Genomic DNA, 72,089 nt, shown 5'->3' on the forward strand with positions numbered 1-72,089 from the left:
TTAGTCTCTTTCGATCACAAAATTAATTCCAAATTAGTTCTTTATCAATGCTAATTAAATAATATGATTTCATATTAATATATTAGAACTTATAATATATTAATAAATCATAAATTTCCTCTTCTCAAAAGTCCATCCTACAAATTGTTCTGGTGCCATGCAACCCAAATGGACCATTCTACTCTCGGTTCAAGTACGTACCAATTATAGTTATGAGCCTAGACACCAAATCCAATAATAATGACATACATGATCGATCCTATAGAAGATGCATATGGGACTCGATTCATTCGATCTAGTTCTTCCCTAGTACTAGGACATTGATCTTTATTGAATCTTATACCATGTCGCATGGGTAGAAACCCTTTATTGGACTAATGCATCTTTAACCTCTTCAATATCTTATCTAAGTATTCACATTGGATAAGTCCTATTAGATGTTTTGATATATCTCTATAGATTGTTATAATAAGTATATATGTTACATCTCTCAGATCCTTCATAATGAAAATTTTCCCAAGCGAACTCTTCACACTTTGTAAGATTGGGATATCATTTCTTATAAGTAGTATGTCATCAACATACAACACTAGGAATACTACAACACTCCCACTGGCTTTGACATATACATAAGACTAGTCTTCACTTCTAGAAAATCCAAAATCTTTGACCTTTTCATGAAAGTGAGGATTCCAGTTGTGAGATGCTTGTTGATTCCATTGATAGATTTCTCAAGATTACACACTCTAGCTATTTGGATATTTAGGATCTACAAAACCCTCATGATATACTATATACTCATCCTCTATGAGTTTTCCGCTATAGAAATCGGTTTTTACATCCATTTTGCATACTTCATAATTATAGAAAGTAGTTATGGAAAGTAATATCCTAATAGAATTGATCTTAGATACTATTGAGAAGGGTTCCTCATAACCAATCCCTTGAGTTTGAGTGTAACTCTTTGTGACCACTCTATCCTTGAATGTGTGCACATTACGATCCATGTCAGTCTTTTTCTTGAAGATCTACTTACACCTATTGATTTTAAGGCCCGATGTAGCATCAACCAAATTCCAAACATGGTTATCATACATAGACTGAATCTCACTCTCCATGCACTCTTTCCATTTGGCAGCCTCTGCGAGTGCTATCGCTTCCTTATAGTTTGATAACTTTTCCATACATGCTGGTGACTCATCAATAATATGCACATCTCCCTATATAGTAATATGGAAACCATAAAACTGAAGATGAAGATGAATTCTATTGGATCTACAAAGAAAAGGCAGTGATATGTTAGTGTCAAATGTCGGTTCTTCTTCATTTGACTCTTGAATCTCTTCAAGATCAATTGGAATCCTACTGGCTTCTTTGGATATGAGCTCTTTCTAGAGGAAGAATACCATTCGAGCCACAAACACTTTGTTCATAGAAATATTGTAGAACATGTATCCAAAACACTTTTGAGGATAAACAACAAAGTGACACTTCTCTAATCTGGGTTCCAGTTTATCATTATCCTCCTGAAGAATGAAAACTTTGCAAATGTAGAATTTCACACGTGCTAGAGAGGGACGTTTCTCATTCCAAATCTAATAGGGTGTTTTAGAAACCATCTTAGATGGTATGAGGTTTAATATGTGGGAAGCTGTCTCTAAGGAATAACCCCATAAACTTATCAGAAGTGTAGCTCGACTCATAATTGATCGAACCATACAAAATAATGTTTGATTTTTTCTCTAATCAATTCCACTAAGTTGTGGAATTTTAGGAGGAGATAATTATTAAACTATTCCACAATTCTTTAGATGATCCTAGTAATCAAGACTTAGATATTCTCCACCCCTATCAGATTGCAATATCTTGATCTTCTTGCCTAGTCCTCTTCTTCCCTTTCCCATGTCTAATTGCCGGGACAGAGGCAGCAGCAATAGGAGTAGGAACAACAGACTTTCCTTTCTAACTACTTTCAGCAGTTCTCAATGGGCCTTGAAGCTTTCTTAGAGCGACCTCCTCCTTGTTCATATGATAAGTCATACGAAACTGATCATAACAAGGAGGCAAACAGTGTAGGATAAGATCAATGGCCAAATCTTCATCAAAGTTGACATTCAACTTTTGCAAACGGTCCATAAAACTTTACATCTATTGCAAGTGGGTTGTGATGGGCTCTCGATCCTTCATTTTGTTGTAATTATGGAGGCAATGATTTCATACATTTCCTGTTGATCACTTTGATGGTATCTTTCCATCAAGTCTTGGTGCATCTCGAAAGGGTAGTAGTCCTCATAGGACTTTTGAATTTCAGTTATCATAGTGGCCAACATGATGCATGATACCTTTGTGGCATCCTTTTTATGAGTCTTATATTCAGCAACTTCTTCAGGAGTAGCAGTTGCTTCATCAATCTCCTTAAGCTCTTTATCGAGGATATATTCCTTGTCCTCATAACGAGTGACCATCCTAATGTTCTGAAACCAATCATTGAAATCCAAGCCATCAAAGATGACCCTCCCACTCAAGTTCATGAGGGAGAAAGAGCCAGAAGGATTTGAGCTAGAAGCAGTGTTGGAAGACATCTAAGAAAGAAATACAAAGTTTAGATTAGATAAGAATTATTAATATAACACCCAAATGAAATATTAAGGCTAGGACCCAACACAATATTTTACAATTTGTAAGAGTGATGTCGTAATCCAAATGCAAAATATTTGAAGGTAGGTAAATGACGATTTACCAATTTCCACCATGAAAAATTAAATTGATTATTAAGTTTTAAATGAACTGAACTTCCTATATTCTTTTGAGATTCATTGAACTTTTCAATGGCATGTTTAAATCTCGATTATGCCCTTCAAGTTTGTGACTAGGATACCGAGGATCACAAACAAGATGTGAATAACCATGCAAATGTACTTGGTACTCTCAATATTAATTATCACCTAATCAATGTGCCGGTTAACCACACACACTCCATTGATCTATGAAAACATCAAGCTACCATTTGCCACCCTTGTTAGTCCAAGTTAGTGTGCAGGTTAACCACACATGATCCACTAACGACTTGACAAGATGCAAAGTGCAATTTCATGGAATATCATCATTTTCACATTTTTCCTAAAGTAACTAAGATTGGGAATTTTATAAAAAAAACATTTAGTTACTTTATAATTATCATTATACTTTTAATGAGAATTAATGTCCTACCCTACCCGTTCGGCTAACGGCCCTCCACCAGTCAAGGAAACAGTGGCTGAGAGTGTACACCCATTCAAACGCCATTTTATAGGCAATTTCCTTATACCCACTTATAGACCGGCTTCGTGAATAAGGTCTACTAACGGTAAGACTGACTTGTCTTATACATACATATATATATATATATATATATATATATATATATATATATATATATATATATATATATATATATATATATGTATTAACTTTTAATATTATAATAGTATAAGGGTTGAATTTTAAACTTTTAAAAAGGTTTGGAATTAAATGTTTCAGAAGTGAGACTTTACAAATTCCAAAACTTAAGGGCAAGTTTTGTAACTCTTCAAAACTTTTGGTTTCCATAACTTATGAGTTTAATGTTCATGAATGTGACTTTTCATATTTCATAACTTTAGGATAAGTTATGAAACTCTCTTCAAGAACCATTTAGATCAAATATAACTAATTAAATTATCATATAACTTATTATTTACCAAGTTGATCTAATCTAACTCACATAGCAAGGCAATTCAAATCAAATAATACAAATAATCAACTTATTATCTTAAATTTTGATAATTGTCCTCTAATTGGATGAGGACCATCATCACGATATCAGGAAAAAAAAACGAATTTTATGATACAAAACAGTTTGTGGTAATGATCCTAATCCAATTCTTGCCAAAAAGCTCGAAAATCTGCAAGTAGAAGATCCTACTCATTAAGTGCATGAACTGAACTCGTCGAGTTGCCAGTTTGTGAGTGAAATCGTCGAGTTAGATCATTGGACTAGTCGATTTCATCCATCAGAGGCCAGAAATGTGATTTTTTTCATCTTTGAAAATCAACTAATTCATAAATATAACAGAAAACTACCCTAGGCTCTGATACCACTAATGGGTTTTGAGCACTATAACATCTTATGTTGCACATACAACCCTAATGCTTTGGATCTATGTTTTCTCTAGTTATACATGCAAATTACATTTTTTCCAAATCATGAAGCCTATCTAGCATACAACTTGATATATGAATCATAAAAACTAGTTAGATGATTACCTTTATATGTAGCTTCTATTTCTTAACCTTTAAGAGCTTAGCACCTCAAGTGTGATGCCTCAAATGCTTCACAGAACACCACCAACAATTGGAGGACTTAAGAGAGAGTTTAGGAGCACCCTAAAATCGGCTATACTCCTGTTATAATACTTGTGTATCCGATTTTGGGTCTAAGGGGTTATATATTTATAGTGTTAGAATTCCAAGAGTCATATGAACCCTAATTCTTACACTTAGGCTTATGATCCATAAATCATATGGACTAAGTCTTCATGGACTCTCACATAAACTTAGTCCATCATGGATCAATAGCCCAAACCATATGTATCACTAATTTATATAATTAGTCACCGTTGATTTAATTAGTCTCTTTTGATCACTAAATTAATTCTTGATCAATACTAATTAAATAATATGATTTCTCAACTAATATATTATACTTATAATAATATGATTTCTCACATAAACTTAGTCCATCATGGATCAATTAGCACAAATCATATGTATCACTAATTTACATAATTAGTCCCCGTTAATTTAATTAGTCTCTTTTGGTCACTAAATTAGTTCTTGATCAATACTAATTAAATAATATAATTTCTAAATTAATATATTATATTTATAATATATTAGTAAATCATAAATAACCTCTTTCTCAAATATCCCTCCTATCAGATTGTTCTAGTGAATACAACCCAAATGGACCATGCTACTCTCGGGTCAAGTACATACAAATTATAGTTATGGGCTTAGACACTTAATCCAACATTAACACCCCGTTTACATTGTGTAAATGGAAAAGAGGCAAAATACCTCATAAGAGAGATGCATGATGGAGTGGTCGGCGCACATGAAGTGGTGGGGCCAATAATACGCAAGATATCGAGGATAGGGTACTATTGGCCGACTATGTACCAAGACATAGAATGTATAATCTACAGTTACGAGAAGTACTAGAAGCATGCATTAATCCCAATAAAATCCACGATGTCAATATTCAGCATCAGTAGCCCCTCGCCCTTCACTGAATGGGGAATAACATACTCGGATCATTCGTAGAAGCACAAGGGAAGTTAAAATTCTTAGTAGTAGCAATAGACTATTTCACCAAATGGGTCGAGGTAGAACCATTAGCTACAATAACAAGCGAAAATATGATGAAATTCTTTTGGAAACAAATCATTTGCCGTTTTGGGGTATTGCATATACTATTTTAAAACAACATAGTACAATTCGCAAATAATCCATTTCAAGAGTGGTGAAAATAACTCCGAATAAATCAAAGATTCACTTCAGCAGCACACCTAGAGGAAAATGGAAAATCTGAGGTCACCAATAAGATAATCGTGCACGGCTTGGGAACAAGACTAAACAAACCCAAAGGATGATGTGTGTTATGGGGATACTAAACAACATCACGAACATCAACAAAAGAAACAACCTATAACTTAGTTTATGGGTGAAAAGTGGTGCAACCATTAGAATTGGTTATCTTGACAAACGGAATGGAAAATGTAAACATGGATAGTAATGATAACAATCTAAGGTCGAATCTAGATATTTCCATGGAACGAAGAGTTATTATAACCAACAGGTCAAGGGCCATTGTTTCAAGGTAGGCGAGAAGGTATTCCGAAAAAATGAGGCTAGTAGATAGGAGCCACATGGAAAACTACGTCCAACATGGGAGCATCCATACATAATACATGAAGCAAACAAGGACGGATCGTATATCCTACAAATAATGGAAGGTGAGAGAATACCAAGAATGTGGCATGTCAAAAACCTTAGAAAATTCTATGTTTGACTATGCAAGGAAACGTATACCAGCTAGAACAAGAATGAGTTGAGTAGAAGATGTTATCATTAGACCTTATATGTACCATGTGGACAAAATCACAAACCACAACAAGCTTAGCAACTTTATGACAAATCAAAAAAGGCTACCTTCTTAGCCTAAGAATACAATTATTCCTCAAAACATATGGCTCAGCCCGCCGAATACACTTGTGTATACGTCGAGTATCATTACTCAAAAACAGGCTACCCGCTTAGCCTAAGAATACACTTATTCTTCAAAACATGTAGCTTGTTCTGCTGGTTACACTTATGTATACATCAAGTATCATTACTTAAAAACAGGCTACCTGCTTACCCTAAGAATACACTTGTTTAAAACATGTAGCTCAGTCCCCGAACTACACTTGTGTATACATTGAGTATCATTACTCAAAAACAAGCTACTCACTTAGCTTAAGAATACACTTAGTCTTCAAATCATGTAGCTTGGTCCTCCGACTACACTTGTGTATACATCGAGTATCATTACTCAAAAATAGGCTACCCGCTTAGCCTAAGAATACACTAATTAAGGATGTAGCTCGGTCCACCAACTATACTTTTGTATACATGGATTATCATTACTCAAAAACAGGCTACCCTCTTAGCCTAAGAATACACTTATTCTTCAAAATATGTAGTTCGATTTGTCGTGTATACATGGAGTATCATTACGCAAAAATAGACTACCTGCTTAACCTAAGAATGCATTTATTCTTCACAACATGTACCTTGATTCACCGAACACACTTGTGTGTACATCGAGTATCATTACTCAACACAGGCTACCCGTCTAGCCTTAGAATACACTTATTCTTCAAAATATGTTGCTCGGATCCCCGACTATACTTGTGTATACATTGAGTATCATTATTCAAAAACAGGCTACCTGCTTATCCTAAGGATACACGTATTTTTTTAAAACTTATAGCTCGGTCCACCAACTACACTTGTGTATAAATTGGGTATCGCTACTCAAACACAGGTTACTCGTTTAGCCTAAGAATTCATTTATTCTGCAAAACATGTAGCTCGGTCAACCGTCTACACTTGTATGTACGCCACACACAAACTACTCGCTTAGTCAAAGAACATATTCCTTGTTCATAACACCTACCACTAACGCAGCTAGAGACATGACAAACAAATATCTAACATCTGCCGAGCGGAAAAAATGTATTGGTAGATCCATAATCCAATTCATAACAAGCTTATAATTATCTAAGTGCGCTAGCAAATTAGCAGTTCCTACAACTGAGGAAACATCATCAATAACATTCATAACACACGGTGACATACCACACCAAAAATATCAATATCCCAAAAAGATCAGCCACAAAAAAAAAATATATATATATATATATATATATATATATATATATATATATATATATATATATATATATAGGTTAGGGACGCAAGAAGAACACCAAGTTCATGCTTGCCTAAAGACAGAGAGCATAAGTGATACGCATAATTCACACAATCATGAATTATTAAGGAGCTGATAATTTGTTTGGACAAGAACTTTCTGATTTTCTAGCAAAGTAACCTTGGTCATGGCATCTCGGTGACGTATCAACAGGTCAGCAAACATCTCCCCGGCCTTCACGAGCATTTCTTCTCTTATAGACTTCATACCCTCGACAACCTGTTAATTCACCTTCGCAGCCAGAAATCGGTCTTTTAAGGTTGAAAAACCATCAAAAAACTTAAGATCTCGCCCAAGTAGGGTGGAGATGATTTTTTCAGTACGGGGTATAAACCGGCATGCTTCGTCCAACTCTTCCTCAAACAACACACAAGAACGGCACCCATCTATAAAAATCGGGGAAATGGCATTAGCGGAATGAAATAATAATTTAGAGCCTACAACATAGGTGTAAACACATAAAACATCTACAAATTTTTTACATAACAGCTGGCTTAACGGCAGCATGACCTAAAGACAAAGGAGAGGTGCACCGAGGTCCCACATGGGAAATCTCATGTAAAATTTGCTCAAACTAATCAAGCGAGAAGACTTGCCTACGCTTCTAGTCAGAAGAAACAATTCCTAGGTTCACAACTTCTACAGAGCTATAAGAACTAACATGTGAAAAACCAAGCAAATGACAAAATATGTCCAAAAGTTGATCAATAGAAAAAGCATTCGACCCAAATCGCGAAAGAGTAACGGACGACTTGGACGTCGAAGTCATCGGGTCCACATCTCAGTCTAAAACCACACCATCCACTATAATGGACTCTGGAGATATATCACCGGCCAAATATGGTATCAGCTGAAAGGAGTATTTAATCCCATCTACAATAATAAATGAGCATAGAGAAAATACCTACAATTTATATAAGGAGATTATCCAAAAAACAATATATATATATATATATATATATATATATATATATATATATATATATATATATATATATATATATGCTAAATCTAGTAAAAAGGTTCGACAAACCTGCATGAGATATGGATAACACTGGTAGTTAACAATGGGCTTTCCAAAATAAGCTCATATGACACAGAGCAAGTACAACTTCATGCAGAAATTCTCTCTTCACATAGAAATGGGAAAATAAAGGAAAAAACGCATGAAGATTGGCAGACAAAGATACAGAATCATCCCCAAGCGAAACATAACAAGGAACAAACGGTAGACACAAGCTATGCATATCCACCCAGCAGAACCTACTTTTCCACTTACCATTGGAGTGAGCTAAATCTGGAGAAAGAGGAAAATGATGAATGCTATAAAAAAACCAGTCACCATACTTCTTCAAGCAGTAAAAATAGCAAAACAAGGAGACATCAAGTGGTTTTTCATAAGCGACACAAAAAACATCGAAAGTAACAATCTTTGACACTGCATTCGGACATATCTAGACAAGATGAAATTTATAGTAGCAATGAACTTCCAATAAGAAACGAGACAGGGGTAACTGTAACCTACATACAAGATGTTGGAGATAGAAACTAATCATATACCAAGCAGGGCATCAAGAATAGATGAAAGCTAAAGGTGGAACTTGGAAACCAAGTATAGGAGAAAGATGATATTCATGAGTGTATCCTCCAGCATGCATCAGTCCACTTCGGACGCAATTGCAGGCATGTAATCACCCATACCAGTCATAGTGATAGGAAAGTCAAAGGGAACACAATGCAAAGAAGTTTCTAACAGAACAAATTAGGCTTAACCGATAAATAATCAGAAGGACCAGTTAAAGCAATTATTAAGGTCAATCTAATTATATCAAGAGAGATGACGTGTGTCGGCGCAATCATTTAATATATAGCATGCGAGGGACTTTCTAGTACCCAATGTGGATTTACAAGTCTGAACGGCAAAAATATTTCAGCAATTTTCTTTTACCCTTCAGACTAGGGGCTTAATGGTGTGCCAGGCCAATAGTTCGAGGAAACCCATCACCGGCCTAGTACTTACCAGGTCCGCGTTATAGGCATTGTAACTCACTTCGAATGAATATATATATTTGAATATATCATACGCAAGTATCATAACCATATCCCAGGAAACATGTAAAAGAAATATTACAAAACAAATAACATAAACAAGGGAAGGACAAGAATCATGCCTGCTTAAAGACTGGATAATAGGCGAAGAACCGGTTAAGGATATGGGCTCTTCTAACAACGGGCAACCTATAAATACCCTAGAGGCATTAAAACCGAGGAGGTAAGATAAGGAGCACATACATTCCTTGGAATTAAGGCAACACTAAGAATCGTAATCTAATTTAGGCATCAGAGAGTTATGTCAGAGTCCAACCCTTGGCATGGCTGTTTGACCTAGCTTTTGTTTATCTTATGTAAAGCGGAATCCCAAACATTTATTGGATTGAGGCCATTTGGGTGAAAGATTTAAGCATGCGCGTGGAGTTCGCCGTAACAACAAGACTTGAATAACTTATATGAGAATATGAAATTGAGTTTTTTGGTGAGTTGTAGTCGAATTGGGGGTTTGGGAAACTTGTTCCATTAGATACATTGATTTTTATACATTGTTTTTTTTTACTTTATAATGTTTTTATATGAGATTTAATGTTAGCGATAGTTTACTTTGACATATGTTATGTTTTACCCAAAAAAATTTGAGATATATGGTTTGTTGAGTTTTGAAGGAGTATGAGTTTGCACATATATTGATTGCTCATTATATAATACCCATATAATTTCTAACTGAGCTTTACTTACTAGATTCAAAGCCTGACTCACTATATTGATTTAATGTTCAGGTTATTAGGAGATTATATATATATATGGGTAAATTACACCGTTGGTCCCTCGTGCACATGCCAGAAAGCATGTTTAGTCCCTATTTCCAAAATTTAACTAGTGCAGTCCCTCGTTGTTATTTATCTTGCACGATTAGTCCCTATGCACGTTAACTGTTAAATTCTTCCGTTTAAGCTACCCACGTGCCTTGCACGCAGGGGCATTTTCGTCTTTTCAGGGTTTGTATACATGAACCAGTATGGCGCGACTTCGATAACCGATCATTCTCATTTCATCCTCCGTCGATCCTTAGCATTGCACGAGAAAACCCTAGTTTTCTACGATGGTGAACTGGAGGATTAGGCAAGAATGGGAGGAATACGATCTCCAAAGCTCATACGGTAAAATTTTATACATTTTCAGTTGATCATCCATTATACGTTCCTAAAACGTAATTTTTTTTTTGGGTTCGCAGCTGACAATCCATGTATGTTCTCGATACGATTGAACTATGGTGGAGTTTTTACGAAGTTTCCAGGCCGCAAATACATAAAGGGGAAGATGAAATATATTGATGGCATTGATAGTGACTTGTTCTCAGTGCATGATATGGACGAGATAATGGAATTGCTTGATTGTGTGGAACCAGGTAAAAGTATTTATTATCATTTCAAACGACCAACCTGGGATTTAGATTTTGGGTTGTATGCTTTGGGTTGTGACGAAGATATAAACCAATTTAGGTCATACGTGTATGAACACAAGGTGATAGAAGTGTATACAGAGTTTTGGGAAACCAAGTTGCATACGTATCAAATGTCCCCAAACCCTGCAAAGATAAAGATACACGAAATTCCTGAGTCCCTTTGTCGTAAAAGCTTGTTATTGACATGGTCAAATTCAGGGGATTGTCCTAGTGAAGAAGCCCCTGTTTTTGAGAATGTAGAAACTATGGACGAACCCCCTAGTACATTACTTGAAACAACCTTGGAACAACCCCTTGTTACATTGAGTGAAACAGTTGAGTCAACCCCTGCCTATATACCAAGAATTGAAAGCCCTTTGACTGAACCAATGATAGGAAGCACATGTCCTAATGTTGATGGTTGGGATGATACATTTGAATGGTGTGAACCTTTTGGTGGGACTCCTATGGAACAAGATGAACCAAATAGTGAAAAAGCAGGTGAAGACAGTCAAGCTAGTAAAGACAGTCATGATAGTGATGACACTGAAGATAGTGAATACAGTCAAGATAGTGATTACATAGTTGATGAAGATAATTTGTTAGATGATACAGAGGTTGATATGAAGAACTTTCACCTCAACATTGACAAAGAGGTGGAGTGGGTTGGAAGTTTTCCTGATGATCGAGATGAAGCAGTAGAAGGTGATGAAGAATTAGAGGTTATAAACACTGAAGAATTTGTATCTGCATCTTCATCAGATGAGGGTGAAGCTAGTAAAAAAAGGAAGAAGATAAGAGATTTACGAAGAGCACATAAGAATGAAGCAGCTGCTGTCAAAGATCCATTTTACATCCACCAGACTTTTAGCACAGCCAAGGAAGTTAAACAACAAATTTATCTTCATTCCATACAGAGTAGAAGGGAGTTAGACTTCGTCAAGAATGACAAAAATAGGATTAGAGTGGTTTGCAAAGGGACAATACCAAACCTTGGGATATTAGAAACAGGTGGGACCAGCAAAAGTAATGACAAAGTGGGACCAAGTCAAAAGAAAAAGAAAGTGAAAGATGGTTCTATTCATAAATGCCCATGGGTCCTACTAGTGAGTAAGTGGAAAAAAAACATTAACTGGACTGCTAAGACCTATGAAAAGCAACATACATGCCTTCAAACAAGGAAAATTAAGGCATGTAACTACAAGTTTCTCTCTGAACAAATTGTTGACACAGTGGAGGCAAACCCAGAAATACCACTTAGAGCATTACGTGAGATGCTTGAGAAGAAATACCAACTTGGATTGTCAGACATGAAAGTTCATAGGGCAAAAACGAAAGCCCTGGAATCAATTAGGGGAGATTTTGCTGCTCAGTACTCATGTCTAAGAGACTACTTACAGGAGGTGCAGAGTAGAAATCCAAACACCACAGTCAAACTTCAAGTGCAAAGTGAACCATGTTATGCATCTGAGACCAGGGTATTTGAACGAGTATACATTTGTCTTGGTCCACTGAAAAGTGGATTTGCAGCAGGGAAAAGAGATTTACTAGGGCTTGATGGTGCATTCATGAAGGGTCCATACCATGGTATGATCCTGACAGCAGTGGTATGTGCATAATCATATTTTAGTATTTGATTAATGTTTGACCATAGTTAATTGTTTGCTTATTACTGTGTTTGACATGATAATTCAGGGTTTAGATGGGAACAATTGCACATACCCTTTGGCATATGCAGTTGTTGAAGCAGAGAACTTTAATTCATGGACCTGGTTTTTAACTAACTTAGGAGATGATCTTGGTTTGTATGCAAACTCCAACTTCACTTTCATATCAGATAGACAGAAGGTAAATAAAGTTCTCCATTCATTTTCACATGCATGTTTTACAATTCAATAAGCAACTTCACTCTTTTGATGATTTAGGGGTTATTGCCTGCACTTGAGAAACTTTTCCCAGCAGCAGAGCATAGATATTGCCTAAGGCATCTTCATGAGAACATGAAATGTAAATGGAGGGGCAAGGAATTCAAGGATTGTCTTTGGAAATGTGCAACATGTACCACCATACCATAATTCAACAGTGCCATGGAAGAACTAAAGAAACTTAACAGTGAAGCATATGACTGGCTTAATTCTATTCCACCTAAGCACTGGTCCAGATCCCACTTCTCAGGTATATAATATTATGTTTATAAGTGTATAATTTTTAAATATAATCTAATACAGTTGTGTTTTATTAGGGAGGGCACATTGTGATGCTTTGTTGAATAATATGTGTGAGAGTTTGAATAGCAAGATAGTGAAGGGTCGTGATAAGCCAATTATCAGTTGCTTGGAGTTTATTAGGGAGTATATCATGAGGAAAATTGTCATGGTTCAAAAAGAAATTGATAAAGCTAATGGCCCATTAACTCCTACAGCCACTAAGACCCTTGAAAAAATTAAAGAAAGGGCAGTACAGTGTAGGGCAGTGTTCTGTGGCAATGGGAAGTACCAGGTTACAAGTGAAGGTACTAATCAGTATGTGGTTAATATGGACCAACAAACTTGTTCATGTAATAGGTGGGAACTGACATGCATACCCTGCAAACATAGTATAGCAGCTATATGGGATATGAGGCTCAACAATGAAAATGTTGGAATACCTGAGACATGGGTACACCCAACTTATTGGCTCAAGACTTGGAAAGAAATGTATGTCTTCAAAGTTGAACCTATTAATGGGAGGTTATTGTGGGAAAAAAGCACATGTCCTACCAAGTTGATACCACCAAAGTATCGTGTCCCTATTGGCAGACCAAAAAAAAAGAGAAGAAGATCTGCAACAGAAGATGGTGGAGTGTCCACAAAATGGAAATCTGTAACATGCATAAAATGTGGAAATGTGGGCCATAATGGAAGGACCTGCAAGGGACAATCACAGATTGGGAATGGAACAGGAGAAGGTGCAGCAGGGAATACAACATGAGAAGGTGCAGCAGGTAGTAGTGGTGGTGTACAAAATGGAGTTGGGAACAAAGGAAAAAGCCCCATGCTTTGAGAATTTGTATTTTGGTATCATGATCATGAAGGATAACTATGTTTTTGTTAGGCATTTATTGCCATATTACTTTGTTGTTATGTTTTGTATTTTGATACTTTGTTGCTGTCTAGGATAACTATTTGTATGCCATAACACTATGTTGTTATTTTGGATGTCCCTTTATGTTAATGGTCAATGGTTATCTTGGATATTTTAGTTTTTGTCCTTTTTAATTGTTATATTGGATGCTACATGTATTGAATGGTATATTGCATATGTTGCAAATACCACATTTTCATTAAATTTGAACACCAACTGATAACACCACATTATGATTACACAATATATTGTAACTAAAATTGAAATTTTTTTGTTAATACAAATAACATTACAAAATACACATACCAAAATACTAACAACTTCATTACTAAACCTACACTTTATATATAAGGACTGAAACAAAAAAAAAAACCCAGCTAATAACTAGGTAAAGCTTCAATTTGCGATTTTATTCTTCAAGTTTCATCCTAAACGCCATACAATCACAGTCCTGATCATAATCATTCACCCATCCTATGAACTTGCATAATGGTCCCTGAACCAATTAAAGTAGATGAAGAATTAGGGCAAAATTAGAGAAGACGAAGAACGAAATTGAAATCATTAACCTTACCTTTACTGTACAAGCATAATAGATTTTCCCAGGGTTTCTTTTGCTATAAGATGTGCGAATCACTGCAGTGGCTCCACAATTGCATTTAATATCGATCATTGTTATGTATTTGGAAGAAATCGATCGAACGAGGGGAAGAGACGAACGAGAGGATAGCAGAGGAAAAGAGGGTTGCAGTGTTCTTTATAAGATTTAAGGTGTAACGGCATTAAATATGGACACAAACCCTAAAAACACGAAAATGCCCCTGCATGCAAGGCACGTGGGTAGCTTAAACGGAAGGATTTAACAGTTAACGTGCATAGGGACTAACCATTCAAGATAAATAACAACGAGGGACTGCACGAGTTAAATTTTGGAAATAGGGACTACACATGCTTTCTGGCATGTGCACGAGGGAGCAACGGTGTAATTTACCCTATATATATATATATATATATATATATATATATATATATATATATATATATATATATATATATGTATATATATATATATATATATATATATATATATATATATATATATATGTGTGGGAGGGTTCAATTGAGAATGGGGGAATCATTCTCAGTCAATCATTTATTTTTGCTGCAAAAGCCTCCAACGTACCGGCGGAAATGGAAAACGAATGCACATGTGTTTTCCAACATAACATATTTCCTTAAACTATGCTAATCATTACCTTAATATATACAAAAACATAGTTTTTTCGTTTTTTTTTTTAATTTTTATAAGCTATTTTTATCAAAAAATGATTTTAAATATACCAAAATTCATAATTTTTTATTCTCTACAAATAGACATCCATATTGATATAATTTTAAGATAAAATAAAAAATTTATTTTTTTTATATTTCCAGCTATCGTTATTCATAAATGAATAACAATGCATCAGGTTTTATTACAGTACATTCGTTATTCACTTATGAATAAAAAGTATGATTTTTTTTTACAATTTAAGTATCATTCATATATGAATATAGCATATAATAAACATAGTATATTCATATTTTAATATTGGACGATGAATTCACTTGTGAATATTAACATAGTATATTCACTTGTGAATATTAGATGGTATATTCACTTATTAGTATTAAATGATATTTCATATGTGAATATTACATAGTATTACATAGTATTACATAGTATTACATAGTATATTACATGTGAATATTACAGAGTATATTCACTTATGAATATTAGATGATATATTCACTTATTAGTATTAAATGATATTTCATATGTGAATATTACATAGTATTACATGGTATATCACATGTTAATATTACAGAGTATATTCACTTGTGAATATTAGATGGTATATTCACTTATTTGTTGTTTAACTTCCTTAGCTGTGCTAAAAGTCTGGTGGATGTAAAATGGATCTTTGACAGCAGCTGCTTCATTCTTATGTGCTCTTCGTAAATCTCTTATCTTCTTCCTTTTTTTACTAGCTTCACCCTCATCTGATGAAGATGCAGATACAAATTCTTCAGTGTTTATAACCTCTAATTCTTCATCACCTTCTACTGCTTCATCTCGATCATCAGGAAAACTTCCAACCCACTCCACCTCTTTGTCAATGTTGAGGTGAAAGTTCTTCATATCAACCTCTGTATCATCTAACAAATTATCTTCATCAACTATGTAATCACTATCTTGACTGTATTCACTATCTTCAGTGTCATCACTATCATGACTGTCTTTACTAGCTTGACTGTCTTCACCTGCTTTTTCACTATTTGGTTCATCTTGTTCCATAGGAGTCCCACCAAAAGGTTCACACCATTCAAATGTATCATCCCAACCATCAACATTAGGACATGTGCTTCCTATCATTGGTTCAGTCAAAGGGCTTTCAATTCTTGGTATATAGGCAGGGGTTGACTCAACTGTTTCACTCAATGTAACAAGGGGTTGTTCCAAGGTTGTTTCAAGTAATGTACTAGGGGGTTCGTCCATAGTTTCTACATTCTCAAAAACAGGGGCTTCTTCACTAGGACAATCCCCTGAATTTGACCATGTCAATAACAAGCTTTTACGACAAAGGGACTCAGGAATTTCGTGTATCTTTATCTTTGCAGGGTTTGGGGACATTTGATACGTATGCAGCTTGGTTTCCCAAAACTCTGTATACACTTCTATCACCTTGTGTTCATACACGTATGACCTAAAGTGGTTTATATCTTCGTCACAACCCAAAGCATACAACCCAAAATCTAAATCCCAGGTTGGTCGTTTGAAATGATAATAAATACTTTTACCTGGTTCCACACAATCAAGCAATTCCATTATCTCGTCCATATCATGCACCGAGAACAAGTCACTATCAATGCCATCAATATATTTCATCTTCCCCTTTATGTATTTGCGGCCTGGAAACTTCGTAAAAACTCCACCATAGTTCAATCGTATCGAGAACATACATGGATTGTCAGCTGCGAACCCAAAAAAAAATTACGTTTTAGGAACGTATAATGGATGATCAACTGAAAATGTATAAAATTTTACCGTATGAGCTTTGGAGATCGTATTCCTCCCATTCTTGCCTAATCCTCCAGTTCACCATCGTAGAAAACTAGGGTTTTCTCGTGCAATGCTAAGGATCGACGGAGGATGAAATGAGAATGATCGGTTATCGAAGTCGCGCCATACTGGTTCATGTATACAAACCCTGAAAAGACGAAAATGCCCCTGCGTGCAAGGCACGTGGGTAGCTTAAACGGAAGAATTTAACAGTTAACGTGCATAGGGACTAATCGTGCAAGATAAATAACAACGAGGGACTGCACTAGTTAAATTTTGGAAATAGGGACTAAACATGCTTTCTGGCATGTGCACGAGGGACCAACGGTGTAATTTACCCAAAAATTAATAATTTTTTTTTCCGTAAAACTCTTTTATATATATATATATATATATATATATATATATATATATATATATATATATATATATATATATAGAGAGAGAGAGAGAGAGAGATAGGGGGAGGGAGAGAGAGAAACGGAGAGAGAGAGAGAGAGAGATACGGAACTATTTATCCTATTTTCTTTAGCCATGTTTCCTTTTATGTAGTCAAAGAGTACCTTGTTACATTTTATTAGGAACCCACCTTTCATTTTGCATGTATATTTCTTTAATATTAATTAGCACGTTTCCCACTAGTGCAGTAGGTCACGTTCCCATTTGTTTCTCCTATTTATTTGTTTCATGAAGTTAATAAGCCTATTTATTTTAATGTAATCGCATGTTTGAGTTTAAGAATTAAAGTAGAAAAACTGTTCAACAATGTCTCTTCTTTTCTTAGTTTCTTGGATGACTAGCCTCCTTCTATCATTTGGTGCTTTCATCCTCATCTCAATGCCTCCAAAAACCGAGTCCAACTCCACATCCGACAACCTAAGACCACCTCCGGCAACACTAATGATGCCCTCAAGATCCATTGTTGTTTTTAATCCACCACCACCAATCACTGCCTCTACACCATCACCACGTATCTCGTTGCACAATCTGACACCATTAACAACATTGTCAAACTCCTTGCAGCCAACAACAACAACAATCGACCACCGCGCCGCCGCCATCACCACCACCTAATACTCAATTACGCCCACCAGAAATCTACCTCCCAAACTTTGACAAGTCAAACCGGCTTGATTGGGTATTCCAAATGAAGAATTACTTTATTTATTATGCTATCCCACCAAATCAACGACTTGCCCTTTATGTTTTTTACTTCACTGGTGATGCCCTCAGTTGGTACAAACATATTTCCAACAACAAACACCTTGGCACATGGGTTGAATTTACCCATACTCTTGAAACTTGCTTCGGCCCTTCTACCTACGAGAACCACCAAGCTACACTTATCAATCTCCGCCAAGTCTCTACGGTTGCCACCTACCAATCAGAATTTGATAAGATCAGTATTTGTGTTGTCTATTTACCTCTTCACTCATTACGTGATTGTTTCATCTCCAGGCTTAGCCCTGAGATTCAGACCGAACTTGCCCTTCATGGTCCCCAAACTCTCACCAAACTTATGGCCTCGTGAAGCTAATCGAAGATCAACTTTGTGCTCAACTTCCCTCTTCCAATGATTCCCTCTATCCTCCCCCAATGAAACCAACATTATTGCCCACCCCTCCACCACCTCCCCCAACACTTCCAATCAAACGGTTAAACCCCACCGAGATGCAAAAACGAAGGTCCAAAGGTCTTTGATACAATTGCCCAACAAAATACCAAACGGGTCACCAATGCAACCCAACCAAATTCCTCTTTCTTCAATCTGAAACCAAACAACCGCGGACCTTCAACACACAATACAATCTCGGCCTTGAGGACAAGGCCATTTTTAGGGCAGGAGTATTGATACGAACCTATTTAGCCTATTTTCTTTAGCCATGTTTCCTTCTATTTAGTTAAAGAATAGCTTTTTTCATTTTATTAAGAACCTACCTTTCTTTCATTTTGCATGCATGTTTCTTTAATATTGATTAGCATGTTTCTCACTAGTGCACTAGGTCACATTTCCATTCTTTTCTCTTGTTTATATGTTGCATGAAGTTTAGAAGCATATTTATTTGAATGTAGTTGCATGTTTTGAATTCAAGAATGAAAGCTTAAAAATTATTCCATGGTGTCTCTTCTTTTTTTAGTTTCTAGTCTCCTCTAATTGGGAGGGGAGGGAGGTGTAAGAGAGAGAGAGTCCCAACACACATGACAATACTGAAACATTTGGACTAAATCTATAACTTTTCAAAGACCATATGGACCATCTTTGTAACTTACTTGATTTAATAACTAAAATAATAGAAATATTAAAAAAAATCTTGAAAAAGAGCATACTTGGGCGGTGGTTCAAAACAATACAACGTCAATCGAAACAATTAAATCTGAAGTTCGATTCCTTTATACATCTCACTTGCCAAAAGAGGAAATATTTTCCACCATTTCTTTGTGACCCCGATTTCTCGATCGCTTTTTCCGCCTCTTTTGCACCATAACTTCTCTAAATCGTCTCCGAATTTAACTCCAACGATGCCGATGTTATAGTCCGGCGAACTTTTTTCAACTGTAAGTTCAATTTCCACTAATGTTTCTTATTACTCTTTACATGTTCATGTAACAGATTACTGTTTTTGATTTGGATAGTTTTCAAACAAATAATCTGGGTCAGATTTGTTTCTAGTTTTGGGTTTCACTTTGTGATGAATCTTTTCTTTCGCGTTTCTTTTTGAAGTTAATTGACATGCATTAGCCCGAACATAATGATCTTGTGTGAATGTACGGAATCTTAACGAGTTTGATAACGAACGAAGTGGGTCAAAATCAATAAATTGACGTTTATACTAAATTTATTCATCAATTTCAAAGAAAATTCAACTAAACAACATTAATCTGTAATAACTGTTGAAATCTTCGTCACATTGTTCTTTCCCCTGTTTCTTATTAGAAATTAGTCATCTTGTTTTATTGAAATTCGACCAGATCTTCTTACTTGATTCTGTCAGGATTAAGTAAAAAACGAAACAACTGACTTTTTACAAGATTCCCTCATTTATTATTCCATTCAATCTCCTCACTTTTTCAGATATTTTTTAAACATCAGACACAAATCCTTAAATGGATTCAAACCCTGCATACTAGTAGTTCCCTAACACTGTTTTTTTGTTCTACAGTTGGATTTATGTGTTAACATTAGGAAAAATGTTCAAATGTAGTTCAAAGTCTCATTTCATGAGGTAATCTTTTTTTCTCAAGTATATTACGAATCAAATTCAAGATCATCATTGCTATTTACATCTATATTCACAGGTTAGATGATCTAGATTCAAGATCATCATCATCACCCGCATCCTCACTTGCCATAAACAAACATGGATTCAAAGGACTTAAATCAATAGGCCAATCACTTAAACTCGGTGTAACTCGTGCTATATTTGCAGAAGATCTTAAAGTCTCAGAGAAAAAAATCTTTGACCCTCAAGATAAATTCCTTCTAACATGGAACAAATTCTTTGTTGTTTCTTGTATTTTAGCCGTATCATTGGACCCACTTTTTTTCTATCTTCCGGTTTTTGATCAATCTAAAACTTGCCTTGGTATGGACCAAAATTTAGCTATTATAGCTACAACGATTCGAACCTTTGTTGATTCTTTTTATCTTATTCACATGGCTCTTCAATTTAGAACTGCTTTCGTTGCTCCTTCATCTCGAGTTTTTGGAAGGGGTGAACTTGTGATAGATCCTACACAAATAGCTAAAAGATACTTGAAGTGGTATTTTATTATTGATTTTCTAGCTATCGTGCCCCTACCACAGGTTAGAATTAGATAAAGCTAAGATTTGGCTAAAAAGTTGTTAACTTAGCATATAAGGTCGTAAAATAGCAATGTACTTTTTGACTTGTTCTTTTCAAAGATACTTTTTTTATAGTACATGGCAACCTAAATAGGACATATTGAAAAGTACATTTCTATTTTATGACCTTATCTCAATTTCACAACTTAAAACATCGAATTGTTTTGTGTTTGATCATCTTTGCAGATTATTATTTGGAAATATCTACATGGGTCTAGAGGTGCAGATGTAGTCTCTACAAAACAATCGCTATTTTTTATTGTGTTACTTCAATATATCCCAAGATTTGCACGAATTGTGCCTTTGACTTCTGAATTAAAAAGGACTGCGGGTGTCATTGTTGAAACTACATGGGCTGGTGCTGCTTATTATTTGTTGTTGTACATGCTCGCTAGTCACGTAAGTGTTGTCTAATGTTTAAAAAATATATGAAAAAATCTTCGCAAACTTTGGAAAATGAAAATAAAAAAATAATTACGTAGTAAAAAAGAAACGCTTGCTAGATTAAGTAAAAAATAATAATTATGTTTATTTTTCTACAGATAGTTGGGGCCTTTTGGTACATATTGTCGGTAGAGCGAAATGATACATGTTGGCAAATGGCTTGTGAAAGAAGTGGTCATGATGTAAATTTGTTGTATTGTGGAAATAACCACGTGCCAGGGTACAACAACTGGAGCAGTATCAGTAACTCGGTATTAACCGAAGCTTGCACGCCAGATGAAGATGATCCGCCGTTTGATTTCGGGATTTTCGGGCAAGCTTTGTCTTCGGGAATCGTTTCGTCAAATAAGTTTGTATCAAAGTACTTGTACTGCTTGTGGTGGGGCCTACAGAATTTGAGGTTAACTGATTTGTTATATTCGACTCGGACTGATAGTGAGACTGAGACTGAGACTGATATGAATGCCGCTTGTGCAAAAGACATTACGGTCTAATAATATTTTTCTTTTTGTTACAGTACTCTCAGCCAAGGGCTTCAAACGAGCACGTATCCCGGAGAGTCTATATTTTCAATTACACTAGCGATTTCAGGCCTCATTCTCTTTGCCCTCTTGATAGGCAACATGCAGGTTAGGCTAATAAACTTAAATTTTTTATTTTATTGATATCAGTCTTAATTCAATAATACATGCATATACAAGTATAATTGAAACACAATATGCAGGTTAGGTTAATTTTTTGTTTGATTGACATCAATCTTAATCGAATACCTCGGTCTTGGTGGAATAGATGTCCATACAAGTATAATCTGTCATGTCATAAATGGGACCCACAAAATGGAAATGTGTTGAGGTGTTTGAAGTGATATTGACATGATTGTTTTGGTTTTTTAGACATACCTTCAATCTCTTACTATTCGTCTTGAAGAAATGAGAGTTAAGAGACGTGACTCGGAGCAGTGGATGCGTCACCGGTTACTTCCGCAAGATCTTCGTGAGCGTGTAAGACGTTACGATCAGTACAAGTGGTTAGAAACTCGTGGAGTGGATGAAGAAAATTTGGTTCTGAGTTTACCCAAGGATTTGAGACGCGACATAAAGCGTCATCTTTGTCTCTCTCTGGTCAAAAGGGTAATTACTAACTTTCAGTTCACCACACATTTTGCATTTTACAACAGTAAAGTTTACATGATTCTTTCTTTTTAGGTTCCATTGTTTGAGGACATGGACGAGAGATTACTCGATGCGATTTGTGAACGATTGAAACCCTGTTTATACACCGATAACACTTACATAGTTAGAGAAGGTGACCCTGTTGATGAAATGTTGTTCATAATCCGAGGTCGTCTCGAGAGTGTAACAACTGATGGAGGAAGAACAGGGTTTTTCAACCGGAGTTTATTGAAAGAAGGAGACTTTTGTGGGGAGGAGCTTTTGACATGGGCACTCGATCCGAAATCTGGTTCAAACCTTCCTTCTTCAACTAGAACTGTAATGGCGTTGAGGGAGGTGGAGGCGTTTGCGTTAAAGGCTGATGAGTTGAAATTTGTTGCTGGCCAGTTTAGGCGGCTGCACAGTAGACAGGTGCAGCATACTTTCAGATTTTATTCACAGCAGTGGCGGACTTGGGCGGCGTGTTTTATTCAGGCGGCTTGGCGGCGGTATTGCAGGCGGAAGATGCTCCGGCGGAAGGAGGAGGAGGAAGAGACGGAAGTGGATGGTGGTGGTGGTGGTGATGGTGATGGAGATGGAGGTTCTCGTAGCCTTGGTGTTACGTTCTTGGTGTCGAAGTTTGCAACGAATGCTGTTCGTGGGGTTCACCGGAATCGGAATCGGGATGGGGACCGGGAGCGGAATCTGAATATGGGGAGGGAATTGGTCAATTTACCGAAACCCCCTGAACCCGATTTTAGTGCTGATGCTGATTAGTTTTTTTGGGTGTTAATATATTATATAAATAATACTTGTTTGCATGTGCAATTGTAAGTGGGTTATAGTATTACTGGTGTTGTACCTTGTGTATTAATTGTAACTACCGATGGCTATGTTTTATCCTGATTGTAACTATTTTTATTTTTATTTTTATTTTCAAAAAAGTTATACTGATTGTAACGATAACATTACAAAGAATTATTTAATAAAAACATGAATAAGTAAATAATGTTTTTAAAAACATCCCAAACGGTTTTATGGTTTTATGGGCATAGGTCATCCCATTATTTTTCATTTTGTATTGCTCATTACCCACCTCCAAATTCCAAAATGTCAATTTCATTAGCATTCCTAGTTCCTACGTCCATTAACAATTGTGTTGTAGTCTTGTTGATGTCATTTAACATCGACACCTTATGGTAAAAATCACTCCACTTAACGTTGAGTTGGTGGAGTGTCTTATAGGGTTCAAGACCATTTTGTTGTGAAAAGATCTATAATACGGCACCAAATTTTCAAAAACTTTGCGAGTTACTGGCTCGATTCTCCTCCAAAACGTAGATCCAAGCATAAACCAATGTGATTCCTTGTACTTACTCCCATGGTTGCGGTAGAGCAAAAGGAAAACCGTTTGGCTCCCTTTAAGGTGATAATATGAAAAATAAAATGTAGGTTAAAATAAAGAGAGAATAAAATAGATGGTGGTGTAAAAATGTTATAGAGGATAAAAGTATGAGAGAGAGAGAGATAGAGATGGTCAAGCCATGGCACAGAGTAGCATTTGCAAGGACTAAAGAAGCCCTAGAGAGAAGAAAATCAGTGATATGTTTGAGGACGGCGGCGACAAGTCAGTGTGCATTATGATGTTATTAGCGGGGGTGGCGACAACGATGGTGGTCATAGGTAGTAACCGGTGATTCTGGTGGTAATGACATCATGTCGGTGGAAATAACAAGGTTTATGGACCGGCTAAGGTAGAATTTGATTATGGTTTCTTTTAGAGAGGGTGATGAATGGTGGTGACGGTTGGTCGATGGCAACTAACAATAAATAATGATTAAATAGAGACAAACGATGGTTCAGTAGTGAATTTGATTGAGGAAAAAGGGTGACAATTTGAATGAGTCAGCCTAATTTGAATGAGTCTTGAATAAAGTAGTTTTAGCAAAAATATGGGGAATACTTGGTTAACCAATTCAATTTACATATATAATTCTACAACTTAATATGAGATATTGAAGGGAATTTGGTCAAAACCGTGCATTAAGCAATTTTTGACTTTTTGACTTGACCAAATAAGATTCCAGTTCATAAAAGATTTGTACAAATCGTGTTATGGGCTTGTATCTCTTAAAGTTCAACATTTGACCAAAGATGCATATTAAGGTGTATTGATATACATAATTTGTGACCGATTCAGTAAGCTGGATAAAAAAGGATTATTGTTTCAATTTTTAACCAATTCAATTTTGGAGATTAGTTCAGCTAGCTTCACATCTGATATTTAAGGGATAAGAATCACATTCGATATTTAAGGGATAAGAATAAGCAACTTTGAATTTCGAAATAGGATAGACATAATCAATCTTATCTTAAATTTTAAAAATTCAAAATCTGATCATTGACTATTCAACTTGTTAACCGGTTATGCATGCATAAACTGATTGTACATACTGTATTATGGTTCGTACAACTTAATTTTCATCGTTTGACCAAATATGTATATTATTTAGTAAAATTAAATAATTATTTAATTAAATAAAGATAGATATTAAATGATTTCCATACTTGTTTGTATATTTGTAACAACCCAATTTTCAAAAGAAAATTTTCATTTTTAAATAGTCAAAAACATTTCCAATAAACTATAAAATCTCAAGTACATTTGTTTTCAAATTCATGACAACAACAATAGTATTTCAAACATCAGAGTGTCACACAAAAACGCCTGAAAGAGAGTGCATGCCGCGTCATCACGCCTTGCCCTTGCCTTTAGGCTTAGATGTACCTGAAACAAATCCACAAGCTGTAAGGTAATGCTTACTGAGTTCCCCAGAGCATACCCCATACAATCCACATAATCATATAATCATATTAGCCATAAAAGCTACATAAACTACATAAGTCATGGATACAAACATATAAGGATGTCGTGGGCTCCTCCCAAGGTCTTACTCCAGGAGGTCATGGGCTCCCCCACATGGTCTTACACCTAAGTGTCATGGGCTACCCCCATGGTCTTTAGTTGGAAAGTCATGGGTTCCCCCACATGGTCTTACATCCAGGTGTCATGGGCTCCTTTCATGGTCTTTACTTGAAAAGTCATGGGCTCCCCCACATGGCCTTGCCCTTGCCCTTAGGCTCAGATGTACCTGAAACAAATCCACACGTTGTAAGGTAATGCTTATTAAGTTCCCCAGAGCATACCCCATACAATCCACATAATCACATAATCATATTAGCCATAAAAGCTACATAAACTACGTAAGTCATGCATACAAACATATAAGGATGTCGTGGGATCCTCCTAAGGTCTTACTCCAGAATGTCATGGGCTCCCCCACATGGTCTTACACCTAAATGTCATGGGCTCCCCATGGTATTTAGCTGGAAAGCCATGGGTTCCCCCCCACATGGTCTTATATCCAGGTGTCATGGGCTCCTCTCATGGTCTTTACTTGAAAAGTCATGGGCTCCCCCACATGGTCTGACATCCAAGTGTCATGGGCTCCCCCCATGGTCTTCCTTGCAAGTATCACATATATAACTAGCGTAACGCTTAGCATAACTAACTATCATACCATGTATCTCTACAACAACGAGTTTACCACATATCACAAAATGGGTTGGCCTTGGTGCCTTCAACCCATTGGTATGGTGAGGAGACTCACCTCTCAAGAACATTGAACTGACAAGATAAGATCAGATAAGTCCCAACACATAGCTCCAACTCAACTGATTATAATCACCATGTGATTCACTTGTCACGGTCCCAAAATACCATAAATATCCTCAAAGTCAATCCTGGTCAAAGTCAAGGTCAACAGTCCATGTTGATCCCAACTCATCGAGTGCATCCAACAACTCATCGAGTTCCTTCAAAGTCTATACAATCAAAATCCCGAGTCAACTGATTAACTCGTCGAGTTCCTTAATGTCCAAGGGCCAAAAACTCTAAACCGAAATCTTTTGACCGAAATCTCTTAATCAGGTCACTGAAATAACTTTGGATCCCAAAAATGAGAAAACCCTACCCGACACATCGAGTTGGCTAAGCAACTCATCGAGTCCCTTCAGTCCTTTTGTGTTCGGTCCTTTCTAGTGTAATCCAAGGCCCCAAATTACAGATCCAACCTCTTATGGTGTAGTTACCACATAAAGTTGCAAACTTTACGTGCATGCAATGTCTCACAAGGCTAAAACACTAAAATCGGGGTTCATACAACACTTAGGACATGGAAAAGGGCTTAGACTAGGTAAAGAAGCAACTTTAAGTCATGAAAGACCTAGAGGTTGTTGGAACTTTATATATAAAGGAATTGCAAGTTGGCAATTTCCTTTGTATCCCACATTGGTGGGGGGAAGAAACTTTTGTGGGTTTATAAGCCTATTCCCTTTGTAAGCCTTCAAATGCTTTAGTGGATCAAAGGAATAGGCCAAGCCCACGTACGCGCCTAGCCTAGCCTAGCACTAGCCGACACCGCGAGTGCGCGAAATGGCGCGATTTAGGCGCACTTTGCACTTCGCACGACGCATCGGTCGCTGGTAGCTGAGGAGCTTTTATTTTTGATGAGCTCGGATCAAGCCAATTTGACCGATCTGGTCAAATGGTTGACCGGCGTTGACTTCATGAAGGACACGTCAGGGTATACTAGAAGGATCAGGAAATAGCTTGCTTGGAGAGCAAGCTGTCGCCGTAGGGTTTCTGGGGCCGGCCTATGGGGGCCCGTTTGATGCCTTCTAGGGTTACAATACCTATAAATACAGCTCCCTAGGAGCCGCATGAACACCTGACCAAATCTGAAAGCTCTCTCCCTCTCTCTGCGTTTTTTTTTTGGTTTCCAAGTAGTCGCTTTGTGTTTGTCGATTTCCAGTGCTGTTGGAATATCGATCAAGCTGCATTAAATCATGGGGTTTTACTCTGTTGCTTACAGCCAGTAGAAGCGAAGTAAAAACCTTTAAGGACAGGAGTCTGATCCGTGTAGTTGCTTCAAGATCAAGACCAGCAATCAACAGGTTGGTTTTACTTTTCTGTCTTGTGGTTAATTCGTCCGATAACCGGACAATCTTCTTCTACCTTTCTTATAATCAGATCTAATCGAGAAGGATAGATCTGGTTTCTGGACAAAACTTGGTAAATATAATAATAATAATTGGATCTATTATTCGCAACTAATCGACATATAATTCTCAATATTATTTGTCATTTCCTTGCGCGTCTATTAGTTTGTTTTACAACAATCTTAAAGGTTTTTATTATTTGTGATCAATCAACAGAATAATGGACACTACTGCTAGCCTCCACTTCATGAACCAAGAGTTTGCTAAATTTGACCAATTCGATGGTCAAAACTACACTCATTGGATCAAAAAGGTCAAGTTCATGCTTCATGTCTTGAAGCTCTCCTTTGTGTTGTACCCAAAACTGGCACCAATTCCTGATGATCCAATTCCCAAGGAGGGGGAATCTGTGGACCCAACGGTCATTACAGAACTAGAAAAGTAAAGGATTCTGCGTATAGAATCCGAGGAATTGTGTGTGGGTCACATCAAGAATTCCCTATCTGATCGGCTCTATGATCTTTACTCGTCGGTCAAAGATCCAAAAGAGCTATGGAGTGCGTTGGAACTTAAGTATAAGGCACATAAGGAAGGTACTAACAAGTACCTTGTGTCCAAGTACCTTGAGTTTCAAATGGTTGATGACAAATAAATTATGGAGCAAGTGCATGAACTCCAAGTCATGGTCAACAAGTTGAACGCACTCTCCATCTCTCTTCCAGAACTCTTTCAGGTTGGTGCGATCATCGCAAAACTGCCACCCTCGTGGAAAGATTTCTCTAAGAGAATGATGCACAAATATGAGGACTACTCCTTGGATGATCTGATGAAACACCTCCGCATTAAAGAGGAAACTCGCATCAGGGACAAGCGAGGTAAAGTTGGACAAAGTGTGCATCATGTGTCAGCTGGGAGTTCTAGCCACAAAGGCAGTTTTGGGGGACAGAGCAAGAAGAACTTTGGACCCAAGAAATAAAGTTTCAAGAAACCGGGTCATTAGAATCCTAACTCAAAGCCAAAAGGGCTGGTCCTTTCCACGTCTGTGGAGAGATTGTGCACTATGCGATAGAATGCAAAGATCGCAAATCAGTACCGATTGCACATGCATTCGAGAAGGTAACTGATATGGTGGCTAGTGTGAACCTTAGAGAGATTTTCATGATCTCCTCTCTTACTCAAGCAATCTGTGCTCGAGGTTGGTTCGTGGACACTGGAGCCACTATGCATGTTTGTGGGCATCGAGAGAGCTTTCGCACCTACCACCCCATGCCTCATGGGACGGTTATTGTCTGTGCTGATGGCCACAGAGCTGAAATGCTAGGAAGGGGTGATGTTCGGTTGAAGTTCACACGTGGTGAATGGGTGACTCTTCGAGATGTTCTTCATGTTCCTACTATCTCGAAGGGTTTGGTTTCTGCGGACAAGTTTGATAAGGGTGGGTTCAAGATGGTGCTTGAGAGAGGAAAAAATGTGATCACTAAAGGCAGAAGACATGTTGGGAGGACGAACAATACTTCGGGAATGTATCGCTTGTGTCTTAGTGATGAGGGTAATATGAGTGGTCCTAGTGTTGAGAGGGGTGTTTCTAGTGTGTCGAGTGTTGGTAATGATGTAATTGATGGATTGGTTGCTAATGTGAATGAAGTGAACTTTTCTGGTTATATTGTTTGTTCAATTTCTGTATGGCATAAACATTTAGCTCACACTAATGTTAAAAACATTGAAAAAAATGCAAAATAAAGGTATGTTAAAATATGACACAAAAGATTTTGAAAAATGTGAAACATGTGTAAAATCAAAGTTCACTAAGAAACCATTTCCATTAGTTAAGAGAAACACTTCATACTTAGTTGAATCCAAGGCCCCAAATTACAGATCCAACCTCTTATGGTGTAGTTACCACATAAAGTTGCAAACTTTACGTGCATGCAATGTCTCACAAGGCTAAAAAACTAAAACTTGGGTTCATACAACACTTAGGACATGGAAAAGGGCTTATACTAGGTAAAGAAGCAACTTTAAGTCATGAAAGACCTAGAGGTTGTTGGAACTTTATATATAAAGGAATTGCAAGTTGGCAATTTCCTTTGTATCCCACAATGGTAGGGGGAAGAAACTTTTGTGGGTTTATAAGCCTATTCCCTTGGTAAGCCTTCAAAGGCTTTAGTGGATCAAAGGAATGGGACAAGCCCACGTGCGCGCCTAGCCTAGCCTAGCACTAGTCGACGCCGCGAGTGCGCAAAATGGCACGATTTAGGCGCACTTTGCACTTTGCATCGGTCGCTGGGAGCTGAGGAGCTTTTATTTTTTACGAGCTCGGGTCAAGCCGGTTTGACCGATCTGGTCAAATGGTTGACCGGCATTGACTTCGTGGAGGACAATTCAGGGTATTCTAGAAGGATCAGGAAATGGCTTGCTTGGAGAGCAAGTTGTCGCCCTAGGGTTTCTTGGGCCAGCCTATGGGGGCCCGTTTGATGCCTTCTAGGGTTACAATACCTATAAATACAGCTCCCTAGGAGCCGCATGAACACCTGACGAAATCTGAAAGCTCTCTCCCTCTTTCTGCATTTTTTTTCTTGTTTCCAAGTAGTCGCTTTATGTTTTTCGATTTCCAGTGTTGTTAGAATATCGATCAAGCTGCATTAAATCCTGGGGTTTTACTCTGTTACTTACAGCCAGTAGAAGCGAAGTAAAAACCTTTAAGGACAGGAGTCTGATCCGTGCAGTTGCTTCAAGATCAAGATCAGCAATCAACAGGTCGGTTTTACTTTTCTGTCTTGTGGTTAATTCGTCCAATAACAGGACAGTCTTCTTCTACCTTTCTTATAATCAGATCTAATCGAGAAGGATAGATCCGGTTTCTGGACGAAACTTGGTGAATATAATAATAATAATTAGATCTTTTATTCGCAACTAATCGACATATAATTCTCAATATTATTTGTTGGTTTCCTTGCACATCTATTAGTTTGTTTTACAACAGATGTGTCCAGATCTGGAACCATATCCTCATGACAAGTCCAAATCCACGTATGACACCATTTTTGCACGAAAAGTGACCATATTCTTCCATAAGACGAGATCTAAGCAAATAGAGATCAAGGTATCAACTTTTTTACTTCCAAATGGATACTAACAACAGGTAGATGTCGAATCCAAAGTGTCACACCCCCAAACCAAGGATGGTGGAAACGTCCGGGGTGGAGGACTTCATGTATAGTATCATAACTACAATTGCAATAGTAATTTAAGCAAACACAACCAACATATATATATATATATATATATATATATATATATATATATATATAATTGAAAGAGTTACATCATTGTATGAATTACATGTTTCCAAATCAATTACAATATGTTGATAAAATATGAAATGTTGACGCCTCAACGTCCCATCCTCAAAATGCACTTGAGTACCTGTTTAGTAATTTCCTTAGAATACAAGTTGTTTGAAAAAAAAATGTCAACACAAAGGTTGGTGAGTTCATAAGCTTTTGTTTTGTATTGATAAAAGCCTCTCTCTTGCAAATGTAATGTTTGTTCCAGAAAAATCCGATATTTTCCTTAAAATGTGTAATGTAGTCATATATCCAATGACCGAAATGTATAAGTAACCTTTCTTACTTATAGAAAATATTGTAAGTTTAAATCGACATAAACGCATTTGATTTCAATGAAATTCCCATAAATTCCTATGTTTGTTAATACTTTCCGTGAGTTGTTATAGCCATGCTATGACCTAGTTGGCCTGAAACGACGTTCTTCAGGCGTCGGAAATGTTATGACATTTTCACCCCAGACCTACCGATCTAACTGTTGCATGCAGTTAAGGTGTGGGTTTGTCAAACCCAATATAGATCTATATACAACTATCACACTCTCCCTCCAGGAAACTCTGGTTACAATACAGGACTTATTGGTAAATGTGAAGCGAATGTCTCATAAAGTCATTAACGAATTTACGTGTAATGTAATGAAAATCCCTTTTTGTATAAATGTACCCTTTTTGTGTGAGTGTGTTATGCAATGTATCATAAACTATACCTATTATAGTTTATCAAAACAAGGGTAGTAGTGGTATATACGTAAACTATATGTAACATAGTTTATTCAAATGTTTGTATGAAATGGAAGTACTTTGATTATAACCAATTGTTATCTTTTATATTCCATATATATATATATATATATATATATATATATATATATATATATATATATATATATATATATATATATATATATCAAAATCCATTTATTAACTGATGCATGTCTATATACCAAACAAAATGTCATTTATTTGCAATAACATATATTTACATAAAGATATACACCTTGCTCGACATGTTACAAGGTGAAATGAAATTGTTAGCATTTTGCTCTTATTAACAGTTTCTATTACCATTCTTATAAAATTTATAGAAAATTCATAACAGATTCAAATCAGAATCCGTAAATTCTGGGAGTTTGGAAAATGAGTCTAGTTTGTTCATAAATTTTCCCATGATTTTTAGTGACTTCCAACTTAGGTGAAAACATCCATAAACACAAACTGGTCCAGATTGGTTCTTGAAATGATAGGCAGTTTTGTAAAAATCACCATAAATTGTAGAAAAAATGTATGGAAATGTGCAAGTAACCATTTTAAAGCTAAGCGCTTGAGCTACTTGCACCTTGTACATTTTTTAAAACTAAAATGTTTTAGTTGACCAAAACAATTCGTGAATGGAGTCCAACTTTTCTGATGAAAGTTGTTAGAAGCATTTAGTTGTGTTCTTGGTGATTTAACTTGTATCCCCCCCCCCCCCTTAAAACTTAAGACGATATGAAAATGTAGGGGTATGAACTCACATTGTGTGATTTTGGTGGATGGATGTTGGAGAAAGGAAGTGTTCAACTCAAGAACACTTAGAAGATTTCTTGAAGATTCGAAAATCTAACACAAATATGATGAAGTTTGTGTAAGTAACCCATAATTTGAGTAGAGTGGAGTGTAATAATCACAAGAATGATGAATTATACTTACCAAGAGTGTAAGAAAGCTTGATGATCAGCCTTGGAATCTCGAATTTTTAGAGAGAGAAAGTGAAAGGAAAGTTGTGTTTGATCTTTGGTATAATGAGAGGAAATGAGTGATGTGAAGAGTCAGGAGTGATGTTCCAGCTCTAAAAGTGTGGAAAAAGGTTGGAAATGATGAAAAAGTACATTGACATGACCTAGGCATGGTAGAAGGAGTGTGGCTGGTCAAGGAGTGGGTGTGAGGGGTTGCTTGTGTCATAAGCTAAAGGAAAGTCAACACTCCACCTTTATTACTCCAACCACTAAATCTTGGATAAGATTTGAATTAAAAACGTGATTAATTAAGACATATGGGTCTTAATATGTTAAAATAAAGTTTTGGGAGAGATTTAAAATAGAGAGAGATAGAGTGAATACGATTGAGAGAGGTTTCGCTTGTGACATTTTTGAGTGTCTGGCTTCGCAATGCAAGGTCCGTAAACCCCATTAAGCCTTGTTTTAGTGTCCTACACACTCCCGATGAGTGTGTAATAGTGTTTTATCGCTCTGGTTCATTGTTTAGCACTATCCCGACTAAGGAAAATTAAACACGTGAATTTTCCAATTGATGTTTTCTCATTAAAATAGCGAGTTGCTTAGTAATTACACAACGTAAACCCTAATATACAAGGGCTAATTGAGTCGTCCGGTTTGACTTGTTGACTTTGTTTGACTTTGACTTGGCCCGAAATTGACTATTGTCACACAAAGCCCTCTCCTCACTTCAATCTCTTCAACCTTCAAGTTTCCTTCTAAAAAGCACAAGTTTTACTCTCCAAGGCTCACACGCACTCAAAAAAGCACCAAGATGCGGCTAGGGTTTCTCTCTGGACCGTAAGAACGATGAAAGAGGCTACAAATAAGCCATAAGTTCTTTAAATAGAGTATTGACCCCTGAAAATTAGGGTTTTCCTTTACAGCGCCTACTCGTCGAGTCTGGGACTTCTGACTCGTTGAGTAAGATATAAATCTCGCTTCCTCATAAATGATCTCTACTCGACGAGTTGGAGCTACCCAACTCGTTGAGTCCTAGCACAAAACCCTAAAAACTTATAAAATTAAATGATACTTGGAACAACCGTTACAATATTAAATGATATTCATAGTTATAATTTTTTTTATGGAAACTAATTAAATTCATCATTAATGTCAGCAATAACTTTCTTTCAAAATGAATTTGCATCTAGGTTTTTATGTATGGGTTCTTGTTTCGTTTCACCATTCACTCAATTAAAATACAATAAAGTTGCATAGAATATAAATAATGAGAGTGTATTCTACTAGAACGCACTCTTATTATACTAGAATATACTTCATTCTTCTAGATACAAATTAATTCTGAAAAAAAATATTATTGTATGGATATAATTTAATATACATATAATTATGAAAATCATTTAATATCTATTTTATTTGATTAAATAATAATTTAATTTTTACTAAATTTTTTATTGATGCATTCTAGCACACAATAGATGTGAGAAATATTTGAACCTACCTCTAAGATTAGATGTGAACTAAAAATATTGTGTGAGTATGTGACTACTTTTTATCTACTTGATTAAGAGAGTGAAATGTTATGATTTGAGGGTACATGGTCTTAACATGGGAAGTCATTTACAATATAATTACACACAATTAGTTATATGAATATTTTTATCTATCTATCTCTTCTAATAAAGAAAACCTAAGTTTGTAATATGTCCTTTTTTTAGCATACTTATTTGCCACGTGACACCTTCTAGGGGTTGTTTCTCTATTAAGTCAATACCTCTATTTTTTGTTACAATTTGAATTTAAGTTCAAATTTTGAAAGCAAAAATCATATCCTAAATTGAATTTTAAATTCTTTATTATCTTATTAGTTGAAAATGATTTTAAATTGGGTAAATTACACCATTCGTCCCTGGTGCATATGTCAAAACACACGTTTAGTCCCTATTTTCAAAAATTAACTTGGATTGTCCCTAGGTTTGTTTTTCCTTTCACGTTTAGTCCCTCTGGACATTAAAAGACTATTTTGCCCCTAACAACTTATTTTTTAATTTTCTTTTATTTATTTATTATTTTTAAATTAAAAACAAAAGAAAAAATATATCTTCACCCTCCCCCTTTTCTTTCCCCTGTCTCATTTTATCTCCTTTCTCCGGTAAGACCAAGAAACTACGTTTTTCCGACGAGACTAAAAAATCACGTTTTTCCGGCAAGACCAAGAAATCACGTTTTTCCGACGAGAGGGTTGCAAGCTACAAGAATCATCGCTATTCTTTGCTTCTTGTTCTTAAACCAGTATCGACAGTGACAACACCGCATCCCTTACCCCCATACTTTAAAGATCGCTACCAATTCCTTGAAATGTTGCCACCAATCAACATCAATTTAAGGAAAAAAGAAAAAACACACCTGCAACACCAAATCTTGAAAGGCAAGATGATGAAATCGATTTGAAGAAATTAACATATGGGGTGTGGATTGTACACCGATGGAAAAACGATCCACTACCATATCTTCCAAAAAACCAGAGGCGACTACACTTCGACGGATATGCACTCCAAAAACCACCCAAAACCCTAGCTCTCGTATGCATTCCTCTCCATTTTCTCACCAGCGCTCCTCCTCATTCTTTTTTCTCTTCCGATCATTGTTAACCCACTGTTGATCTACACTTTGACAACCACCTAAAACCATCGACGAGTTATAGGTCTCCTCTTTCCCTCTCATCGATTTTGTGTGTTTGTATGTTTTTTGTTTTTAATTTTATCGATCAGTAATGCAGTGAAAAGGGTGGGGAAGGTTCGTCGGAAGGTGGCTGGTGACTGTATATGTGTGTGTGTGTGTGTTTGTATATTTTTCTCCAATCCGTAACAATGAAAGGTAGATGGGTTGGGGAAAGTGAAGGGGATGGGGGCATTTATTATTATTTTTTTAATTTAAAATGATAATATAGATAATATATTAATTATAAAGTAAAAACACAAGGGTATAATGGTCATTTAAATTTTGGCAAGGACTAAGTTCGAAACAAAATTGTCCTTCAGGGATGAAACGTGCAATGTTAAATCAAAACAGGGACGGTCCGAGTTAAAATTTGAAAATAAAAATTAAACACGCTTTCTGGTATATGCGTGAGGGATGATTGGTGTAATTTACCCTTTTAAATTTAATAGGTTTTTAACGTATAGGTTATAAATTTCATTCCTCTATTATTGGTTTCAATTTGAAGGAAGGTGATTGGGTTTCCAAACAAGTTCACTGAAACTTAGGGTTGCGCTTTCTATCCTCATCACCAATATTTTGACTTATATTTCTTCTTTTCCTGGCCCCATTTTCTCCTACACTTGACGTATGACGGAGTCTGTGATCGATTTTGCTAGATTATCACAATGGCACACAAATTTCACTTTCTCAACCATCTATATGATTCAGGTACGTCTTCTACTTTTTGTGCATTAATGATAGGTTGAAGTGATTTATCCTTCACCACTTTTAGGTTTGTGATTTTGTTTTATTTTTACTACTTCACATTATTGACTCATTTTATGTTTGTTCCTATATTTATTTAAAGTATGTGCTTTTACTTTTGATTATTCATGTTTTTAATTTCTGATTCAAGCAAAATGTTTGCCAATTTTGCTTCTTCTTTTTTCTTTCTTAGGTACCCGATATGTGTTAAAAGGTGTATGTGCATCAAATAGTTTTTCACTTTTCTTTGTTTTATACTTCTATGCATATTTATTTGTTTCTTGTTATTTCTAAAATTTCGAATCCTCTTTAGTACTGATAATTTATTAATGTTAACTTTCAAACAAAAAGAATTCCAAGAAAATGAGCTTCTTGCCCTGTTTATCTATAGGACTAGATCATAACCAAAATGTATGTGTAAAAGAAAACAACACTATAAACACTCAATTAAAGAGTCAATTACTTTATTTGGTATAATAGGGATTTCTTGTATGTATGGCTTGATCATAGTTCCAAATGTTCATGTGAGGTATCTTTTAGAGATTTTCTAAAAAGACTGTGGAGAATGATACAACTTAAGAAATTTGCAATCAGTTGTTTAATTGGTTGGATGCCATTTTTTATATAAGTTTGATGTTAAATTTTGATAAAATTACAGTATGAAAACTAGCTTCAACATGTCTCCATTTATGCTATATGTTAAAAATAGTATTGTACTTTCATTTATTTCTATTACATGAGTGTGAATGGGAAACCCCCTATAACATTTGTTATTGCACCACAAGAAAGATACCATGTTCTTGTTTCATAGTGCCCATCTTTTGTAATAATTGGGACAACAATTGTTTTATAGAAAATTACTAGTGGCAAAAAAATAAACAAGTTGGGTTAATTGTTTGTGATAACATGTTACTATCATTTTATTCTATCACAAGGTTGTACTTTAAAACTTCTCTATATGAAGGCATTGTACCATTACGTTTTCCTTATTAAGCCACCATAGTAAAAAAAAAAAAAAAAAAAAAAAAAAAGGAATAATAATAATAATAAAATAAAAAAACCTACCCATTTATGTAAAACTTTCTTTGTACGCGAATCTATGACGTTTAGCCTTAATTTTTCCAAAGTGCATTGATGTACTAGAAATAAAGAAAAGTAAGACGCAATGATAACTAAATGGAATTATGTTAGGGTTCATTTAAATACGCATGGATTTATTCTGGTTAAATAGTTTAAAATAAAAAGTAATTTTATTTTTATAAAGAATACAAAAACAGTCAACATGGTTACAAAGGACAAAATTTAATGTATTGGATGTTGTTTCAAGAACAAAGAATTGGGTAATATGTAATTTGCAGAATATTGGTTCAAAAATATTTAGACTATTTTTTTATATTTATATTTTAATATGCAATTTTTAGAAAAAAGAAAAAAAATTACGCAAAAACTGCAACAATTTTAACATATAGGTAATAAAATTATATTGGTAATTTCTTATATAAAGTATGCAAAATAACCAAAATATCATTAACTTATATTTTAGTAATTTGTTTTTTTAATAGAAATAATTGTCATCCATCAAAATCGAAGAATTTTATATAATTCATGAAATTATAATTTTCAATGTTCACAACAACAAGACTATTTGATCATTAATCAAAATATATAAAGAACGTGTTCATATCTTCAAACCATTTTACATTAATTTAAATTAATGATTATACAATTCTGAACATAATATTTAACTTTATTATGAAAAGAAATATTTGCATATCTATGATTAATGATTTCGCTTTTTGTAGTTAGGAGAATAGAATAAATGAAGTTATTGATTTTAGATTAGATGATAATTTAACCAATAAAACTTTCAATATTATATACAAATAAGTGTTTCAAAATCTATCTTAAAGTATTATGTTTATATTACTTATCATATTGATTCAGATTCACTTCAAATCCAAAATACATCGTATTTTTTTGACATTTAATATTTTGTCTGTATAATAATTTTAAACATATAATTTGTGGTTTCCATGGGTTATAACCTAGTTAAACTATATTTAAAAAAGGAAGATCCCTTATTTATCTCATAATTTGATGAGATTTTTATTAAAGATTTGGTATCTTATTTTACAATATCAAACATGAATAATTACATCTTCTTTTAAACACAATTCATATCATATTACGATGAACATCTTCTATTTTTATTCTTATAGAATGTAATTTTATTTAAGAGAAATTCTTAGAATTAACATTCTTAAGGAATCCACCTATATATATATATATATATATATATATATATATATATATATATATATATATATATATATATATATATATATATATATATATATATATATATATATATATATATATATTATATTATCAAGAATAATATTATGCACTAAAATAACAATCGTTCTTATTAACATCAAAACATTCTTTTAAAAATCATGTAAAACAGAACAATGTATTCTTTAAGAATATTATCATTCTCATATAATATATTCAATACCTAGTATTTTTTACACAATACTCAAATGCTTCAACAAAGTCATAACAAATGGAAATTCTTGAAGAATATAATATATTCTTTTTACACCCAATTAGATATTACAAATTATAACTAGTATATAACTCGTGTGTTACACGGTTGACAAAATTAAATAACATAGATTATAAAAATTATAATTATTAATAATAAATTTACAAACAATTAATTTTAAACAATATTGGATGTTTTGTTCGTAAGTATATTAATGTGTGTTCATCTAATAAACAAATGAAAATTTTGAAAAATCATTATTGTATATAAATCTAATTTACATGAATTATATCTACTATAGGATATAAACATACTAAATTTGCATAAAATGATCCATGTAACACTAAATTTAAAGTGGACTTATAGAAAAAAAAAACCCAAAAACAGGTTTAAACACACACACATGTATTGAGAAAATTACATTGAAAGATGAATGATATCTGATTATAACATTGTACTTTGAAAGTACATTTCTATAATTGGGATCTTGTGTAATAGAAACTTTCAAAAATATATTTGATGATTGTTTTGTTTACAATACAAACCAACATAAAAATCAGATGATGGATTCCGTATTGTAGCATTGTACTTTGATAGTTCATTGCTATAAATGGAATAATATTCATTTATTTTAATAAAAAAGCTAGAAAAAACAAAGATAAACACACTCGTAAATAGATGTATTTTCTTGTTGAAGTTGTAACAATCACCTCCGAAGGTGAGTGTTTGGAAAACTTTGAATAATAGGAAGACGGATAAAGTAAGGGTATGTGTGTAATTTTACTCAAACATAGAGTCCAATCAGATTTTAAATAGACCTGCAAACACCCAATATAACTTCAAGATATTGCAACCCAAAACGTCCAAAAGTGGGCTAAATTCATCATTGTCAATGAGATCAAAACCTAATCTCCTACACAACATCATGATATTGAAACTATGTCAAATTAAATGTGCATATTTTTGTTGTGTTATGTTGCATCAGCCCATGATTGCAACACAGAAGGAGCTATTTTGAACTTCTAAAGATTTTTATTTTATCATTTTTCTAATTAAAATTTGTGTACATGGTTAGAAACATCACCATATTTTATGCTAAGTGAAACCTTTTAAATATCAAAATAGTTCATCTTGATTAACTCAACAATAGTGGGTTAAAGATATCAAAAAGTGCAAGTTTCATTAACCTGAAACATTTTTTACCCATTAGTGGCTGGATCACGTTGTCTTTCACTGAAACCACATGCACAAAAATATTGATCAACACACTATTCCTCCAAGTCCAGAAGTTATGGTGAAGCCAATATTTTGATGTTTGTTACGATTATCTTAGTAAAATGAACCAGTACATGCATAGAAACAATAGACCAAAAAAACACCATCTTGAGTTTCAATTAAAACATTACACAATAAGAAACACCACAAGCCATCTTGTATTGATTCACTTTTCATCTCTTAAGCCTTGCAAAAAAGCCTCTTACTTTGGCGACTTGTAGATTTATGGCCCTAATTATAACATACCTTAAAATCAAAGAAAACAAAATCAAGATAAACAATTGAATATAAACGGAATGTCATTATTGTGTGTTATCGATGTCTTCCAACCATAAGTAAAACCAAAAGTGAGGTTCGGGCATAGTTCCACCATAAGTAAACCTTATGTAAGTAACGAAATCATTGGTTCACGCTTCAGCTTCATCATCTCCGTTTGGATCTGGAAAATTAAAATACAAAAAATGTGAGAAAAATGATGAACATAGACCTAAAAATCAAACATGGGAAATTAAAATTCAAGTGTTGGGAAAATTGATGAACATTGATGACCATGGAAAGCGGCCAAAAAAAACATGGGTGACGGCACACCCATAAAAGATAACAGAGAGCAAGAGAGATGGAATTGGAGTTAAGGTTATGAGAAGAAGCAAGGTGGAGAAATCATACGTAGCGCCTATACGTCATTGAGGAATTTTGTCGAACAATTGGTGTGTGTCTATAAACAACGTTAACAAAGAAAATTTTAGTTGACAAATTCGTGAATAATGATCAGAAAATCATTATTCCTTACAGAGAATATAGATAGAACCATAAACACTCAATTGAAAGAGATGAATATGAAAAAAGATACACAAACAGATGAAGCAGGCTGAGACCCATAAATCAAAGGAAGAAAATACATATGAAGGAAGCAGTCCATTATACAAAAAAAAAAAAAAAAAAAAAAAAAAAAAAAACGTATGGAAAACAAAGTACAACTTATTTTCAGTTACATATCGATGTTGTGTATAGATGATCGATTAGGGTTTTGGAGAGCAGTAGCAGTCACAATAAAAAAATACCCTAGAGAGCACATTGTCTTATACATAGGAAGACGATAGAAGATCTCAGTCAAAATTGTGCTCCTGATTTCTTGCAATAAGCTTGATTTATGAAAGATTTATTGTTGATTTTATGGGATCATTAATAATCAAAATGAAAATCGGACATAGCGTTACATAGAGAAAATTTAGAGCGAGAAACCAAAATTGGGTTGAACAAAAAGATGACACGTGGCAGAAGATTAGTCTAAAAGATGGACACGTTGCGTTTAAGGGAGGTTTTTTGTAACATCCCAAAAGAAATGACCCAAAATTTATTTTTTTTAAATAATTACTAAAAACACCATAATAAAATCATAAGGTAAACTCGTACGTCAATATCTCACAACAATAATAAAGTGTTATAAGTGAACTGAATCAAGAATGTATTAGTCACATCTATGAAAAACAAAACAACTCCCAGGACAAATGATGCTGTGGTGTGTGTGTGCGATGCCATCAACTCGAGCTCTTCCCTTTGCTTGCGGAAGTACGTGAAACCAAAACTGAAACTGTAAGCACGAAGCTTAGTGAGCTCCCCCAAACTACCACATACCAAATAATACAAATAATCACATACTGGGCCTTGCCCACTGCATCGGACCGAAGTCCGGAAACTGCATCGGAACAAAGTCCGGAACTACCCAGGGCCTTGCCCTCTGCATCGGATCGGGATCCGGAACTACTGAGGCCTTGCCTCCTGCATCGGACCAAAGTTCGGAACTACTGCATCGGACCGAAGTCCGGAACTGACTGCATCGGACAGAAGTCCGGAACATACTGAACATAGCATCACATAAGCATATCAACTAACATGAGTACATACATAGCATACTACATCGGGATGTAACCCGGAACACATAACACCAAATACTGTCCGAGCCACGAAGGCATCAAACATACTAAAATTTGCATCGAACCGAAGTCCGGATACTACTGCTAGCTAAACGGGCCGGCATTGTGGCCTTAGACCCGTTCCTACTGAAGGGAAACTCACCTCGTGATCTGGCTGCTGAGTGTGTGGCACCGGGAACTATCTGCTGCTGCTCCGGTATCTCCATGGCTCAAATAACTCTGATTTACCCTTGGATCTTTGCACTACTCCTCTTCTCCTTGCTCCTTTCTTCTTCTCCTTCTTCAAGCCTTCACAAATCACACAAGAACACTTAGATCACTCAAGGATGGATTAGGGTTTTCTCACAGCGTTCTGAGGGTGAAGGAGGCGAGAATGGGGGCTATAAGGTGGATTAAATAGTGAGCAACCCGAAGATTTAGGGTTTCAACCTGGCAGGCCGACTCGTCGAGTCCCGAATATGGACTCGCCGAGTCGCCGATCTATACGCTGATCAACAACGCGACCCTACTCGACGAGTCGGGACATAGACTCGCCGAGTTCCTCCATTAACTTCAAAAATAAATACTAAAAACCACATACCAGGGACGGGTCGTTACATTTTTATTAGGCATGGAGATTCTTGAAGAATATGCAGTAAATAATCTATTTTTAATATGAATTCCGAAAGAATGACCATTTTTAAATAACACAATCTCCATTATTCAGCAAATCTTTAGACTCGTAGAACCACCGTGAACCACCTTCAAAGCCCTTTGGTGATGGTAGGCCGGACTCGAATTTTCTGCAAGGGTCTCTAGCTTGTTTAACGTGTCTTTTGTATCTACATTCCTGCCTAGCTTTTAAACTTCTGCACAACTTTAAAACTTCTACCATGTTTAAGAAAAATAAAATCCAAGTTTATGCATTTTTGTTGTTGTGCAATGTTACTGTATAAATTAAGTAAAAGCAACCTTATAAAAATGGTTTATCTATTTTTATGTGCGTATGTTACAAAAGAAAGGAATAGAAGTACATATCTGTTGTGGCTTGGAAGTTTAGAAATATTAAAATAATCAATTGTTTGATATATTTTGATTATCTTTTTTTCTCCTAAGAACTAAATTACTCCATGCTGTCAAGTAGTACTTCGTAGTCTAATTCCTTTCTTTCCAAATTGTTTCTATTGAGTGGAGGATAAGAAAAAGAAAACGAAATAAGGTTCCAAATAACAAATTTGAAAAAAATAATATAATTCATAAATTCAATCACATGAACTAATTTCAAAACCATGCTAGATAATCCTTAATCTGACCCTACCAGCTAGCACACTAAAATTGAAATCCAAATGACAAAGTTTAAATATAAACCTAAATATCGCAAAGATAAAATTGAATGTTTTTACTTTCTTGGTGAAATCAAAGACGATTGAAAAAAGGTTATATGATTAAAAATTTTGATATCTTGTTTAAATAAAACAATCTCCGAACTTGTCAAGGCTTCTACAATTATCGCACAAATCATGTCGGATGATTCAGTTTTTGAGGTCTCTAATCAAGATCTAACTATTGGACTATGAATTCACAAGTCGATTGGATTAAACAGGATGTGATCGGAAATTTTGAGGACGAAGTTGAAGCTTTTGATGTTGGAGATGGTGATCGGGGGTAGAGGTGATGGTGTTGTAGGGTATGGCATAGAGATGATGAAGTAATTGTGATCTCTAGAAATGTTCCTTAATTACAGGTCTTATATATTTAATATTCCTTAATTATTGAATTGTTAAATTTGGATATAATTTTCATTTATTACAATTTTAAAATTACCTTATATGAATTGATTGGTTTAAAATTGATCACACATTTTATACCTTATAAAGCATATTTGATCAAATGTTGAATTTTAAGTCATACAAATAATAATACAACATGTACAAACATTTTATGCATTAAAATATTTACAGTCAAACATTGAATTTAAGTGTACGAATGATATAGCACCGACTATAATTATTCAATGCATAAAATATTGTACATGTTTGAATCGACCCTACTACATAGACGTTTGACTCATCCCAACTATATCTAATTCTTATCCCTTGTAATCTTATGTGAAGCTAAACAAAACTCATATTCCAAATGAATAGGTCAAAATTGAATCGTTCATCCTTTATCTTCAACCCAATTGGATTGGTCAACACTAAATATGTTTTTTATTGCATCCGCTCTCTTAGTTCAGTCACAATCATACCCAAGAAACCATTCACCACTCATTGCCCTCTCCATCGCCTGTTGTTGCCAGAAAATAACCCTCTCCAGGTTAGTTTTTTCATTTTCATTGCAATCTTTTTGCACTGCCGAGAAACCAATACAATTGTCCTCGGATTATTCTCCACTCACATCGATCTTGAACGTAAGAGAAAAAATGTATGCTTTCTTCATCATCCTCTCCATTCCTAGGCTTTCTCCTCTAGGGTTTTTACGAGGTCTATTTTCTATGCAGTAAGAAACAAACCACCGAACTATCGAGGAATATATGCAGCAAGGGATAAAAGATTATATGGTTCTTTTCCCTTTTCCCCTGCTCCACTCTGATTTACCTCACCCATTTCATTTGTTTTGGTTCTTTCTCCCATGATGTTTCTTTCAATTTTGGGTTATTTTGCAAATATTGTTTAATATGACGTTCCTGTTGGAGGTGGGGGTGGAAAATGGTTCAAAAGAAAAGACATTTATGTTCCAAATAAAGGGCTAACCCATTTGGGTTGGATTGATAATATGGTTGGATTATTATTAAAATTTTGAAACTTCAAATTTATTTAATTGTGCAATTTGTATGAATTTTTTATTCATTTTATTTATAAATTATTTCTGGAATTTTTCTGTTGTATAAATCAAGAATGAATACATGATGTGTTTAGTCTCACTATTTTAACATAAATTTAACACACGAAAGGCGGTGTACCTATCGATTTGTGGTATAGTTTAAGCAAGTAGGGTATCGAACACAGTGAACGGTAATAATTAAACTAACTACTAGAATTATCTAACTAAAAACAAATAATAAAAGAAGGTTTTTGTAACACCCGTTTATTTATTAGTTAAATAAATAAATTAATGAATGAATAGAAACCCTAAATAAATAACTTTATATAAAATGATGGTCTCGTAGAGCTAATTGTCACACTTTAAGAGATTGGGGGTTAAAAGTGTAAAACCCGGACTTAATTTGTAAGTATTATGGAAGCCGGGGACTAAAGGGTAATTATTGGGACTTCATTGAAGAGATTTTGGAGGCCTAGGGGTGGTTTGGTAAATCAGGTATCAAATTTGAAGGGAATTTTCGAAGCTGGGGTAGAAAAGGTAAAATTTGGGCTTAGTTTGGAAAAGATATGGTAAGGAGAGGCTGGTTGTGACAAATCTGTAGAAAGTTTATATAGGATGCGGGTATTTAACCCATCACCATGCACCGGCCTCCTAAAACCCTAAACCTAATATCATATGCAGTCACCACTCTCACCTCACCCATCTCCGGCGCCGCTGCTACCTCTGACCAGCTAGCACCGTCAAATGGCCTCTGTTGCCGGCAATAGAGGAGACCGATGAGAACCGGGATCAAGCATTACATCAGTCAAATATTGGAGAAGGATACAACGTCGTGGGTGTCGCCGACTCGTGACCTCCTGTCGTCACTGACGTTTGTGCAACCGGAGGTGCCTTTGAAGACCGGAGATCGGAGCGAGGGATGTCATCGCGTGGGCTATGAGCAACTACAAGGCTCTCGGAATGTTGACGACACCTCCTTCTTGTTCCTTCTTGGGTTCGACGTCTTATGCCTCCTCCTGCGGCCATTTCTTTCTATTTTTCCGTCATCGCCGCTGCCACCGGCCACCATGGGAGGTGACTGTGAGTTCCTATGGGTGTGATTCTGTTTCAAGGTTCTTGTGTGTGTGGCTGTAAGACCGGAGTCTATCAAAAACCACCGCCACCACTGTGAGGTGGTGGCTGCCATTGTAAAATCGCCACTGCCGCCGTCATTGGGTCGTTGGCTTCCTTTCCCGAGCAAAGTAGTGAAGATTTGTTTGTTTCAGTTGGTGTGTATATGTGGTTGAAGCTCTTGGAAATGGCATCACTACCACCATATGATGGTGGCTGCCACCACTCACCACCGCCGACAACCAAGGTGGTTATGTGTGTATGTTTAGCTTAGTTAGTGGGTGTGTTACTTTGGTGTTTTCATTGTAATTGTAACAAAAAAATATGGAATAATGAAAAGAACTTGAAAACCACCACCTTAGGGTGGTGGCTGCCGCCACCGGTCGCCTTGTCGGGTGGTGGTGTGCTTAGTTGTGTTGGGATTGCTAGTTTGGGATGTTTGGACAAGGGACTAAAACCCTAATGGGCCTTGAAACCCTAGTGGGCCCAATAAGGCTAAATGGACATAAAAGCCCAAACATGTGATCAATGGGCTTAAGGAAACCCTAATGGGTCTAATGGACCCTAATTGACCCAAAGAGACCTTAATAGGCCCAATAAAGCCCTAAATGACCTAAAAGCCCAAAAAATTAATAAATGGGCTAGTATTTGGGTTGGAAACCCTAATAAGGGTTTGGAAAACCCTAACGCCATCAAAACCCTAATTTTGGGGAATTTAATTGGAACACAAGGGAATTATTAATAATGTGGAATAATAAATAATAATCATTGGCAAGATTAATCTAAGCGATAGTGGACTTAATGGATTAAGTCCTTAATGGGTTAAGTATGAAACTTAACCCTACTCATCATTTTATGTGAAACCCTAATTTCACTTGGATTTATTATTAGACCTTTCATTTGGGCCTTGATGATTGGGTTATTAATGGGCCATCCAAGATCAAGCAAATGGACTAGAATAATTAAAGGGCTTGTGGTAAGGCCCATATGAGGAGTTGGGCCTAATTTGGAAAATTGAGCCATAGATGGGCCATAGTTTGGGCCTTTATGATTATGTATTATTAGGCTATTAGAATGTTGAATGTTGGACTGGACTAAATGGTTGCGCCTTATGGTAAGACCTTGTAAGGGTTTGGGCCCAATTTAGAAAATTGGGCCATATGATGGGCTTTGACTCATAGTTGACTTTTGACCTATGGATTGGGCCATGGGCTTGAATAAAGCCAAGCATGGGGTAATGTAGTAATGACCCCAAGTACGTACTTATGGTTATGTAGTGGAACCCAATTATTAATTGGGTGTTATTTTGGTATTGATAGTTCGGGAATATGTCATCCTGCAGCTGGGTTGAGTCTGCGGGACTTCAGCGGTGTGGGATTGTATCCGCTGGACTTCAGCAGTGTGAGGTGAGTTACCCTATCAGTAGCGGTGGGTTTACGGCCATAATGTCGACCCACCAGTAGGAGTTGTATGTTAGATGATTGTCTTTGTGACATCATCTAGGTTTGCTACTACCTAATATGTTACATGCTGGCATGATATGTTATATGTGATAGTAGTAGAGTTCGGTTGTTAGGACCGAAGGGTAGGTCAGACACCCCAGATATGTCTGACAGTATGTGATGATATGTTTATATGATGGCATGATATGTTATATGTGATAGTGATAGTAGGAGGGGAATAGTCCCCCAAGTTCGGTTGTTAGGACCGAAGGGTAGTTCGGACACCCCATATATGTCTGATAGTATGTTTATGTTATGATATATGTGATTGTAGCAGTAGGGGTGGAATAGTCCTCGAGGGTCGGTTGTTAGGACCGACATGTAGCTCAGCACCCTAGAATGGCTTGACACGGGTAGGTCAGCACCCCAGAATGGCTTGACACGGGTAGGTCGGCATCCCAGAATGGTCGTACCGGGTAGGTCGGCACCCCAGAATAGTCGTACCGGGTAGGTCGGGCACCCCAGAATTGTCCGTCGGTATGTATGCTTTGTGATTATATGGTATGTGGTATGATGGGGGAACTAACTAAGCTTCGTGCTTACAGTTTTTAGTTTTGGTTTCAGGTATTTCATGTCTAACGGAAAGGAGTCAGTTGATCGCAGCGCATCACACTGGCGCTCCTACTGCTAAACTCGGACTGTGGGCCTTCCTGTAGCCCTTCTGATTGAAATGGAAGCAAATCAGATCTAATGTCGGAATGGTAGGAGTGGGAGCGGTACAATCCTTGCTAAAATGCCCGGTCTTGCCGCACTTGTAGCAGCCTGAGCTCCCCAACCTACAAACTGTTGGGTTTTGAGCATTCTAACACTCCTAAGTGTACATGCAACCCTAAATACCTTGGATCTATGTTTTCTCTATTATACATGCAAATATGAACATCCAAGGTATTATCCTAATCTAGCATACAAAACTATCAATATAACAAGATATAATACATACCTCTTTGATGTTGCTTGTCTTCATGAAGCTTGAGTGCCTAGTGCCCCAAGTGTGACACCTCAAATGGTTCACAATCATCAAAACACTTGGAATAACTTGAGAGAGTTCTACACTTCATGAAAATCGGCTAGCCCTTTCTTACTCTCACTCGTGGCCGATTTTCCTCAAGAATAAGATGCTTATATAGTTATACAATTAGGGTGAACCCTAATTGTCATGACTTTCCATTTCCTTGGATCCATGGGTTCAAATACACCATGGAGCATTATATGGGTTTTGGCCCAACTAGATAATCCATGGAGCATTAGCCCACTATACAAGTATGGATGATTTACACAATCAACCCATATATTTAATTAGTCTTCTTTTGATCACTCAATTAATCCTAGATTAATTCTTGATCAATACTAATTAAATAATCTCATTATTCTTATTATTAATATACTAGAACTTATAATATATTAATAACCATAAGTGTCTTATTTCTCTCATTATAGTCTATCCAAGTGCATGATGGTATGCAACCCAAATGGACCATGCCGGGTCGGGTCAAGTCTTACCAATTATAGTTATGGACTTAGACATTAATCCAACAGTCTTCCACTTGGATAAGTCTAAAACTATTATTGCGTATGACTTCAGGAACCAACTAGCAATCATAGCTCTCAAAAGCTTCTGTCGAACTCTGACCTTGTAGATGAACTCTGACCTTTGTTAATGACTTGTCCATTAGATAAGGGATCATATATTCCACCATTCTAGATATCATATGGACTGAGACATGGATTATAATCATTCTCTCTGTCCATTTGTTGTTTCCCGATTTCCGATTTATGATGACTGACTAATTGAACAAATCAAATCAGTCCTGGCCCGGCCGAGCACTTCCATTTGTCATCATCAAATCATCGAGGGGCCCACAGATATCGCTTTTATCCCGAAGGTAAAAGGAATGGATAAACTTCGACTCATATGGCTTGTTCTACTACTTGTTGAATCATACACAAAGGCACGTTTTATAGCACCGAGTTACCAAATGCAGTTTCGTGCAATCAATGTACAACCAACTCATAGTAACAACTCATATCTCTAGGTTTGAAGAATATAAGATATTATCGTCTCATTATCACTTGTGATAAAATCCATGAAGTGATTCCAATGAGCGAGGGTTGAATCCAATACTCAGAACTTATGAGCACTCATGAGTGTTGTAGCCATTTGTCCAACACCTTAGACCTCTACAAGCCAACCCATGACAGTCTTAATTCATATCTACTTCCAACATATGACCGACTGTGGATGGTTTGAATAACTTAGTCATTCCGGAAGAATAACCTAGTTTATTCGGGAAGTCAAAACATGCAAAATGCAACACAATAATAATTGAATCCAATATGGTCTCAGAACTTATGAATATAAATAAAACACCTTTTATTTATCACCATATGATTACACATTATTCATTGTATACTGTTTCAGCTATCAACATTATTCTTGAATTTAAAACAATAGTTGTCCCATACTCCAAACATGTACACTATGTTTTCTAAACACTAGTCATGCCATACACCAAGTATGCATACTATGTTTGTCTATGATCTTTACTTTGTGAACTAGATCAATTGAACATAACTTCAATGATTCTATTTTCACACTCCCAAATCCTTACTACAAATGCAAGAATTCCAAATTCGTGCCATTTACTGAAATCTGTTAGATTCTAAACTTATATGCATTGATCCTCTTGTAATGATTATGCACAAAGTCAGAAAGACTTGGCAACAATCATTACAGAGTATTCCAAAGGAGATCAATTCTTTGGAAACATCCTTCTTGCATTAAGTTTCCTTGATCTTACACAGATTGAAATTTCTGACTTTGAAACATTTCCAGATTCATTTTGACTATAACTTCTGAACAAGAGTTGCCTCCTTACAGATTATGTCAATATGGTCCTTCCAGAATTATCACTATACTTCCAATTGTCCTTGAGAAACCAATCTTTGGTAAACCTTAGATTGTCCTCGACAATTGTTTAATCCTTTTAGTCATATCCAGTTCTAAACCTTTTCCCTTCTTAATGCCCCAGGCATTTGGAAACTTTTAGAAAGGATGAATATAGCACATGTAATCGAACCTATATCCGAAGCATATGGGACACGATTCATGATGTCTCACATAAAGACTAAACCAGTCTTTTGCTATAACATTTCCATTTCTATTTGCCAAGTTCTCATAATTCAGATTATGAAAAGGGATGCCGTAATCATAATCGAATTTTAGAACGCAAATAATGGACCCATATACAGAATTTCCTTATGTTGAGCCATTCCAACATGAAATTCATATATATCCTTGACTAAATGATTAAAACCTCACGATCTAAGCTTATAGATTTGAGATGAAGTATAATTTCCTCTCCCTTAATTATAGCAAAACAACTTTTTCCCAATTGAAACCTTTTGTTTTCTATAATTAACATTGCTAACTTGCAATACTTATCATAATTATCATGCTCCCACTAACATGATGATCATTAGCATAACACTTATGCTCCCACTAGCTTTGACATGTACTCAGAAAATAGCTGGACTTCTAGAAATCAATACTTTATTGACTTTCTTACCAAAGTTCAGATTTCTGATATTGGATTGTTTTGATAGAACTATCAAAATCATACACCTTCCATTAGATAGCACACTTGTGTGTCTAAAAAATTATGAAGAGGGATGCCGTAATCATAATGGTTAGACCTTTTTGCCACTTCTCACACGTCCAGGTTAGTGTGCCGGTAAACCACACACGCTCCACTAACAACTTTGAGAACGCAAATATCACAATTGCTATCTAACTAAAATCTACTTAGTGAAAGTGTTTCCTCACCATCATTTTTCATGAATCAGAGAGAAACCTTATGACACTTAGATTTAATGGTGTATGTGTTCTTATCCATGTGAATTGTCAAAACCATAGTCACAAGGCAAGGATAATGACCAATCCGAACTCATATGGACTGAACTCAATCTTAACTTCTTGCCACCTGGCAGCTCAAGGGCCTGCCATTGCTTCCAAGTTGTTGTGCAACACATTGAGAACTCTAAGAACTCATATGCAAAGCCAACTTTAACTGGAATGGGCACAGAATATGTCAACACGATAGGTTATAAACCTCAAGTTGTGTGCTAGTGAGGAACTTCAGGTTTCATTCTTGATTAGTTCTTGAGACTTTCAAGACCTTTAAGACTCCCACTGTCCTCTTGACCTATAAGACTCTCTTGTCAGATATTCGAGGTATAGTGCGGATTCTTTATCAAGACAAACACTTCACATAGTTAGCCTAAGTTGGTCTTTGTTTTATCCAAAACATCACAACTTACCAATTTCAAATGTACAAGAGTAGGAAACTTTTACTCTTACATTTGACACATGTTTTAAACCTTCTTAAAGACATGTCACTCAAATTACAATCTTGGAGTATGACTCTAAGACTTGTATTGGAACGAAATATGACTCATCTTCTTGATTTAACCATTTCAACAATTCAAGATCCCTTCTTCTTAGTCATAAGAATGCACTAAGACTTCCTTAGAGAACAAATTTTGATATGGTTTCTTAATCATTAAGATGATCACAAAGCTGATACTAAAGTACTCTCCCATCTTTTCAGATTTGAGAAACTTTTATCCTTCTGCCTAATTTGATTCTTCTTATCCGCTCTGTTATGCATTGAAACCTTTTCCAATGTCTCAGAGTTACACTTAAGCTTGTAAGTATAATCATATTTACTGAGCTTTAGTAAACTATGACGAATAGCCTTACATCTTTTTGTGGTGGACTTAATCAGTGCACATGACTATGTACTCGATCCCTTAGTCCATTACTTGACTCACACATCCATGTGAACAAGTAATTAGTCTTAATTTTTCTAATACTTGAAAGTTCTCATTCATCATGCTATACAACTTGCATGATTCCAAGTCCCGGTCCAATTGAGACTTTGGATGATGAGAATCTTTCCTTATTTGCTAAATTTAGACATTACCACAAATGAAGGAATCAATTTCATATTTCCACTCTTGCTATTAATGGAATCATATAAGCAACAATTTTTCCTCAAATGCCATTGTAAGGATATTTTAAAATAAATAAAAACAAAAATTTTCTTTTATTTTAAAACTATGCGGAAAAACTTATCCTTACAATCCATATGAAAACTTGTTGTTATCTATTCCTAAGCAGTGTCTCATAACTCCTAAGAAGTAGCTCAAGAATCCGATCTTCAAACTACGCGATAGAAATCCATCTATGCGATCAGATTCAGCATATTCTTTCTTTAAGTTTCTTCACTTTTCTTTGATTCTTAAAACATTACCATGTGACCCAGTCACATCATGTATCAGGAATCTCAGAATAGAAACTTAACAGAGTTAGATAGTGGACTTTACCTGAAGTAGAGTCAAACTTATTGACTTTAACCTCCTTAGGTAAATTTGGCAGCTTCGCAACTAATGACCCTTCCTTTGGCAATATAAACATATGGACCCTTTGATAATGGTACACGAGACTATCACAGACTTAGCTTTTCTCTTTACCATTTGTTCAACCGAGTTGACTATGGCCGATCCCTTTCCACTGGGAAGAGAGAGCTTTTCTGGATTTCCTGTGTCACTATTGTCAATGTCCATAAAGTTTTAGGAAGTTGATCTTAGCAAATAGATAAGATCATTAAGGGTCTTGTCATAGTCTGTTTCATAGATGTCCCAAAGGAACTCACTATGTGACTTAGAAAGTAGTTGAGCCACTAACTTTCTCAAGACTTTGACACCCAACTCTCCCGGCTTGTCAATATGTGACTACATCTCCAAGATGTGATCACACCTAGACCTTGCCTTGCCATTAGGGCTTGAGTGACCTTAAACTTTTCAAGAACTTGTGGGTTAGGGAGAATAATTAGAGGAGGTGAATGAAGTATGATTTCCATTGAACATCATCTTCATTAGGAAGGCTTGTTTCAAGAGATTTGGGAAGATCATAAATGTCTAAACCAGACATCTTTTGGGAGATATTCAAGATAGTTGATCTTAAAGTCCTTAATATGACACCCAATATGAAATATTAAGGCTAGGACCCAACAGACTATTTTATAACTTAGAAGAGGTATGCCGTAATCCAAGCTATAAAACAATTTGAAGGTAGGTGAATGACGATTCACCAATTTCCACCAAGATAAACGAAATGTATTATTAGGTTTTAATTGGTTTTGAAACTCCTAGATCTTTTTGAGATTCATTGAACTGTTCAATGGCATGTTTCAATCTCGAGTGTGCCCTTCAGGTTTTGTGACTGGGATGCCGAAGATCACAAAACAAGGTGTGAAGTAATCATAAAACTCATAAAATTGGCAAAGGTTACAAAAAATGAAGAGTCTAGTTCTAATTAATTGTGACTGGTACCCTTTAAGTGTTTACCCCTCAATCGATGTGCCGGTTAACCACACACGCTCCATCGATACTATGATAAACATTAAGTTACCCTTTGCCTACCTTGTTAAATACGAGTTAGTGTGCCGGTTAACCACACACGCTCCACTAATCGACTTAAACAAAGTGCAAAGTGTAATTTCATGGATTAGCACCTTCTTCACATTTTCCTAAGTAACTAAGATTGGGTATTTATAAGAGTTTAGTTACTTAGTATTTATCATTAATACTTTTAATGAAGGGAGAATTATAGTCCTGTCAAACCCGTTCGACTAACGACCCTCCACCAGTCAAGCAAGCGGTGGGTGAGAGTGGACACCCATTAAGTTTCCATTTTATAGGCAACAACCTTATACCCACCTTATAGACCGGCTTCGTGAATGAGGCGTACTAGCGGTAAGACCGACTTTACTCTTATACATATATATATTATTAACTTATAATATTACAAAGTATAAGGGTTGAATTTTAACTTTTAAAATTCTAAGGGCTAACTTGGAATTAAAGTATTCATAAGAGAAAACTTTACAAATTCCAAAACTTGAGGGCAAGTTTTGAAACTATTCAAAACTAATTAATTCCATAACTTATGTGTTTAAAGTAGTTTTAATCCAAAAACTCTTCAAGTTCCATAACTTATGGAAGACTTTAAACTAATAAAAGAATTAACTTTTCTTTATTTTTATAACTTATGGAATTAATTAAGGTTACATTATTTTTTATTTATTTATTTAATGAAGAGACTCTTGGTCCTCCATAACTTGAGGACAAATTATGGAGTCATAACTCCAATTAATTAGAACTAGACTCTTCATTTTTTGTAACATTTGCCAATTTTATGAGTTTTATGAGTCTTTAATGTGACTCTTCATGTAACTTGAGGACAAGTTACACAAACATATTTTATACTCAACTCTTAGATTAAAATGGATTGAAAACAACTATTTCAATTAACTTTTCTATTAATCTAAGCAACTCATAAGAACAAGATAATTCAAATCAAACTTTTTCATGTAATTAGTCTAACCTTTAAACTAATACAAAACATGAATCTATTGGCAATTATCTTTGAAAATGGATTAGCATGAACATTACCACATTAAAAAACAAGTTTATAAGTTCAAAAACAACTTAGGGTAATGTTCCTAGTCCATTTCTAGCCAAAAACCTCGAAAATATGCTGTCTGGGGTCCAACTCGTCGAGTGCATGAACACAACTCGGCGAGTTGGATGCATTTTGCCTTGGACTCGTCGAGTCCCTTCATGGACTCGGCGAGTCTGCTGGGTAGACAGCAACAAAACTCGATTTTTCAGCTTCTATTGCAAGTATAACAAGAAAACAAGCCTGGGCTCTGATACCACTGTTGGGTTTTGAGCATTCTAACACTCCTAAGTGTACATGCAACCCTAAATACCTTGGATCTATGTTTTCTCAATTATACATGCAAATATGAACATCCAAGGTATTATCCTAATCTAGCATACAAAACTATCAATATAACAAGATATAATACATACCTCTTTGATGTAGCTTGTCTTCATGAAGCTTGAGTGCCTAGTGCCCCAAGTGTGACACCTCAAATGGTTCACAATCATCAAAACACTTGGAATAACTTGAGAGAGTTCTACACTTCATGAAAATCGGCTAGCCCTTTCTTACTCTCACTCGTGGCTGATTTTCCTCAAGAATAAGATGCTTATATAGTTATACAATTAGGGTAAACCCTAATTGTCATGACTTTCCATTTCCTTGGATCCATGGGTTCAAATACACCATGGAGCATCATATGGGTTTTGGCCCAACTAGATAATCCATGGAGCATTAGCCCACTATACAAGTATGGATGATTTACACAATCAACCCATATATTTAATTAGTCTTCTTTTGATCACTCAATTAATCCTAGATTAATTCTTGATCAATACTAATTAAATAATCTCATTATTCTTATTATTAATATACTAGAACTTATAATATATTAATAACCATAAGTGTCTTATTTCTCTCATTATAGTCTATCCAAGTGCATGATGGTATGCAACCCAAATGGACCATGCCGGGTCGGGTCAAGTCTTACCAATTATAGTTATGGACTTAGACATTAATCCAATACAAACTCCCTCATGTGGTTTGTTGCATTTCCCATAGATGGCCCCGGACCTGATGTCCCTTCGACCTCGAGTCGAATACCTTGGGTTTCTTCACAGAAACCCCTCCTGTCTACCCAGACTCTGCCTTCCTCTTCCCTATATGCTCCATATTAATTTCCCTCTCACGTCCCCTAGCTATCATGTTGTCCAGGGTCAGGCACGCTAAGTAACTAACAAACTCCCTGATCTCTAGCTTTAACATATCATGGTATCAAGTCTTCTTCATCTCCTCATCAGTTACGTACTGGGGCACCAACAAAGCCCTCTCCCTGAACTTGGTAGTGATCTCCGCCAAAGTCTTAGCCGCCAGTCTCATGTTCAGGAACTCTCTGGCTAACTGCTGAATCTCCACAACCGATGCAAACTCGGCTTGGAATCGTGTCACGAAATACGGCCAGGTCATGGTCTCAATGGCTCGGCCTCCTAGTACGTAATTGAGCTCCTCCCACTAGTCCCTAACTCGATCCCTCAAATATCCCGTAACAAACCTGACCTTCAACCCCTCCGGATAGAAGTTGGTCATATAAGAACACTCGATATCGGCTATCCATCGTCGGGATGCAATGGGTATTTCACCTCGCAGAAGTCTGATGCTCTGCATCCCCTGAAATCCTTGAAGGAGAGTGTGTGAGTCCCTAACTGGCCAAGTGCCTTGTCACTCCTGAATGCCCTAAGTCGATCCTCCGTCAGCTCAATGATACCCTCCTTGATCGACTGGAAAATCACGGGGGTCACCTCAAGGATGCCTCTTGTAATCTTGGATGCAATGAACTCACACAATTTATCATCAACTGGTTTGGAACCCGTACCCGAACCTAAACCAGACTCTAAATCTCCTGCTCCGGACGTGTTACCACCTTTCTGAAACAAAACACACAATCGTCAGGGTCATACATAACATCGAGAGGCCTCACACTTTGCCACTCTTGATGCCCCGCAGCTCCCCAAGAGTCAAGTACGGATCCTTTGCTTTCTGTAGTACGGGCCCACACTCCCTTCCATGTCTATCCGTACTTTCCCCTTGGTTTTCCTTGGTTTTCCTTGGTTTACCAAATCCGCCTTCTATCCATGTATATAATTCTAAATCAAATAACTCATGTCACTAATCACTTCCTTGGCTCGCCCTAGGGTAATCTACGGCCCACTCTCCGCCATCAGTTGCACAAGAAGTTCCTGCTACCTCTCCCTAACCAGCTCGCGAATACCATTACATATTACTAAGACCATATAATTCTTTGAATGAGAGGTCCTACCCTACAATGGTTGGACTCAAACAATAGTTGTGAAATAGTGCTAGACCTAACCTTCTGAAATTATTTGGTTCTCGTAATATGTAACTTAACGTATTCATTTACTAGTTAATTAAAGATAACTAGGACTTCTAAAAGCATGAAGCAAGCTGCATTCGAGCATTGAGTAGCCAAAATCAAGCATATTCTAAACAACCCATCATATCACTTGACTAATAAGTACTAGCATGGGGTTCAATAAGCACATTTAGTAGGCAGACAAGGCATCCTTCCTAGATCATTAGCCCTAATCTAGCATGTAGTGCAACAAGCACATACAGAATGCATACAAGGCATCTTTCCTAGATCCTTAGCCCTAATCTAGCATACAGTTGACATTTCCAACTTCATATCATAACATAACATATATGGTATCATGGGGAAAAACTAACTTGAGCTCGGTCGATTGCATGCATCACACACCTTGTTCTTCATTTAAAACCCTTATTAAATTTTTAAAAAAAATTGTTTTTCTTGTAAAAATCTATCAAACCCTCGACTTGAGTCCAGACACCCCCAAAGGTGTGTCTGAATCCCTCAAACTAAGGCTCTGATACCAACTTGTAACACCCTTAAAATACAGCTCGGAAATTTCATTTTTAAGTTTAACCATTATAGAATAAACCATGACATCTTTCCAAAACCAGGTAAACATAAACTAGTTTAGTTGTACAATACAACAACACATATAAAATCATCTTCAGAGTCATAATCCCAAAATCACTATTGCAGAAAGTCATGGTGTGATGCGATGCGATCAACCCGACCCTTTCCCCTTCGAGCTGGAAGTATCTGAAACCAAAACAGAACCGTAAGCACGAAGCTTAGTGAGTTCCCCCACCATACCACATACAAATCATAAACATACTGTCGGACATATTGGGGTGTCCGACCTACCCCTGTTAGGCATACCTGGGTGCCCAACCTACACATGTCAGACATACCACGGTGTCCGACCTACCCATGTCAGGCATACCTGGGTGCCCGACCTACCCATCGGTTTTATACCAACCGATTAAGGGGTCTATTTCACCCCTACTACTACTACACTAATAAGGTATATCACATGTTGTGACATCCCGGAATTTCTATCTTGTACAACTATTCAGCTCAATCAAATCCAGACTTGTTTCTGCTAACTTTTAGCACTGTTTAGAGTCCTTTTGAGCATTTTGAGCCTAGTACACCAAAGGAATGAGTGAAAGGAAGTGTCAGTTGAAGTTGTAACCTAGAAAACAAGCCATAAACCCCTCAATGAGGAGTTTACAGCCAGGACACATGATTTTACGACCGTAAACTCATGGTGGTCGTAAACTCCAGCCTATAAATATGAAGCTTGGCCATTTTTCTTCACTTTTACCAATTCCATTCCACGAAAATCAGTTTTCTCTCAACTATCATCAAGAATTCTTCATTTTCTTCAAGAATGTAAGTAATCCCTTCCATCTATGTGTTAATACACCTCTTATCCTTGATAACCCTTTGAATTCATCCATGAATTTCATATATTGAGTCTAGATCTTCAAGATCCTCAAGAACACTCTTGTTCTTTGGGCTGAAAACTATTCTTTCTAGCTTCTACATTGTAAGTATCCTCTATTTTACTTACGAACTTGTAAAGACCCTTGAATTACTCCTTGAAATCAATCATTTCCCAAGAACATGAGGTGTTTACAGCCAAGAGCATCTCCCTTGGCCGTAAACACTAATTAGTGGTGCATATGGACCATAACTTCCCCCCTAAGGCTTGGACATGAACTTAGAAACTTTCCTCAATGCTTGAAAGCCCTTTAAAAACACCCATATGCATAAAATAGCATGAGTTTACGGCCGTAAACTCTAGTGGCCGTAAACTCATTGGCCGAAATCTCACAGGGCCGCAAACTCATGGCCGTGAACTCCCTTGGTCATGCCATTTGGGCCGTAAACTCCTTAGTGTGGCCATACACCCTTAGTATGCAATCATATGCGATTCATACCCTTCAATCTAAGTGTTTCTATGACCTAGGGTGTCTTTCCTTGCATAATTAGTTGTTTAAACACTAATTGTATACATATATGTATCATTATATGATAAATAGGATTTGTATGTATGCTCAAGTCTTCACTTGGCACTTAGCATCCTATATCACTCATTCATCCAAACCACTCACTACAGTTGAGTTCATACCCCTAATCTACCTTTTAAATGATTTTAAATGCTTTTATGGGGGGAGTACAAGTTGAAACATTATAGTTATTATATCAATCACATGTGATTAATAACTGTCAAAAAAATGGATTTACTATACTTTTAACTATTTTATCAAACAAACTACTTCAAAATGTTTATCAAACTCTTTTACATACTAAACTCTTTATCAAACTTGTTCTTATATGCCAAACCTTTTCTTTTAACTCTTTCAAACTTATATATTGTCAAAACATGTCTAATGTACATATAGTTATATAAGTAAGGTTGGAAGGACTTAGGACTAATAACTCACTTTATTTCATGTTCCTTGTTTGGTTGTGGACTTAGAGTACTCTATTGTTTGTCCGAGTGTCGTTTGATCCTTAGTTATATATTATGTATATATGTATAGACATAAAAGCTTTTATCTCAGCTCAATCCCTTTGGGTAGCAAAGGTGTACAAACATGTTCATTTATACAAACAACTCTACAAGTAAACTATAATAGGTATAGTTTAGGAAGTCACTACTCACTATTTCTAGTACAATGAAACATACAAGAGTCAGTTAATTCATTATTCAATACAAACTTACTATGACCAGAAACTAAGAGAATATACTATTATGAGAAACATAACGAATATACTATAATGAGAAGGTGTTGGAAGGTGTAGTCTCATTTATTTTCCTGAGTGAGCCTTGTAGTCTTGATTATCAAAGCAATGTGTTGGTGTTCATGGGTTCTTGATTTATAAGACACATGTGCCTTCTTTTTTATTTTCCTTTTGTTGGATGTTTTTTATATGATATATGCGGTGGGTTATGACTTTCAATCCTCAATCGATTTAACTCTTCTAGTGGAAAGGGTGTTGAGTTGTTTTAAACCCAATAAATGTTATGTATTGTTGCATGGAAATAGGTTATGGTGTTAAAGAATCAAGCTTTAAAGATCTTGGAAATGATGCTTTGATGATGTATTATGGATATGTTAAGGAAAGTCAAGGTGGGTGTTGTGGGTCTCCTAAATCAATTTTGTATGGGTATTGGAGTGAGAATGAAGATGAAGAAATGGTGAAGAATTGTTGTATGCCAACTGTTTTACAAAGTTGTTGCTAGTAATGTCTATTATTGTTCTAGTTTTGTTTGGTTTGTTTTATGAACTCATTTGTAGCATCAATAAAAAAATTTAGGAAGTAATCTTGAGACATGGGTTCTTAGATCCACCTTTGATGAAAACATAATATTTGTGTTTTGCCGGAAAAGCTTTATGATAAAGGAGTCTTCATGCTCTAATAACTGGTAAATATTCAAAACGGATCGAGACTTTTTAGTATATGTTTACAAGAGTATTTATAATGATAAATGATGTGCACAAAAGTACCTACTTGTTTTAAATTTATAATCTAGCTCAACTAAATTATGCACATATAGGCAATGTACCTAGTCGGATTATAAAATACTTTGGGTAAGTCAATTATCGAATACATGGAACGAAATTTAGTTAACTAATCTAACTACTTCTAATTAAACAAAGAGACAAACTTAAAGTGGGGGGTTTTTACTGATTTTGCAAGATCAGAAGAACTTAATTCAAATTACTATCAACTAAACAATTAAGCAAACAAAGAAAATGAATTTACTTCAATATTTAGAGAGCATTTCTCCTTAGATCCAATTCCATCTTCTCCTATGGTTGATTTCTAGTGGATAGAATATATTGATTATCAATTTGTTAACTAGCTAGTATGATCAAATATCTATACTTATCAATTTATGAATTACCATGCAATGATCAATCACAAGCTAAACACCAAATTGATAATGAGCACAAATTGGACTATGAATGATAGTATTTACTTTAATATGATTAAGTTAAGCAACAAAACACAAATTAATATTAATTATGCTCTCTAACACAATTAAATTGGACTATGAATGATAGTATTTACTTTAATTACTTTATCTAAGATGATATTAATCTTAACTCTAATTATTTAATGATCATAAACAATTAGGTGAAAAATCCATGCAATTAGAATGATCAACTATCACACAGAATCTGATTTATAAATAATATAAACTAGAACTAAAACATGTTAGGGTTTAATTATCAAACATAAGAAAAATCAATATCTAATATCCATAAATTGAAATCAACACTATAAGATCAGGTTCATCTTCACTAAACAGAAGTATAAGGTTTTTAGCCTCTCATAGTAGCAAAAAAAACACACAAAATACATGTAAATTAGACTAGACATAAGTATATTTAGCAAATCGAATTGTTCTAGGTAGAATTCTTCTAAATATTCTTCAACTCTTGAGTTCCAATTGATTCTCGATCTTCTTCTGAGTTTCCAGAGGTTTTTAGTCATATTTCTCTTCAGAAAATCGGCCTCATATCCCCTTATATGACCTAGTGTTTGGATAATTATAGTTTCCATTTATCTGATCACCACATTATGGTTGAAAAGTACCATGTCGTGATCTTTATGCATATCTCGTATTCTCTAAGTCAGCTCATTCGTCGAGAATCTTCCATTTACCACGTCGTGGTGGATGATCACTACGTCGTGGTTCTCTGTCTTTAAGTCTATTTTTTTCTTCTTTTTGTCCTAGCTCCCGTTTTCCTGCTTGCAGTTCCTTGTTTGCTTCCTTTTTGTCTCAAGCATGTTTTTGCAACTACAAAACAGATTGCAAACATAATAAGTATATTTTGTCTAAAACTAAGCATGATTGTAGCTATTAGATATATGCATGATATACATGATTAAATATGCACATATCAGTAAAACTGAAATAAAAATTGTTATCTGTAATTAAATTTAACATGTGTATTACAAATCAATTTGCCATTCAATATTCAATAGTTAACTGTAATAGGTACCTACAAATCAAATATATGCAAAATCTAATGTAACATGTGTATTCAATACAAAACAAAATAGAAGGGTAAAATGGTTATTTCCAGCACTAAGCACAACCAATCAGATGCATAATCAAACAACATAGTTTTAGTTAGAGCAAGATGCAACCAGAACATCAGACCTAGTCAGGTATGACTCATTCAAATCTGATTCAGTCATAAACTATCAAACAACCCCTTACTAGTTGAGTATGAAATTAATTTATAAATTTTTGACCATATATATATATATATATATATATATATATATATATATATATATATATATATATATATATATATATATATATATATATATATATATATATATATATATATATATATCAACCATTGTAATGAGTCTTATTATTATTCCAATTGAAACGTTATTAATAGTGAAATTAAAAATAATAATCATAATAAACTCGGATGGGTACTCAGTACCAAAATGAGTGGAAGGTGAGTTTCTTTGGCGAACAAAAAATTGTCTATTAAGCAACAACAATCTATACATCTAAGCAACCCCATATATAATATATTACTTCTTGTCTTTCCTAACTATTTTTTCATATTAAATAAAAAACGATCTGATCCTAGTACTATATATATATATATATATATATATATATATATATATATATATATATATATATATATATATATATATATATATATATATATATATATATATATATATATATATATATATATGCTACATTTATTAAATTTTAATTTTGAATAAAAACAACTAAATTGGTATGATTGAATTTAACAAGACAATATTGATCCATGAAGATAAATTTAGAATAAAGATAGAAAAGAACATGTCATCGTAGTTGAAAAACTTAAACACGGTTTATTAGTTGTGTTTTCCTTTTATACATGTGTTGATAATGTGATACTAGTTGATAACGTGATACTAGTTTTTCAAATTCCCATATGTTTTCAAACAATGTTAGATACAAATAATATATATATATATATATATATATATATATATATATATATATATATATATATATATATATATTATTTTCATTTTTATTTTTTTAACAGTAAGATTAGTGGTTGAAAGTTACAAAATTGTCAAAATAAGAAACCTCCTATTTAAGATGCAAAATCTCTACCAAGTGGACTAGTTTCACATTGATATTTTCATTTCTATTTATTATGATATATAATTTTTTTAAGACATTTTTGTAATTGATCGGTGTGGTTTATAAAATATCTCATTTTGAAGACTTTCAAAGAAAACGTCACCCAAAAATTAAATGAAATTTCCTCCTGTCATTAAATCTAACTTTTCAGCTCTTAAATTTTTATGAAAAAAAAAACTATTCAATGTGTTTACCAAATTTGCAATATACTAAAACCTGAAAGACCATTTGTGTAATTTTTTAAATTTGAAATTATATATATATATATATATATATATATATATATATATATATATATATATATATATATATATATATATATATATAATTTCAACAATTTAATAACTTTTTTTTAATCTTTTTGACCTTTTTTTCTATTTTTATTTTATAATTTTAGTTATTTATGATTTTTTTAATATATATATTTTTTCAAGTAAATAAACTTGAATCTGATAAATCATGTCGAAATCGTTTTTTCTTTAGGTTTCTTATTTGTGAACTAAAGTGTTAATGTTTTTTTTTAATTTTATGCCATTACTGTCCATGTTTTTTTTACTTGGATACTTCATAGTTAATATTGTTAGCAACTTTATGTTTGCATTTATCATTATCATTACTTCACATTTTGTTTTCAATTTTTTTTTATATAATTTTAGTTATTTATTGTACCCTGTTAATCCCAAGAAATTCCAGATGTCTGAGGGAGATTTCAGAATCCCCCACTGTATAACCGCCTCTACTTTGTCCAGTTCGACCAAAATCTCATACGGGTTAACGAGATATCCGAGGAACTGGACCTCTTGTAACCAAAAACTCACACATCGAGAACTTGGCATACAGTCGTTCTCGCCACAGAACCTCCAGCAGCTCCCTGAGGTGCTCCTCGTGTTGCTCTCGAATCTTGGAATATACCAAGATATCATCTATGAACACAATGACCGAGCGATCGAGCATCGGTTTGCAGACTCAGTTCATCAAATCCATGAACACTGCTGGTAGGTTGGTAAGCCCAAACGGCATCACCACGAACTCGTAATGACCTTAACGAGTCCGAAACACGGTCTTCTCCACGTCTTCATCCCTCACCCTGACCTGCTGATATCCGGATCTCAAATCGATCTTGGAAAACCAAGATGCACCCTACAACTAATCAAAAAGATCATCTATCCTCGGAAGTGGATAACGGTTCTTCACCGTTAACTTATTCAACTTCCTATAGTCAATGCACATCCTATGCAAACCGTCCTTCCTGACGAAGAGGATTGGTGCTCCCCAAGGAAAACTACTCGGGCGAATGAATTGCTTACCCAATAGCTCCTGCAACTGAGATGCCAACTCAAGGATCTCTGGCGGTGCCAGACGGTATGACGCCTTAGCGATAAGGGCCGCACCCGACACTAGATCAACTTGAACTCTACCTGCCTCTCCAGAGTCACTCCAGGTAGCTCCTTTGGAAACACATCAGCAAACTCTCTAATCACTGGAACCTCTGAAACTGAAGCGTGATCTCTAATCCGCGTATCCATCACATATGCTAAATAATCAGCACACCCGTGTTGAATAAACTGTCGAGCGCTAGCGGCCGAACAAAACCCTGCTCCTACTCTGGTGCCCTCACCATACACCACCAGTTCTCCCCCACTTGGGGTTCGAACTACCACTATCTGTCCCTCACAGTCGATCATAGCGCCAAACCGACTGAGCCAATCCATCACTACGATCACACATACATCCCCCATGGGAATAGGAATCAAATCTATCGGGAAGGATACCCCAAAAATCTCCAACTCGCATCCCCGGTACACCGAAGAAGCCGAAACCTCGTGTTCGTTGGCGATCGAAACTCGCAACGGATACTCAAGCTCATCTACCGACACCATGAATTCTCTACTGAAATCCTGAGATACAAAAGACCGACTCGCCCCCGAGTCGAATAGAACAAAAGTAGACAAAGAGTTTACTAGAAACGTACCTAACCATAGGTACAACTGATAAGCATACCACATATATAATAACTGAAATAGAAAATAGAAACATACCAGCAACCACATCTGGTGCTGCCTTGGCCTCCTCGGCTGTAAGCCGAAAGGCGCGTCCCTGAGCCTTCGGAGGCTCCACCTTGACTGGTCTCCCATCCCCAATCCTCAAAGTATTCGATGCGGATCCCTGCGCCGGCTTGGCGGCGATCTGCGGACAGCTGATCTTCACGTGACCAACCTGATGACAATGGTAATAAATCCTCATATCTGCTGGAAGGGCAGACTGGCGACAGTCCCTGGCATAGTGCCCCTCATTTCCATATTTGTGGCAACCACCTCCTGCTCGAAAAACCCCAGAACGGACCCATACTACCTTCCACACCTACCCATATTTGTCTCAAGTATCATCACAACACCCTAACACTATTATCAACATAATATGCGCTCAACCCTCGCTCCTAGGGGAATATCAACTATCTCGCAACTGGTCTCACAACTTCTCACAGCTCACACATCCATTGAACTTTCACCAACCCTGCAATACTAGTGTATGCTAGCCACACATAACGCTGGATCCAATAAACTTTCAAATATCCAATCCTACACTAAGGTCGAATAAGACATTCTCAGGCTATGAGATCTTGATTATACACAGTCGTGATGTACACATTAAACTTCTACAGTTATGATGTCAATTCCATATACAGGAAACCATAGGCTAGTAGGCATCATATAATCAGGAAAATCTTATCATGTGATTCCTAAAGACTCCTAGCCTAGCACTAGCATGTTGTTCTATCATATCATAATATCAAATAATTGTATGGTATTTTGGGGTTTACTTACATGCTTTGGCTGATCGTACCCTCTGCATCCTCCATCCTTATTTTGAAAACCATTTTAGTATTTATCCAAAAATTCCCTTGATTTGAGACTAGATTCACATGAGTGTTCCTCCAATTCACTCAAACCAAGGCTCTGATACCAACTTGTAAAATTCAAAAAATTTACGCCAAATTTAAACTTTTCAATCATAGATAAAACCAAATAGTATTTGTTTACAACTGTTTTCAAATCATTATTCATCAGAGTGTCCCAATAACTAGATCAAAAGGATGATGAGCGGTACGGTTACGCCTTCTCCTTGCCATCATCTCCTGATGTACCTGAAACAATAAACTGAAACTGTAAGCTCAAAGGCTTAGTGAGCTACACCCAAAATACCAATACCACACCGATAATACCATATCAACAACAGCCAATTAACAACATGCATACTGGTCCATCGGCCTGACTGGACTGCCCGACAGGGCCTACAGTCTAACTGAATATGTCTAGATCCTTCGGCATGATTGGACCGCCACGTGGGCCTGCAGTCTTCCCAGACAGCTCATAGGGTATGTTGGCCTTCAGCATAAAGTAGGACCACCTCAACCCAACCAGCAAGCAAATAACCAAGTGCGCATAACTATCATATATTGGTATATACAAACATTAAACATATCTATCTCACTGATCATCGATTATAGAAATCCCTTGCAACTAGAGTACCGACCTATTAGGTCACTAACATACCAATCCCTACGGATCAAAATAGCATAATATATTGTCTATCCTGATTCTGATCTAACAGATCATAACCACATGTAGCACATCATAACAATAACAACTTAAGGGTCGGTCTTGGTGCCATAGACCCTATTGATGTAGTAAGGACAACTCACCTTGCAGATGTCGACTCGGTAGATGAACTCCAACTCTTGGATCACTTTCAAAAGCTCCACCACCTATTACCATAATATAATTATACCCTGTAGTGACAAAGAACATGGTTTGGCATGCAGAATTTAAGTTTACACAATTAAACATGGTGATTTGGGTGCTAAAAGATATATTCGATCATAGTAAATGAGTACAAAAAAGGATGTAGTCTAGAGCTTCATAAATATCTCACTCACTAATCACTATGACTACATCTCTCAAGCACACCTCTACAAATGGACAAACCCACCTTATATAGAGGTGTTTACATGTCTCTCTCTCACTCTAAAATACTCATTACTCAAAAGGCTAATGCACCACATGCAAGTGGGTCTACACAAGTCAAACCATTACAAAGTCATACATGAAGAACTTTGCACCCCAACATACCCATAAATTCCCAACCTTTCAAGGTACCCCAACAGTCAACTAATCAAACCCTGGTCAAAAATCAAAGTCATCAGTCAAGGTCAACAGTTCGTGTTGACGTTAACTCGCCGAGTACCCTCGACTACTCGTCGAGTTCCTTGAAGTACCTGTCCACTCGCCGAGTCACGGAGTGACTCGTCGAGTTCCTTTGGTTTACGATCGAACTCTAAGGCCACTCATCGACTTTTCCTTCTTGCAACTTGACAATTACACACTGATACATAAATTAGGGAAGACTCATCTCACTCGCCGAGTGGTTCATACCACTCGTCGAATTCTATGGTAATCTTCATCGGACTCACCGAGTTGTTCATCCAACTCGTCGAGTCCAGACCTATCTTCATATAACTCGCCAAGTCGTCATTGCGACTCGCCGAGTTCCTTCAGTCCATAAGCCATACAGACTCTTTTTAAGCCATGCAGTGGATCTAAATTACAGATCCGAGCTTCTAAGGCATGCATTTCACGTAAAGTTGCAAACTTTACATGCATGCATGGCTACAAAGGCTCTAAATGATAAATCCAAGCTTAGAATGGGGTTTCATACTCAAGGAAGGTTTCATACATGGCCCAAGTCGTAGCTTTCTGACTCTAGAACCCAAGAAAGGTCCAGATCTGAAGTTACAACTTTAGATCTAGCTTATATCCCACATTATCATCTCATCCAAACCATAAAAACCATAGATCTCAACCAAAAGAGGTCTAGAAGAAGAATAAAATAAAGGTCACGACTTGATACCTCCAAATGATGCTATCTGGGGTAGATTCCTGATTTCCCACACCTCCTTGCTCCTAGCCTTTTTTCCTCCAAGCTCTTCTTCTCAAACGATCTCCTCTCCAAAGCTTTAGACACACAAGGATGAAGCACCAATGAATTAGGGTTTTCTGAGCTCTCAATGGACTACCAAGAGGCCAAAGGAGGCTTATGCTTCTTTAAATAGGGTGCAAAACCCTGGGATTTAGGGTTTCATTTGCCAGCTCCTACTCGTCGAGTCCCTTTATGGACTCGGCGAGTAGGCCACTAAATACGCAATCCCACCTCGCTGCTACTCGACGAGTAGGGCAACAACTCATCGAGCAGGTCTCAAAACCAAATAACTTTCATTTAAACCCATACCTGAGAATTGGGGCTTTACAAAACCTTCAACATTTATATTTATAACACCTCATGTGACATCCATTATTTTTCAGAACAAAAAAAAAAAACTTTTCTTTACACTTTAAAGATCGTAATATCTTTGTTTACAGAAAATCCAAGTGCAATAAAGCATTCTGCAGAAATTGTCTTGTTTTATTAAACTATATTGAGTAAAGATGTTTTAAAATACAAAATCTTGAGGATGTCATAATCAATACACATCATATGTTACAACGTAAAGACCTAACTGTCTTGTACACTATTGCAGATTGTCTCTTAATTACCCAATATCCTAATCAAGTCCCAGCAGCTTTAACTCTGTTACCTGTGATGCATATAGTTTGAGTGAGTCAGGTTGGGTGTAACACCGTAAAATTTAAAACAATTTTTCACATTTTTCAACACATTTTACCAAACACATTTAAAAACAAAATCCCATTGTATCAATACTTTAGTTCACAAAAATATTTTCCAAGATCAAAAACATAGAAATCCATGCGTGTGTACGAGTCATGCTGGCGCCTTCCCGCGATCATCACTGGTACCTGAAACACATAACACATAACACTGTAAGCATAAAGCTAAGTGAGTTCCCCAAAATACCATACATATCACATACTAGCCACTCGAGGCTATAACTCTGTGGGCCTGTGGGCCCTAGCTCTGTGGACCCTCTAATCCTAACTCTGTGAACCTTTCAGTTCTAACTCTGATATACACATGATATAAACCACATAGAGACAATGCAATACAACACATCACATAATAGCATACGATAACTTTGGCACATAACTCTAATTACCACTCTAGGTAAAGTATAGTGAGAAGACTCACCTCAGATGTCTCGGTAAATCTATGACTCGGTAGAAATACAATCTAGCCTCCACCTAATCACATTAAGTAATACTCTCATAAATATAACTCTCAGTACTAGACTCAACCCTCTCTAGGCACCCTCAGAAGGTTAAAAGACCATTGTACCCCTCCTTTGGCTCAGAGGCCCTCATTGTTGACCAAACCCTAAAAGTCAACCAAATCAACGGTCAAACTTTGACCCGACTCGGCGAGTGCACTTGGGCAACTCGGTGAGTCCACCTGTGTCCACTTTACTCTATAATCCCATTTAACATGTCGAGTCCTTCTCTTTACTCGACGAGTCCCCAAGTAAGAAATCGTGGGGCTACCCCGACTCAACTCGCCGAGTCTCAAGAACAACTCGGCGAGTACATGCCATGCACAAACTCCATTAACCTCCTGAGGTCAGATCTGTTCCTCTAATCCATAGATATGTCCTTCCCAAGCATAATAATCATGTAAAGTCCAGACCTTGACACTCATATATCATCTAGATGGTATCATTTGGTGATTTAGCCCTAAAAATGGCATCCTAAGCTCATAACTCCCAAGATAACTCATAAAGCTCCAAGGGTTAAGGTCTCTGGACCTCTTTGAGTCCAGATCCAAAGCATAAACTCGATAAGGGACCAATTGCTCCACATAAACATCCTCAAAGGAGGTTAGAAAACCCTAACTCTAAGTATCAATACCAAAACTGAAGAAGGTCTGAATAAATACCTCAAGTTGAAGTCTCTAAACTCTAAAACCACTAGAACCACACCTCCTTCAGCCTCCTCTTGCTTTTGATCACCTTCTTCTTGCTAAACCAAAGATAGAAAGATCAAATATGGCTTCTCCTTCCTCCCAAACGATCTATCTCACTTAGGGTGCTCTCAAGGGACTGGTAGCCGCAATGGAAGGCTAAGAGTGCCCTTAAATAGGCTCCAACCCCAGAGGATTAGGGTTCATTAAACAAGGTAGACTCGCCGAGTCCAACACGAACCCGGATGATAAACCGCGACCCTACTCGGCGAGTCTAAGCATCAACTCGCCGAGTTCCTTCACAAATTCGAAAAATAAATTATTAGAATAATATACCTGGGACTTCGGATGTTACATTGGGAAACTTGATGAGACATATATGTTTTCAATCCCATAATATTATTATGATAATAATGTATAATTATCAAAATTGCAAAACCAGTTGTTTCCAAACAAATATAGATATATCACATAACTTAGATATCTTTAAAACCTTACGCCCACACATACCCATCCCAACCAATTCCTACACATCCTATTCCATGATTATCAAGAAGAATCAACCCACTTAGTGAATCGTTTAGAGCAATAGTTTGACTACACGACAAAGGGTATTCCTTGGTCGGTGTAAGTCATGAAAGTAACCATGCACTCACCTAATTGAGGTGGAAGACTCATGGGAAACTCAACTATTTGACTCACACTTCATATTCCCCTTTAAAACGACCTAAATACGAATATTAATAAGCATTAGTATTTCGTTCTTATCTATAAAGGTTATTCGTTGTAATATTTTTCTCTAGTTTATCAAATAATCCCAAAAATTTTTGACTTATAGATGGTAAGGAAAGACCAGGTAAGATCGTTCGGAGGTAGGATCAATTTGGTATATAGAGATACACAGTTTGGAAAATCCACTTTAAACGATTCACAGATATAGCCTACACATCACTCTCGTAAGTAGATCAAATAATATAATGACTGATATTAATGATAAATTTTATTTATTAGTTCATAATAACGACTACGAACATAAATATAAGTTATACTTAAAGTAAGATAAGCATAACTCAACTTACATGCTGTTTAGTGAAAAACTTGGAAAGTCGCAAATAGAACTTCAACACCAAACACTTCTTTTTTACGGCTTTCCATCGCTACAAAACATCGTCGTGAATACTTCGTGGCTCAAGGGGCCAAAATGCTAGAGAGAGGAAGAGTTTCTATAGAGAAATCCAAATTGGAGAGGTACAAATAATGAGGGGTGCTTGAGTTGTTATTTATAGACAATCTGATGGTCTGGTGCGTTGTGCCCCAAGCTTAAGCGTCAAGTTTGCTTTGTATCTTTCATGTACGAGCTTCGTTTTTAACGTTCTTTATATCACTGACTTTGTATCAATGAGTACTACAACTTTCATTTAGACCCATTCGGCAAATTCACGTTCTATTTTAAAGTTACAAATCTATAAAGATAACATTGTGAAATACGTTGTATATAAATCTTAGACGCCAAGTTTGCTTCATATCTTTCACATACGAACTTTGTTTTTGACGTTCTTTATATCCCTGACTTTGTAGCAAAAAGTACTACAACTTTCATTTATATCACTT

General features: G+C 35.9%; 2 protein-coding genes and 1 long non-coding RNA gene across 3 annotated transcripts; all 3 read left to right on the forward strand.

Annotated features, from left to right (window-relative positions):
- The first annotated feature begins 13,138 nt into the window (after positions 1–13,138).
- LOC145046029 (uncharacterized) lies at positions 13,139–14,021 on the forward strand. The gene is made up of 2 exons (XM_078994306.1): positions 13,139–13,226; positions 13,294–14,021. Exons 1-2 carry the CDS (start codon positions 13,139–13,141, stop codon positions 14,019–14,021), a joined length of 816 nt encoding a protein of 271 aa, XP_078850432.1.
- Positions 14,022–19,637: 5,616 nt separating this feature from the next.
- Positions 19,638–23,616, forward strand: LOC144997826 (putative cyclic nucleotide-gated ion channel 5). The gene is made up of 8 exons (XM_078957693.1): positions 19,638–19,833; positions 20,439–20,501; positions 20,575–21,082; positions 21,308–21,520; positions 21,664–21,965; positions 22,083–22,194; positions 22,459–22,695; positions 22,771–23,616. The coding sequence occupies exons 2-8, from the start codon at positions 20,467–20,469 to the stop codon at positions 23,491–23,493; spliced, it is 2,130 nt and encodes a 709-aa protein (XP_078813819.1). The 5' UTR covers positions 19,638–19,833; positions 20,439–20,466; the 3' UTR covers positions 23,494–23,616.
- A 12,532-nt stretch (positions 23,617–36,148) lies between these two features.
- LOC145047893 (uncharacterized) lies at positions 36,149–43,819 on the forward strand. Its single transcript, XR_013682517.1, has 2 exons — positions 36,149–36,270; positions 43,646–43,819. It is a non-coding gene; the product is annotated as an uncharacterized LOC145047893 (long non-coding RNA).
- The last annotated feature ends 28,270 nt before the right edge of the window (positions 43,820–72,089 follow it).

This window comes from Lactuca saligna, chromosome 5, assembly GCF_052625555.1.
Source record: "Lactuca saligna cultivar CGN05327 chromosome 5, ASM5262555v1, whole genome shotgun sequence".
Lineage (NCBI taxonomy): Eukaryota > Viridiplantae > Streptophyta > Magnoliopsida > Asterales > Asteraceae > Lactuca > Lactuca saligna.

Excerpts from the sequence above, each read along its gene's own strand:
- LOC145046029 (XM_078994306.1), top strand. The coding sequence starts at position 13,139 with ATGGAAGAACTAAAGAAACTTAACAGTGAAGCATATGACTGGCTTAAT. Across the intron at positions 13,227-13,293 it reads GTCCAGATCCCACTTCTCAG|GGAGGGCACATTGTGATGCT; the intron begins GTATATAATATT and ends GTGTTTTATTAG.
- LOC144997826 (XM_078957693.1), top strand. The coding sequence starts at position 20,467 with ATGTTCAAATGTAGTTCAAAGTCTCATTTCATGAG. Across the intron at positions 20,502-20,574 it reads TCAAAGTCTCATTTCATGAG|GTTAGATGATCTAGATTCAA; the intron begins GTAATCTTTTTT and ends CTATATTCACAG. Across the intron at positions 21,083-21,307 it reads CTATCGTGCCCCTACCACAG|ATTATTATTTGGAAATATCT; the intron begins GTTAGAATTAGA and ends TCATCTTTGCAG.